The sequence below is a fragment of the Pongo abelii genome, chromosome 8 (genome assembly GCF_028885655.2).
Source record: "Pongo abelii isolate AG06213 chromosome 8, NHGRI_mPonAbe1-v2.0_pri, whole genome shotgun sequence".
In the NCBI taxonomy this organism is placed as follows: Eukaryota; Metazoa; Chordata; class Mammalia; order Primates; family Hominidae; genus Pongo; species Pongo abelii.
Genome location: NC_071993.2, coordinates 56,291,560 through 56,362,400, shown reverse-complemented (window position 1 = coordinate 56,362,400; position 70,841 = coordinate 56,291,560). Strand labels below are relative to the sequence as shown.

The 70,841-nt window shown below is 47.5% G+C and overlaps 1 protein-coding gene and 1 pseudogene across 10 annotated transcripts; one reads left to right on the top strand and one right to left on the bottom strand.

Annotated features, from left to right (window-relative positions):
* Nucleotides 1-22,115: 22,115 nt before the first annotated feature.
* LOC100445734 (mitogen-activated protein kinase 6-like) lies at nt 22,116-23,062 on the bottom strand (annotated as a pseudogene).
* Nucleotides 23,063-32,513: 9,451 nt separating this feature from the next.
* OGDHL (oxoglutarate dehydrogenase L) lies at nt 32,514-60,733 on the top strand. Of its 10 annotated transcripts, NM_001135347.2 has the most exon segments (24): nt 32,514-32,547; nt 33,098-33,138; nt 36,365-36,569; nt 38,004-38,174; nt 42,219-42,321; nt 42,711-42,826; nt 42,978-43,132; nt 43,977-44,123; nt 45,146-45,236; nt 47,731-47,910; nt 48,062-48,190; nt 48,964-49,143; nt 49,441-49,593; nt 50,189-50,291; nt 50,819-50,947; nt 51,957-52,107; nt 54,654-54,781; nt 55,654-55,832; nt 57,115-57,186; nt 57,305-57,430; nt 57,519-57,591; nt 58,851-59,014; nt 59,194-59,348; nt 60,016-60,733. In NM_001135347.2, coding segments are annotated over 23 exon segments (3,075 nt in total). In that variant the 5' UTR covers nt 32,514-32,547; the 3' UTR covers nt 60,140-60,733.
* Nucleotides 60,734-70,841: the final 10,108 nt, after the last annotated feature.

The window sequence follows — 70,841 nt, the reverse complement described above, 5'->3', positions numbered from 1 at the left end:
ACCATTTTATTTGGCTTTTTTTTTTTTTTTTTGGAGAAGGGTCTGGCTCTGTTACCCAGGCTGGAGTGCAGTGGCATGATCTCAGCTCACTGCAACCTCTGTCTCCCTGGTTCAAGCGGTCCTCCCAACTCAGCCTCCTGAATAGCTGGGACCACAGGTGCCCACCACCATGCCTGGCTAATTTTTTTTTTGTATTTTTTTGTAGAGACGGGGTTTCACTGTGTTGTCCAGGCTGGTCTGGGACTCCTGGGGCCCAAGCGATCTGCCCACCTTGGCCTACCAAAGTGTTGGGATCATAGGCATGAGCCACTGTGCTGGCCATTTGTTTGTTTTTGTAAACTGGTGAGTTCGTATTAATATCTCATGTCTAGAATTCTGAAGTAAAAGCAACAGGATCTTTGTATGAGTGTGTATGTGTGTTTATGTATATGTACATGTACTTTATGTGTTGTGGCCACAATGTACCAAACTGGCTTAAAGTTAAAGAGTACTCATAAATAATAAACCCAAATGTTTTTCAACTTCATGTGACATAAGTAAAATATGTAATAAATAAGCCAGCTTTAAAATTATTAGTAAATTTTAGACGTGTCTTAAGAATTGTCAGCATTTTTGTTTCCATTGATTGATGGAAGCAGTTTCAAACTTACCCCTGCCAAATACTATAAGATGTCAAAATGTGGTATAAGAGTTATAAAACTGTAAACCCAGTCAAAAACAAAATGATCTTTACTTGTGTAATTTTTGTTGTTGCTGTTTTTTTTTGGGCGGGGGGCAGACTCTTGTTCTGTTGCCCAAACTGGAGTGCAATGGCACAATTTCAGCTCACTGCAACCTCCACCTCCTGGGTTCAAGAGATCTTCCCACCTCAGCCTCCTGAATAGCTGGGATTACAAGTGTGCGCCACACACCCGGCTAATTTTTGAATTTTTAGTAGAGACGAGGGTTTCACCATCATAGCCAGGCTGGTCTCAAATTCCTGGCCTCAAGTGATCTGCTCGCCTTGGCCTCCCAAAGTGCTGGGATTACAGGTGTAAGCCACCACGCCCAGCCCTCTTGTGTAATTTTTGATAAATAAGACATTTGCTATTGTTGGTTTAATGAAAACAGCTAAATTCTGAATTATTGGTAAAATACTGATATTTAACCTTAAGTTTCTTACTTAGGTAAGAAACTCACAGGCTATAAAAAAGGTTAACAGGAAATAGCTTTAAATTATGACTATCACAGTTTTCATAAATAACCTAAGTAAACTATCAAAATTAAATTAATCAGGTAAATGTAATGGAATAAATGCTTATAAACAAACGATATATAATTTAGAATCTAAAGCTACATTATATAATAGAATTCATTAAATGGGTAGTTTCTAATTTAAAAATTATAGAAAAACATTTTTCTAAAAAATGTGTTATTAAAAGGTAAATAGCCAGGTGTGGTGGCTCACGCCTGTAATCCCAGCACTTTGGGAGGCCGAGGCGGGTGGATCATGAGGTCAAGAGACTGAGATCATCCTGGCCAACATAGCGAAACCCTGTTTGTACTAAAAATACAAAAATTGCCGGGCGCAGTAGTGCACGCATGTAATCCCAGCACTTTGGGAGGCTGAGGGGGGTAGATCACCTGAGGTCAGGAGTTTGAGACCAGCCTGACCAACGTGGTGAAACCCCGTCTCTACTAAATACAAAAAATTAGCCAAGTGTGGTGGCACATGCCTGTAATCCCAGCTACTTGGGAGGCTGAGGCAGGAGAATCGCTTGAAATCGGGAGGCGGACGTTGCAGTAAGCCGAGATTGCGCCACTGCACTCCAGCCTGGGTGACAGAGTGAGACTCCATCTCAAAAAACGAAAACAAACAAACAAAAAACAAAATACAAAAATTAGCTGGGTGGGAGGCAGAGGTTGCAGTGAGCCGAGACCACGCCATTGCACTCCAGCCTGGGCAACAAGAGCAAAACTCCGTCTCAAAGACAAAAAAAAAGAAAGAAAAATCTTATAGGATCTGCTTTTGTCTGTGTATCTGTTATATCGACATGTGTTATGTGGAAGTGATATTTAACTATCAAACTATATGAAACTCATCAACTGGCTTAAAGAAAAGTAAGTGTTAATCAGACTAACGAAAGCTAGCTCTGATGCCTTTTAGTTCACATGACTATAGTAATATATGGTACGATTAATTTGGTAAATTTAATCTCAAAATTCTCTCCAGTAGTTTAGAATCTTAAGGTCATATTATGTTAAATTAAGTAACCTTGGGTTTTTCACTTGGAATTTGGGTTACCAAGAGATAAAATAGTAAAAGAGTAAGAAATGTTTTGGTGAGGTTTATAAAAACACAAAGATGTTTGCTAAAGAAAATGTATTTTTTTTCTAGTTTAAAGGCTATTTGAGTTGCTTTAAAATAAAGGAAAAATTATATAGCTAAATCTAAATGGATAAAGAGGAAGATAAAAAGGTGGGAAATCAAAAACCTTAGACTCCTGGGTGGCCACGTGGTTACCCATCTTAAGGAGCTGCAGTGGATTGCATTCAGTTACTAAAGGTAAAACTTTCCGGTGGAATTTAGAGCTGGGCCATACTCATACTCCCAGGGAGTTGGTTCATTGAATGCATAAGAAAATGCAAACTAATGAGAAAAAGATAAAATATTCAATCCCTTGGTTATTATTATCTGCAATAGCTAAAAGGGAAGTAAAAGAGTGCTGGGCTGGGCCTTAAGGCTGGACCAAGCTCAGGTATAGGTCTGTCTCAGCTCAGGCCACCAGCCTCGAAGCTACCTATAAAAGGAAAAATTAAGCCAGGGCAACAAGTTACCTCTGAGACCTGTGGTTGCCAAGAAGATGGTCAAGGGAAAGGCAAAACCAAGTAACTATTAAAACCAGAGGGGATAATGTAAAGGAATGGATCTGTTTTGTAAATTGGTATCATCAGCTTCCTAAGAAGCCTTTACCGTAATGGATTGTAAAACAACTACTTTAAGGACAGTATCTGTATTAGTCTGTTCTCACACTGCTATAAAGAACTACCTGAGACTGGGAAATTTATGAAGAAAAGAGGATTAATCGTCTCACAATTCTGCAGGCTTAACAGGAAATATGACTGGGAGGCCTCGGAAACTTACAATCATGGTGAAAGGCGAAGGGGAACCAAGGACCTTCTTCACAAGGAGAGAGAGCGAGTGAAGAAAACCGCGCACTTTTAAATCATCTGATCTCGTGAGAACTCACTCACTATCACGAGAACAGCAAGGGGATATCCACACCCATGATCCAATCACCTATCACCAGGCCCCTTCCCTGACACACAGGAATTACAATTTGACATGAGATGTGGGTGGGGACACAAATAAAACCATATCAGTATCTTTAATTTAGTTTAATTGTTTATTTATTTATTTATTTAGGGACGTAGTTCCGCTCTGTTGCCCAGCCTGGAGTGCAGTGGCATGATCTTGGGTCACTGCAACCCCCATCTCCCGAGTTCAGGCAATTCTCCTGTCTCAGCCTCCTGAGTAGCTGGGATTACAGGTGCGTACCACCACACCTGGCTGATTTTTGTATCTTTAGTAGAGATGGGGTTTCACCATGTTGGCCAGGCTGGTCTTGAACTCCTGACCTCAGGCGATCCACCCACCTCGGCCTCCCAAAGTGCTGGGATTATAGGCATGAGCGACCACACCAGGCCAGTATCTTTAATTTTCAATGCCAGAGAATGAAAGAGCATGTTTGGGTTGATGCAGGACCCATAGCTCACTATTAAACAATCGCTGATGAATATATCTGATCAGGATGCACAGGAAGTTATTCCTGAGGGAGCAGCCAGCCTGGTGAACCAGATAAACACCACTGCCAGGTGTGTTTACCCTGAGAAGGGGACAGGGCTGTGTCATGGGCCATTGGTCACTCATAGCTGGCTCAGAATAAATCTCTTCAAATATTTTAGGGTTTGCCTCTTTTCATCAACAATTCTATTCTTACAAACATTATGTTGAATGAAATAAACCAGACAGAAAACTATGCATAATGTATGAATATCCGTACCTGTATATCTATTTCAAAAACAAGCAAAATTAATATTGTCTAGAGATGCATACTTAGTAATAAAACCAGTAAAACTGTATAGAAAAGTGAGAAAGTGGCTACCATAAAAGCTAGGATAATTGGTATTTAGAGGAGGGGGAAGTTGCAATTGAGAAGAGACACTGTATATGCAGGAGAGGCCTCTGGGAAGCTAGAAACATTCCATTTATTGACCTGAATAGTGGCAACCTGAGTGTTTGCTCAACATTTATGTTTTAAATGCTTACCCGTAGTTAAAAGTTGGGCAAAAGAGTAAGAGAAAAAAAAAAAAAGAAAGGACAGGAGAACAGAAGACAAGAAAGACAGGAAAGGAGAAAAGGAGGAAGGAAGAAAGGAACGAAGGAAGAGTTTTAAAAAATCAGCTTCATTGAGATACAATTTATATACCCTAAAACTCACCTGTTTTAAGTGTACACTTCGATGATCTTTAGTACATTTACAGAGTTGTGCTGCCTTCTAATCTAATTTTAGAATATTTCCCTCATCCCAAAAAGAAACTTCATGCTCACTTACACCCCATTCTCACCACCAGCCCTCTGTCTGAATATGTGCCTTGTTTGCACTTTTCCTAGAAATGGAATCTTATAGTATGTGATTGTGAACCCTAAATACCTGAGATGGCTCTCAGTCAATTTAGGAAGTTTATTTTGTCAAAGTTAAGGACCTGAGCCCGTGACACAGCCTCAGGAGGTCCTGACAACATGTGCCCAAGGTGGTTGGGGCACAGTTTGGTTTTATAGATTCTAGGGATACATGAGATGTCAATCAGTATACCTAAGATGTACACTGGTTCCATCTGGAAAGTCGGGACAACTCAAATTGGGGAGGGGGCTTCCAGGTCATAGGTAAGAGACAAAGGATCGCATTCTTTCGAGTTGCTGATTAGCTTTTTCAAAGGAGGCAATCACATATGCATCTGTCTCAATGAGCTGAGGGATGACTTTGAGCTCTGTCTGTCCTTTATCCACAAGGGAATTCCTTGTGAAGCTATGTAGCTTTTTCTTCTTAGTAGCTGTCTAAGCTACTAGGGCAGATTTGCCCTTAGCAGTGCCCAGTTTGACTTTTCCCTTTGCTTTAGTGATTTGGGGGTCCCAAGATTAATTTTCCTTCCACATGGTCTTTGTGTCTGGCTTCTTTCACTGTGCATAACACTTCTGAGGTTCATCCATGTTGTAGCATGTGTAAGTACTCAGTTCTCTTTCATAGCTAAATAGTATTCCACAATATGGATAGACCACATTTTGTTTTTCCATTCATCAGTTGATGGACACTTGGGTTGTTTCCACAGCCAAATGGCTATCATGAGTAAGACTTCTATGACTATACATGTTCAAATCTTAGTACGAATGTCATTTTATTTCTCTCTTTATTTATTTATTTATTGAGACAGAGTCTCGCTCTGTCATCCAGGCTGGAGAGCAGTGGTGCAATCTTGGCTCACTGCAAGCTCTGCCTCCTGGGTTCAGGCCATTCTCCTGCCTCAGCCTCCCGAGTAGATGGGACTACAGGCACCCTCCACCACACCCGGCTAATTTTTTGTATTTTTAGTAGAGATGGGGTTTCACCACGTTAGCCAAGATGGTCTTGATCTCCTGACCTCGTGATCCGCCCGCCTCAGCCTCCCAAAGTGTCAGGGTTACAGGCGTGAGCCGCCGCGCTCGGCCTATTTATTTATTTTTGAGACAATGTCCCACTCTGTTGCCCAGGCTGGAGTGCAATGGTATCATCTTGGCTCACTGCAACCTCTGTCTCCTGGGTTCAAGTGATTCTCCTGTCTCACCCTCCCGAGTAGCTGGAATTATAGTCGTACACCACCATGCCTGGCTAATTTTTTGTATTTTTAGTAGAAACAGGGTTTCACCATGTTGGCCAGGCTGGTCTCGAACTCCTGACCTCAAGTGATCCACCCCCCCCCCCAGCCTCCCAAAGTGTTGGGATTACAGGCGTGAGCCACCGTGCCCACTTTTTATTTCTCTTAAAGAATTTCTCCGAGAGGACTTGCTCAGTCACATGGTAACTCTATGTTGAACATTTTTGAGGAACTGCCAAATTGTTTTCCACAGCAGCTGTACCATTTTTCATCCCACCAGCAGTGTATGAGGAATCTACGTTCTCCACATCCTCAACAGCATTTGTTATTGTCTGCTTTTCATTATAGCCACCCTAGTAGATAAGAAGTGGTGTCTCACTGTGTTTTTGATTTGCAGTTCTCTAATGAACAATGATGTTGAGCATCTTTTCATGTGTTTATTGCACATTCTACGCTTTCTTTTCTTTTCCTTTTTTTTTTTTCTTGAGACGGATTTTCACTCTTGTTGCCCAGACTGGAGTGCAATGGCACAATCTCGGCTCACCGCAACCTCTGCCTCCCAGGTTCAAGCTATTCTCTCACCTCAGCCTCCCCAGTAGCTGGGATTACAGGCATGCACCGCCACACCCGGCTTTAGGATGCCGAGGTAAGAGGAGAAAAATTGGTAATTTTTTTGGTATTTTTAGTAGAGATGGGGTTTCTCCATGTTGGTCAGGCTGGTCTTGAACTCCTGACCTCAGGTGATCCGCCGCCTTGGCCTCCCAAAGTGCTGGGATTACAGGCATGGGCCACCACGCCTGGCTCTACACTTTCTTTAGAGAAATGTCTGTTCAAATCTTATGCCCATTAAAACTTTTTTTTTTTTTATTACTGAGTTGTAAGAGTTTTTTTCTTAATTCTACATATGTCTCTTATTGGATATATGATAAGCAAATATTTTCTCCCAGTCTATAAGTTGTCTTTTCCATTTTCTTTTCTTCTTTCTTTTTTTTTTTTTTTTTTTTTTTTTAGAGACAGGGTCTTGCTCTGTTGCCCAGGCTACAGTGTAGTGCTGTGATCATAGCTCACTTCAGCCTTTACCTCCTGGGCTCAAGTGATCCTGCCACCTCAGCCTCTTGAGTAGCTGGAACTACAGGTGTGCACTGCCAGGCCCAGCTAATTTTTAAAAATTTTTTTGTAGAGACAGAGTTTACAATATTGCCCAAGCTGGCCTGAAACTCCTGGCCTCAAGCAATCCTATTTTTTTTTTTTTCTTTTTTTTGAGACGGGGTTTTTTGCTTTTGTCACCCAGGCTGGAGTGCAATGGCGTGATCTCGGCTCACCGCTACCTTCGTCTTCCAGGTTCAAGCAATTCTCCTGCTTCGGCCTCCTGAGTAGCTGGGATTACAGGCATGCACCACCACACCTGGCTAATTTTGTATTTTTAGTTGAGACAGGGTTTCCCCATGTTGGTCAGGCTGGTCTCAAACTCCCCACCTCAGGTGACCTGCCTGCCTCGGCCTCCCAAAGTGCTGGGATTACAGGTGTGAGCCACCACGCCCGGCCAAGCAATCCTCTTACCTCGGCATCCTAAAGTGTTGGGATTACAGGTGTGAGCCACCACGCCTGGCCAAGCACTCCTCTTACCTCGGCATCCTAAAGTGTTGGGATTACAGGTGTGAGCCACCACGCCCGGCCAAGCACTCCTCTTACCTCGGCATCCTAAAGTGTTGGGATTACAGGTGTGAGCCACCACGCCCGGCCAAGCACTCCTCTTACCTCGGCATCCTAAAGTGTTGGGATTACAGGTGTGAGCCACTGCACTTGGCCTCCTTTCTATTTCTTGATGGTGTTGTTCAAAATGCAGTTTTAAAATGTTTATTCAATTCAACATCAATTTTTCTTTAATAATTTGGGCTTTCAGTGTTATACCTAAGAAATAATTGCTTAATTCAAGATCACAAAGCTTTACTTCTGTGTTTTCTTCTAATAGTTGTATATTTTAGCTCTTACATATACATCTGTGATCTATTTTGAGTCGTTTTTTTTTTTTTTTTTTTTTTTTTTTTTTTTTTTTTTTTTGGAGATAGCATCTCACTTTGTTGCCTAGGCTGGAGTGCAGTGGTGCAATCTTGGCTCACTGCAACCTCCGCTTCCCAAGCTCAAGCAGTCCTACCACCTCAGCCTCCCATGTAGCTGGGACTGCAGGAACAGGCCACCACACCTGGCTATTTTTTTTTTTTTTTTTTTTTGTATTTTTGATAGACACAGGGTTTCACCATGTTGCCCAGGCTGGTCTTGCACTCCTGAGCTCAGGGCGATCCACCCACTTCAGCCTCCCAAAGCATTGGGATTACAGGCTCAAGCCACCATGCCCACCCTTATTTTGAGTTGATTTTTGGATGTAGTGTGGGATACGGGATTTAACTTCATTTTTTTTTTTTTTTGCATGTGCATATCCAGTTCTCCCAGCTCCATTTATTGAAAAGGAAGAAAGTACTTTAAGCAGATCAAAAACCTTCCATGACTGCCACACCAAAGAGAGCTGTCCCGATTGCTGCATGAGTCTTTCAAGACTTTCTTGATGGTATGGCTGCAACCTGCCTTTTCGGGCTTAACATTCTTTAGTCCATTTGCAAATGTTTCTTCAAATTCGCATTAGTCTGGATACTCTTCCCTAAGTACATCTTCCTGTGTACTTTTGTTGGGCTCTGATAAATACATTTTCTTTCTGCCTTTCAGCATCTTATCTCTCTTCTAAATTCAGCAACAAGTCTTGGTTTTTGTACAGCTTTCCTTCCTGAACCCGATCTCATTTCTCCTTTCTGAGTGCCTACAGTGTCATCTGAATATTACTTAGGCCAGTAAAACCTTTATCTCTCTTTCTAATTTTTTGTCACTAACATTAAAAACAACAGCGACAACAGCAACACGCTTCTTTTACTTAATTTTTTGCTTGTTTGATTCATCTCCCCTGCTGGAGAGAGACCTCTTTAGAGATGAACCTGTATCTCCTTCGCCATCATTTCCCCTCCAGGATTTAACACAGCATCTTTAAAGGAGTAGTCATAGATAAATGCTCATTGATTTGCTCATACCAATGTCTCAAGGAATCAAATGGATCCGTAGATTTGGGCTTATGTGAAATCCTCTTCATCTGTGAAATATGGAAATGAAAACTATTCTGGAAAAACTACAAACTAAATATCTGTGAACAGATCACTTTAAGTACTTTTAGAAGCTGTGTACGTAAAACCTATGTGGAAGTCTTTTGTAAAATGAAGCTTTTTCAATAAAAAGTTATTATATATGATTATATATAATTTACACATTGTATGTTATTTAATAATTAATATTTAATTCATGTTTTACCTATGTGGATTTTGTCTGTTTTCTGCCTTTTCCGTGTTTCTTTCTTTTGTGTGAATTTTCTGAAGGCTAAACAAACTCTCAGCAAACTTGCAGCATCTTAGAGACTTCTGAATGGCAGGGTAGTGCACTGCAGGAAGTCAGAGTGGTGAGCTGTGGTCCACAACAGGCTGACCTAGACCTGAACACCAGCTCTGCACAGCTTGGCTGCGGGGCCCTGACAACCACCCTCACCAGACCCCAGGTTACTCATTTGAAAATGGGGCTAATGACAGTTCTCTTGTAGGGTTGTGGAATGAATTAGAGATGAGTGCTAGAAAGCATTCATTATAGGGCCAGCATTTAATGAGTGCTAATACCAGAAGCTCCCACATATTTTTTTCCTTCTACACACTGCAGCATAGTTTAGTCCTGGTTGCTAATGCTCTCCTTTTACTTCTCACATACTATACCCCCAATCCACAGTCCCAATGGCCCAAGGACTTTTGCTACAATAAAACACCTTCAGATGCCAAGACAACATTATCTCTAAAAGTGGGAGCTGTCTGAATTATCTGTGCTAGATTGGATGTGCTATATTATTCCACACACACAAGACCACTTAAGCAATCAATAATCATTATAATAACAGAGCATGACAAATGTCCTCTGGCATTTTTAAAAGCACATGGCTTCCTCTGGCTTGTCATTGAGAGGATCTGGCCAGTTGGGAGCTGAAGGAGGGCCCAGGCCTGCATGGGGAAGGCAATCGCTCCCAGAGCTGGGGTCCTGGGCAGTGTGGGCTCCACCCGCCATGGGACCGGTGTGTCTGTGGACCATCCTTGGACAATACCAGGCTTCTGAGTCCTGAGTTACAACCAGGTTTCTGCTAAGGCGAAGCAAGCTCTCCCTCTCTCTCTGCCTTGGCCTTCCATGAGGCTGTTTAAAAGATTAAACAGTTGCTACTTTGCCTCCAAGAAAAATTACTTTCCAGTCCTTTGGCACCATGTTTTGGCTTCCTACCATTTACAGTAATTGATAATTCCCTTGCTTTTATCACCTTCAGGAAAAAAAAAAAAAAAAAAGAAGTCCTTAGATGGAAACATTTTTTTCTGTTTCCCTTTAAATACAGGACCCTCCCACCCTCTGTGAGCAGACTTGAAAGGCACTAGTCTTTACTATTTTCCCTGAGAGCAAATCTCCGCTGTGAACAAGGTCATCAGCATCTCTAATGTGCGCTGAACACCCTGCACTGATTAAACATCAGCATGGTGCCTGGAGAATGTTCTCCCTCCTTACTTGATTCTCATCCTCAGGAGACAAACAAAACATAAATTCTTTAATATGATAGATCGGTACAGGTGTCTTCAAAATCAGATTCTAGCCCGTTTCCAGTTCAGCATCATTTCTCTGCAGTCTCTCACCATCTCATCCTACCCCTTCCTCTGCTTGGAATTTCCTCTGTCTCTTCTCAAATTAAGTTCCTACTCATCTTTGAAGATCCAGCCCAAATGTGACTTCCTGGGGGAGGCCTTCCCTGACCGTCTTAGACAGAATCAGCCCTTCTCCTCCCACTGCAAGCTCCCCAGGGCCCCTTACCCTATGCAGCCATGCTTCTAAAACCCTGAAGTTCCTGCTACAATGCAGATTCTGGTTCTGGAGCCTAAGATTCATTTCTAACAAACCCCCAGGAGGTGCTGCCGCTGCAGGTCCATGCAATGCTTCGAGTGGAAGAATGCACTGTTCTCAGCACAGGGTTTTGTTCTCATTTGTGTGTGTGTCTTATTCTGCTTTGGCAGGACACCGACTGGCTATCTCATCCCTGAGTTCCCATCCCTGAGCACAGACCAAACCGCAAAAGTCAATGTGTTGAATGAGGACGCCTCCCCTTGTCACGCTCACATCAGCTTTCCCACACGTCTCTTTCTTCTCCCCTCCCCTTCCCGCCCCCTCCCCTCCCTTTCCTCCTTCCCTCCCCCTCCCCTCCCTTTCCTCCTTCCCTCCCTCCCTTCTTTCTTTCTTTTTTTTTTTTTTTTTAAAGACAGGGTCTTGTTCTGTCACCCAGGCTGGAGTGCAGTGGTGCAGTCATGGCTCACTGCAGCCTCGACCTTCCAGGCTCAAGAGATCCTCCTGCCTCAGGCTTCCAAGTAGCCGGGATTACAAGTGCACACCACTGTGCCCGGCTACATTTTTAAATTTTTGCAGACACGGGATCTTGCTGTGTTGCCCAGGCTGGTGTCAAACTCCTGGCCTGAAGCAATCCTCCCACCTAAGCCTCCTGAAGCACTGAGGTTATGGGCATGAACCACTGAACTGGGCTAGGCCTTTCCTTTTTGGTGTTCATTTTATTTTAAGGCAGATCCAGACTGTTTGCATTTTAACTCAGTAAACAGATATTTACTGACAAACTACAAAGCACAGCCAGGCTTTCTCAAGGTGAAGGAGCTGGTAGCTTCTGTTGCTCAGTGCCTTCCAGACTTCAGCCCCCTGTTCACACGCCCACATCTCATTCTGTGTGCGTTCTGCCTATTCTCATGTTTAGTAAGTGTGGCTGGAATCCATGGAGATGGGACTTGGATTTCATTCCCATCCAATTCAACTGATAAGTATCCTAGTTTTAGATATGGTACTCCCAGGATGTTGGAAGGAAGGTGAAGTTTGTGGAGGAGGAGTGGCTCTCATCCATTCGTCCATCCCTGGATGGCCTCAGGTTCACTTTACATCATGAGCACTCAAGAGTAAAAAGAGTCTCATTTTTTGACCCCAGATCATGTCCTCAAGCCATTGTCTTTTTTTCTGTTCTCTCTGGCTTGGCTTTTTTTTTTTTTTTTTTTGCATGTGGTTTGATATGTACAATGAGTTCACAAGCAAAATTAAATTATATCATGAAGTGATAAAATGCATACAGTGGAGTTGACTTGCCGTGAGCATTTGAGATGATGCAGTTCTGTCTTGTTTAAAAATATTAAGCAGCCATAGCATGTCCTATCTGGAAAGAAGCTTGCAGAGATCCTCTGGTCTATACCTATTCCCAAGTAGGGAAACTGAGCCCAGAGAAACCACCTGGCCTCTCAGGACTCCATAAGCAGAGTGCATTCAGGCTAGGATCAGAAACCAGGACCCCCGGCAACTCCTTCCTTACATGTGCAACCCCTTGCTCTTGAACCTGATGGTTAGAACTAGTCTCCCTGTAATACACTTCCTGTGTCTGGGAGACTCGAAGGCCTCTTTTAGCCTCTGAAAGCTAACTTTTAAAAAATTTCAGGTGCATTGCTATTTGCTCAACAGTTCTATTGCCCTTCTTCTTGACTCACATGTGTCCAGAGGTGGTTCCTTCCTGTGGGTTCTTGGTCTTGCTGACTTCAAGGATGAAGCCACGGAGGTTCACAGTGAGTGTTACAGCTCTTAACGGTGGCACAGACCCAAAGAGTGAGCAGCAGCAAGAGTCATTGTGAAGAGCCAAAGAACAAAGACTCCACAGCATGGAATAGGACCAGAGCGTTGTTGCTGCTGGCTGGGGTGACCAGCTTTTATTGCCTTATGTGTCCCTGCCCACATCCTGCTGATTGGTCCATTTTACAGAGTGCTGATTGGTCCATTTTACAGAGTGCTGATTGGTCCATTTTACAGAGTGCTGATTGGCCCATTTTACAGAGTGCTGATTGGTGCATTTACAATCCTTTAGCTAGACACAGAGCACTGATTGGTGTGTTTACAATCCTCTAGCTAGACAGAAAAGTTCTCCAAGTCTCCACTGGACCCAGGAAGTCCAGCTGGCTTCACCTCTCAACATTGGTGGTCAGCTTTAATTCTTCAAGACATTAAAATCTGCCCTTCTTAGGCCCTGGGCCCTGCAGTTTCCATCAGACATGACATATTATGCTGGGTCATGATTTCCCGTTTACTTATCTGTTTCCGCAGTGCAGACTGTGAGACGCCTGAGGGCAGGGATCATATCCCTAGCACAGAGTAGAACTCAGTAAGGTAAGAATCTACTTGCTAGGAAAAGGAGAGTCTCATGCATCCACCAATCCTGACTCAGGTGACATTCACATTTTGCATCCAGATCTCCTTAATAGTCACTGACAACGTCTGTCTGCAGGCTTAGCTCATCCCTTTGGAGAAGGATGCTGTTAGGCTGTGACCCAGAGGCTAGTTTATTAGGCCCTGCTTTTTTCCCTTGGGTCTCTTCCATGATGACTCATGCATCTTGTAATTTGATGTCAGTGTTCAGACACAGCTAAGCTATAATAATCTCAGAAATGGCAAAGAAAACATAATTCATCAAAGGAAAAGCCACCATGTATCTGCCACCATGCATAGCAGAAGTGATCAGACCTTAATGACTAAAAATAGGTTTTTTTTGAGACAGAGTCTTGTTCATGTAGCAAACTTACTTCATTCCTTCCATAGTCATTTCCATTAAATTCCACACATTTATCAAGCACTTAATATGGGCAATCGAACGTACGTTTTGTTTGAGGGGAGCCACGTCCTATTTAGGAGGGAGCAGCTGGGGGTGTTGGGCTGGGGATCAGGAGGACTGGCCGCCAACTCTGCCTCTGCTATTCCCAGTCCAGTCCCCTCTCCATGTACCATAGCTCCATTCAAGTCGCATGAATGCATCCAAAGAGCTTTGCACCCAAGAGCTGACCTTGAAAGCTATTTTTTTTTCTAGAGGTTTGTGGGTGTAATTTAGACTTGGAGACTGAGATCTTTCTTCTATTTCTGGCCGGTCCCAATTTGAGATTTCCTTAGATTGATTTAGTTTTATTATTAGCAATTCATTATTGCATGTTAATAATAGCTAGACTTACCAACTAAATACTTATAAAAGTATTTTGCTCCAAGTCAGTGACTCCAGTGAATCAATTAGAGCAGTCTTGGATGCTGGCATCTTAGAAATTGAACCTGTGGGTGTACCCGGAGGAGGTCTCCCAGACCAATGTGGGGTCCAGCCCCTCAAGATTGTCCCATTAGGAGGCTGACGGCTGATGCTTAGCCCTGTCAAGACCCCTTGACAAGACTCTGGCGAGAACTCTGGGGACAGAGGAGATACTGTGTCTTTGGGCTCTTCTCCATTGGAAGCTGCAGGAGAGCACGTAAGGACAGGAGCTCCTCCCCAGCTGGAGGTGAGCTATGTTCTCAGAGCTGCCCATCCAGAAGTTCCTCTAGGGCGATGGAGACAAGGTCCAGTGGATCCAGTATGTTTGGGTGTGGTTTCCACGTGGTACCAGTTTCCCTTCCCTCTGATCCCCATCTCCTTCCCTAGCCAGAATCCCTAGGGGCTGGTTCCCCAGGGCTGTGAGCTCAGATCTGCATCCCTTGGCATAGCACAGAGTAGGTGCTAGATATCTGAGAGGAGGGGAGAGAAAGAAGGAGAGACAGAGAAAGGAGAGAGAGAGAAAGAAAGAAGGAGAGAAAGGAGAGAGAGAGAAAGAAGGAAGAAGGAGAGAAGGGTTGAAATGGACTGAACGAGACCCTGAAATGCTAGAAGCTGAAGACTTGGCCTTCCTCAACGCACCCCTTTCTTATCCTAACACTTGACAAAAAGTCATTATCTGTCTGAAAATAATGATAGATTCATACAGAATTTATGTCAGGGGCCAGTAAGACAGATAACTGCAGGAGCCGGGGGGGTTACACAACCTGGAGAGAGGAAAGTAGTAGGGAATAGTGAGGTCTGTGAACAAGTAGAGTTGACATGCCCAATCTAAAGGCAATGGATTTAAATTTCTAAAACATTTCTATTAACTGGATAAGATGCCTTTGATCCAGCTCAAACGATCTTGGTTTAGGTTTTCTAGTAAAATAGGTGTTTTGAGTACAGTTTAACAAACCAGACAATTAAGTATGAAGAACAAAAAACGGTAAGGAAGCAAGTGTGGCAGACAGGCAAGTGGGAGCTCTCCCAAGGGTGGTGTGGCTTTGGCCTGGTCGGGGACAGGGCTCATTTAGGAGACCACCAGAAGATTCAGGTGCCATCTGTAAGTTCCCAAAACGGCTCACAGGGGCATCTCTCCAGGAACGCGGCCCTAGCAGCAAGACAATAATAATGATAATGATAATGCCACAGTTGCAGCTGATGTTCACAGGGCAGTTGCTACGTGCTGGGCATTGTGTTCGGTACTGTCTTTAAAGTTTTTTAATTTTTAAAATAGACTTTGTTTTGTAGAGGAGTTTTCTATGCACTGCAGAACTGAGCAGGAAGTGCAGTGAGTTCCCATATATCCACCCCACAGCCTCCCCAACTGTTAACATTAGCACCAGAGTGGCGCATTTGTTACAGTGGGTGAACCTGCGTTGACATGTCATGATCATCAGAGGCCACCATTTACATTAGGGTTCATCTTGGTGTTGTACATTCTGTGAGTTTAGACAAATGTCAAATGACATATATCTACCATTATAATAGTTTTAACTGTCCTAAAAGTCCTTTAGCACTGTCTTGTTTTGTTTTGTTTTGTTTTTGAGACGGAGTCTTGCTCTGTCGACAGGCTGGAGTTCAGTGGTGCAATCTCGGCTCGCTGCAACCTCCACCTCCTGGGTTCAAGCGATTCTCCTGCCTCAGCCTGCCTGCCGAGTAGCTGGGATTACCGGCGCCTGCCACCACGCGTGGCTAATTTTTGTATTTTTAGTGGAGATGGGGTTTCACCATGTTGGCCAGGCTAATCTCAAACTCTTGACCTCAGGTGATCCGCCTGCCTCGGCATCCGAAAGTGCTGGGATTACAGGCGTGAGCCACTGTGCCCAGCCTAAAAATAGTTCTTTAGAAGACTTTTGCACACCTTTATATCACTCCCCAGGCAAACCAAATACTTCATATAAGGTTGTTTCACCCCACAATTTACACGCTTGAGATCCAGGGTGACTCAGTGATAGATCTGGAGCTTAGTGTTAAGTCCTCCATCACTTCCTGTGTCATGGCTTTTCTCCTATGATACTGCCATACCAAATGGAAAAACCATTTGACAGTATCTACCATACCCCGAGACTCAGCAATTCTACTTTTGGAAATGTATCTAATAGAAATGAGGGCTTAGGTCCACCAAAAGACAGGTACTAGAATATTCATAGGACCATTATTTATAGTAGAAAAAATTTCTAAAGTCCAACAGGAGTAGAATGGGTGAATGAATTGCTGTATATTCATACAGTGGAATACTATACAGCAATGAAAATGGCCAAGACATCCAATAAGGATGAATCTTACAAGCATAATGTTGATTGAAAGAAATCAGATACAAGAGATTTATACTGCACTATTCCATTCATATAAAGTTCAAAACCAGCCCAAGTTAACCTATGGTGATAGAGATCAGAATGATGGCTGCCTCTGGGAAGCATTGATTGGGAGGCAGTACCTGGGAGCCTTCTGGGGATGCTGGAAACTATCTTTGTGCTTATCTGGATAGCAGTTACATGGGTGTATACCATGTAAAAATTAAGCTGTGCACGTAAGATTGATGTACTTAACTGTATGTAATGGCAAAAACAGCAATTACTTTTGCACCAACCTAACATATAAGTTACAGCTCAAGAAAAAAAGTTTTTAAAAAGGAGGACGTTAAAATTTTGTCTTTCTATGTATATATATATGTAGGTGAGTTTATATTGTACACACGAGTTTGAATTTTTTTCTATCCCTTACTGGCATTAGACCCTGGGCTGGTCTAATCTCTCTGTGTTTTAATTTCCTCAAAAAGGGGATAATAATAACAATATTTTCCTCATAGACTTGTTGTGAGAATGAAATCAGTTAAATTCAAAATTTTAAAGCACTTAATACCTGGCACACAGTAAGTGCTTTGTAAGTGTTGACTATAATAGCATTCTATCAGAAGCATTTTTTAATGTAACACTCTTCATGAACACATTTCTTAAAGATTAGAAAATAAGCCATCATATAGCTGTATATTAATTTATTTAGCCATTTCCCTACAATTAGACTTTTAGGTTGTTTCTAACTTAGGGCTATTCTAAACAATGCTGCAAGAAACATCTCCATGTGTGTAACTTTGCTATTTTTAAATTTGCTTATTTGAGATGGATTTCCCAACAGAGCATTCCACAGTGGACATTTTGAGGTTTCTGATATGTATTACAACTGGCTGTATGGATACTCCTATAATCTGGAAGCCCTGAGACGCCTCAGAGTCCTTTACCAGGTCACCAAGTAATTAACCCCCTCAGAGCCCGTAGCTCTGGGCAGAGGAGGAGGAAAGAGATGCTGGCAGAGATGTATAGGGAGGTGGAAGGCTTGGCAAAGGAGAGTACTGCCATATTGGTCTTGGTTGAGCCACCATGGTTAAATACCATCTTGTCACTTTCCATATTTTGTGCTCTGTAGCAGAAGATCATTTATTTGGCTTTTATAACATTCTACTCCCCTGACTGTAAAGTGCTACACATTAGTTAATTTTTTTTTTAAATGAATTAATTCTGAAGGCCAGAGACATTTGAGGTTCTGTGGCTCCCTGAGATGCTGTAAATCCAGAGCTGGGAATTGTGCCTGCAGTGGCAGAAGCTGCCAGGTCACCAGATGGCAACAGAGTGGAGGTCCGGGTGCTGCCTTTGGTCCTGAAGGTTCAGATGCTTTCTGGCTGCCCACTGTTCCACACTTGGTGGGACAAGTGCATTAACTTTTCTTGCGTGATGCAGCAAGATCTCATTTCTTTTAGTAATTATGCTAAAATCTCTAGCTTTAGGAATTAAGACAACAATTAGCCAACCTCCGAGAGATTTATTTCTTTGGCCCTGTCTTAAAAGAGGAGATTGCACAACTGTAACCTCAGCCAGGCCCTTTCTCTGAGTCAGGGTCTGGTCCATGATATGACCATGGAAGGATGAGAGGCCAAAGAGAAGAATGGAGCCAGACATAAATGATTAACAATAATAAAAACTTTAAAAATGTGTTATTTTAAAACGTAGATATTAATGCAATGCAAACCTTCCTAAAAAGAAATGCCTGTTTGTGAACCACACACAAGCAAGGCCTTCCCATTTCATATTTCTGTGGTCTTCCATAAAAGTCATAGTAAGAAACACTCCCTAGTGGCACTGGGAAGAGAAATAACTGCCTCTGAGGAAGTGGCAAAAGGAAAAATGTTTCCAAATATTGGAACTCTTGAACATAGATAGTCAAGATGGAGTTGTTGTTTTTTGATTTTTTTTGGAGATGAGCTATCACTGTGTTGTCCATGCTGAGCATGAACCCCTGGGCTGAAGAGATTCTTCTGCTTCAGCCTCCCAAATAGCTGGGAATACAGGTACATCACCACACCCGGACAAGATGGAGGTTTTTTTTTTTTTTTTTTAATTGTTTTTCTTTTTCAACTTTTATTTTAGATTCAGAGGGTACATGTGCAGGTTTGTTATGTGGGTATATTTTGTGATGCTGAGGTTTGGGATACAAATGGTCCCATCATCCAGGTACTGACCATGGTACCTTGATACTGACCATGTCAGTTTTTCAACCTTGGCCTTCCCCCAGTAGTCCCCAATGTCTATTGTTGCCGTCTTTATGTCCATGTGTACCTGATGTTTAGCTCCCACTTATAAGTGAGTAAATGCGGTATCTGGTTTTTCTATTCCTGCTTTAATTCACTTAGGGTAATGGCCTCCATCTGCAACCATGTTGCAGCAAAGGACATGATATTATTCTTTTTTTCTTTTTTGGCTGTGTAAGATTTTGTGGTGTATACATACCACATTTTCTTTATCAAATCCACTGTTGATGGGCACCCAGGTTCATTCCATGACTTTCCTATTGTGAATAGTGCTGTAATGAACCTGCAAGTGCATGTGTCTTTTGGTAGGACAATTTGTTTTCTTTTGGACATATACCCACTAATGGGATTGCTGGGCTGAATGGCAGTTCTAAGTTCTTTGAGAAATCCCAAACTGCTTTTCACAGTGGCAGAACTAATTTACATCCCCACAAGTAGTGTGTAAGCGTTTCCTTCTCTCTGCAGTCTTGCCAACATCTATTGTTTTTTGACTTTTTAATAATGGCCATTCTGACTGTGTGAGATGGTATCTCTTCGTGGTTTTGATTTGCATTTCTCTGATGATTAGTGATGATGAGCAATTTTTCATGTTTTTTGGCCACTTGTATGTCTTTTTTTGACAAGTACCTGTTCATGTCTTTTGCCCCATTTTAATGGGGTTATTTGTTTTCTGCTTGTTCAATTGTTTAAGTAAAGATGGAGTTTTTATTTAACATATTTAAAGATGAACTCACTGAAAATTAAGCCATGAAGTTGGTCCTTTTTATGCATCCTTTTTGTTGACAGCCTTACCTAGGGCATAATTTTTTCTAAAGGGCTGAAGCACTCTTGATATTACAGAGAGCAGTGCCTCTCAAATTTAATGTGCATGTCACTTGGGAATATTGTTTAAATATGGATTCTGATTCAGTAGGTCTGGGGTGGGGCTAGGATTCTGCATTGCTAACAAACTCCTAGATGATGCTGATGCTTCTGGTTTGTGGATCAAAGTCTGAATAGCAAAGACATAGACAATGATGAAATCCAGTTTCTAGAAGACATTGAACATTCTGCTACTGAGTCTCTGAGCTCAAAACATAAGGCCTGTTTCCTGGAGCTTCCTGAGTGGTCAACAGAGACCCTCTTTCTAGCTGTGATTCATGGTGTGAATAAGGACAGACAAATGTCTCCTTTCCCCTCCCAGGTCAACCACTGAGAACACGTTGCAAACTCTCTCGGTGGAGTTTAAATAATGAAGTGATGTCTTGATCTGCCAATGTTTCAATAGCTCAGTACTTCCTTATGAAATCAATCGGAACCCAACCAACAATGACATTGATTATTCCCTAAGGCCGTCATCTCTAGCCCACACACTTCATATAATATAGGAGGCTCTCCCAATCTTATTAACTAACCTCAGCCCATACTTCCTCCCTGCTTCCACTGGAAGTTAATTATCCTGCTGGTATTTCTAAGTCACTGTGTTTATCATTGCCTAAAGATTTTTTCAGAAAAGAATAGGATTAATAAATGTCAGAGCCAGCTTTCTTAATTTTTATTATAATGCAAAAGGAAAGGAAACCAAGTGGCATCTGCATTCATATTTGTAGATTCACTGGAATTTGGGGTTCAAGAATGAAGGTAAATCTGGCAGACCAGGACTGAGTGACCTGCTCAGTATTGTAATTACCTGCAAGTTTATCATATGATGGAAAAATGCTCCTGAGATAATCTGTTGTTGTTTTTTTTTTTTCATTTAACCTAATTTTATTCATGCTTGCCTTGGGATGGGGAATAGATCATTCAGTAAAAACATACAGTAAAAACAAAATGTCTTATCATGTGCAACTTTTAAACTACAATAATGATGTACCTTAATTACTTCCGTGTACACAAGTCTAACTTTTTAAAAAATAAACACAATTAAACTTCTCGGAGCATTTTATAATAAAGTAATTCCTAATTAATTTTTCTTTGTAGATAGATCAAGCACCTCCAAAATACAAATTCCTGAACACAGTGAGCATGTTACTTAAAATGAACACTTACGTAAATTAAGTATGTGGACAGTCTTAGGATAAGCTGACATTATAGATTCAGCTAGGAAGGCAACAAACCATAGTGCCAAATGGAAAAAGTGTATTTGCAAATACATTTTAAAAACTAAGTTAATTTTAATAATTAAATACAGAAAATATACTAAAATAAATAAGATGTGATGTATTAACACTTCACTATAAAGAATGCATACCAGAACATTTATAAACAGTGAATGAGTCTTATTAAGAATAGTTTACTACAATAAACGCTGGCTAAATAGAAGTGCATATTGTGAAACACTATGGTGGTATATGTTTTGCCACGTACTCTTGTTACCTTGAGGTAGATAACACATGTGTACCAAATTGGGCATTCATTTTCAGTTGCTGCTGGTATCATGTGTTTTGATAAATGTGTACAGTAAGAAAAACTTGAAAATACTCATGAATGAAAAATTGTCTTAGAAAAAATAGCTCTTTTCATGCAATTATGTATAGTCTCACTGTGTAAATTTCAAGGCAAGGTTTGTTTCCTGTAAAACAGATCATTGTTCTATGAGAGAATGTTCTTTACTTGTCTTAGTGCATTTCTTTTCTTCTGCATTGCATTATTTTGCTCTAGTCTTTATTTTTGTGTGCAAATGACATGCCAGTTAAAATAAAAACTATCTCACATGTAGAAAAAGAAAGTCTGGATTTTAAAAACCAAGAACTAATAAAATCCTTACTAAATGACACCATCTGATTCAAGTAAAAAATGACTTAAACACTAGTAATAAAAAAAGACAAAACACATTTCATGAAGAATACAAAGATAAATGTCTGCTGAGTGTTTTAGTTCAGATGTTTCAGACTGCTACTGTATGTTTGATGAGGAATTTGGGAGGAAGATTTCATAGCAGAAGGTGTTAATGTGGCCTGTATTGACTTAAGTGGTGACCCAACTGGACTGTGAAACTGTGGGATGCCTATGGACTCGAGCTGCTTGTTGTCAGGCCTCTGAGCCCAAGCTAAGCCATCATATCCCCTGTGATCTGCACATGTAAATCCAGATGGCCTGAAGTAACTGAAGAATCACAAAAGAAGTGAAAATGGCCTGTTCTTGCCTTAACTGATGACATTACCTTATGAAATTCCTTCTCCTGGCTCATCCTGGCTCAAAAGCTCCCACACTGAGCACCTTTTGACCCCCACCCCTGCCAGCCAGAGAATAACCCCCTTTGACTGTAATTTTCCTTTACCTACCCAAAACCTATAAAACGGACCCACCCCATCTCCCTTCACTGACTCTCTTTTCGGACTCAGCCCGCCTGCACCCAGGTGAAACAAACAGCCTTGTTGCTCGCACAAAGCCTGTTTGGTGGTCTCTTCACAGGGACGGACGCGACTGAAACTTGTTAAAGAGGAACTCCCCACTGTTGTTCAGAAACCCTTCCTCATTTCCTCTCTCTCCAAGCTCTCCTTCCTCTACTGGCTCAGTTTCTAGCATTTCAGTATCTTCTTTCCTGCTAAAGAACTTGTCCAAGTAACGAGTGTAAGTGTTTTCTTTCTCAACTTGTTCATCCTTCCTTACCTCACAAAACTGATTGATGAGAAAACAGTCCTCCCCACCACTCACAAACTGGCTGTCCCAAGAAGATTGGTACAAGGCTTCTAACTGAGCCAGATTTGCCATTCCTTTTTCCTGTTTTTCTTGGCTTACTGACTTTGATATCAAACTTTTCAATTCTAGTTGGGACACTGAGCTATTCAAGTCATTTAATTTATCAACAACATCAGTAGGCTCATGTTGGGAACTAAGTTGAATAGTTCCTGCAATAAAGGAATCAAAATCAAATCCTTGATTATTTTCCCTCTCTTTTCCAGCCAGTTGCTGTGATGCTTCCTCTAGTGCTATCTGGGCTTTAACCAATCCATTCCTTTCACATTTTGATTTGCCTTATCAGATTTTTCTTTGCTTGTTCTTTCCAATTGGAAAGATCTATAATAAGCTTGGGTTCATAGTAATGATTCACTCTCTCTCCAAACTAAGTTATCTAAATATGATGATGACCTCGTTTTGTAGTTACAAGTATGGCTACACTCCAGATCACAATATTTTTTTTCATGATGATCTGGGTACTGCCAGCAAGGCTCAGTAGAGTAATTGTTATCAAAAGCAGGATCCTCCAGATACTTTTCCTGATCTCCATCCAAATATTTTCAGGGGTCAGCTTGTACTTCTTCTTCATCAGTGGCATCATACGGAGCTCTTGGATCAAGCTGAACTTCATCAATATCAAAGTTGTTATGTATAGGCCAATCATTGCCAATCATATTGCCTTTTCCTTTCGAATTGTTGAACTTGTGTAAACAAGGAAGAAAACTGGCATCCAAAGGAAAGATCTTTCAAAAAGAGAGAAAAAAATAATTATACTTCTACAGCAAGATGGTTTCTTGATGTTCATTGCATACACCAAACAGGCCTGTTGAGTTCCCCTTAGATTTAAAGCTCAAAAAGCTCTACTCATATTGAGAATTAAAAAGATTGCAGTACTCATAGTTCAAGAAAGGGGCAGCAACTCTGCAGACATTTAAAGAAAACACTCAAGAAACTCAAACGGAATGAAATGATATACTATGCACTCAGATTACTGTGCTAAACGATTTAACATTTAACAAAAATGTGAATAAATATGCACACAACAGGCTTCTATGAACATTCTCCTCACAGTGCATATACATTCAGTGTTGGACTGGTCCTGAGCAGCATCATTCTAAGGTGCTGTTAAGCACTGTTTCCGTTTTGCTTCTTTTCTTCCTTTGTTGCTATATATTTCAACAGGAAGCCCTGGTGGCTGTTGGTTAACAGAAGGTGTCTTTTGTTAGTGATCAGGTGGCTCCAGCTCACCACAATCACAATCAAAGCTACCGTCCATTTTACTCTGATACAATGGGCCTTCTCCAACTCATCGAGAGAGTGCAGGGCCTGTGGACAGCCCCCAGCTCAGGTCTCCGGCTGTGCTGGCCGCAGTGGCGTCTCTGAGGCTCTTGCTTTGCCGCAGTAGCCACCATGTAACCATGACCCGTGAGAGAGCGCTTCTGAGATAATCTTGAGTGAAAAGTGACTCTGCAAATTGTGAAGACAGTATAACCACAACTTTGGTAAAAGTTTGAATACCATGTAAGAGAAGAAAAATTGGAAGGAAAACACTAAATGATAAACTCAACTAAGGTGGTTGAGTTTAAACAGGAAAATATGAATATTCTTTCCTTTTACAATTTTTTTGTGCTTTTTAGTGTTTTTATAATGAGCATGTATTGACATTGCAATTGAAAAGAAAATCTGGACTCTAAAAAACACTCAATTAATGGGCCAGGTGCAGTGGCTCACACCTGTAATCCTAGCACTTTGGGAGATGGATCGCTTGAGCTCAGGAGTTTGAGACCAGCCTGGGCAATATGGTGAAACCCCGTCTCTACAAAGCATACAGAAATTAGCCAGGCATGGTGGCATGTACCTGTCACCCCAGTTACTTGGGAGGCTGAGGTGAGAGCATCACTTGAGCCCAGGAGGTGGAAGTTGCAGTGAGCCGTGATCATGCCACTGCACTCCAGCCTGGGTGACAGAGCGAGACCCTGTCTCAACAACAAAAAAAGACAACAAAAAGACACTCAGTTAAGAGACCTTACCTTCTGTCTGATTTGTTAACCATGTCAGTGTTCTTTCTTTTGTTTTATTCTTTGGTCTCTCTGTCTTCTCTGCCTATTCAGAGCTGAGGGTTCTCCCTGCACCTGCCAGAAGTCATCTGTACTCTGAAACCACTGAGAAGGCAGGGACTGCTTAAGTCTCTCTACAGCAAGATCAGGTTACTTCTCCAAGGGTAGTGAGGAAACAATTCTCTTGGCCTCAAATAAATATTAAGGCCCAACTCTGTATAAGGTGAGGCCTCCTAAGAGGTGGTAAATGTGCCCTACAGAGGCAGGGGGCCTGGGGCACACCTTCAGGGGCCATAAGACATCCTTGACTCTTCTTCCCTTACTACGCAAAGCCCCACTGACCCGGCCTCTGTAATGCTCTGCACGGGTCCCTCCTCCCCAGGCCTCATTGGTGAAACCTCCATTCACTGGGGTGCTTATGGGAGCTCACCAGTTCTCCACCAGCCTCCAGAATGACCTTTCTTTTCCTTCCTTCCTCCTTTCCTTTCTTTTTTTTTCTTTTCTCCTTTCTCTCTTTTTCCTCCCTCCTTCCCTCCCTTCCTCCCTTCCTCCCTCCCTCTCTCCCTTTTTCCCTCCCTCTCTCCCCTCCCTCTCTCCCTTTCTCCCTTTCTCTCTCCCTTTTTCTCTCTTTTTCCTTTCTTTCTTTCTTTCCTAGGCTGCAATGCAGTGGCGAGATCTCGGCTCACTGCAACCTCCGCCTCGCGGATTCAAGCAATTCTCTTGCCAGCCTCCAGAGTAGCTGGGATTACAGGCGCTCGCCACCATGCCTGGCTTTTTTTTTCTTTTTTTTCTTTTCTTTTTTTTTTTTTTTTGAGGCGGAGTCTCGCTCTGTCGTCCAGGCTGGAGTGCAGTGGCATGATCTCAGCTCACTGCAACCTCTGCCTTCCAGGTTCAAGCAATTCTCCTGCCTCAGCCTCCTGAATAGCTGGGATTACAGGGGCCTGCCACCACGCCCGGCCAATTTTTTTATTTTAGTAGAGACAGGGTTTCACCATATTGGCCAGGCTAGTTTCAAATTCCTGACCTCAAGTGATCCGCCCCCCTCAGCCTCTCAGCATGCTGGGATTACAGTTGTGACCACTGCGCCTGGTCAGAATGACTTTTCTACAAAATCTGACTGCGTCCCCTGCTGAAACCCTGAAGAGGCCCTACAGAGGTCTGAGGACTGAAATGTCAGGTAGAACGTTTGAGACCCTTGGCTGGGCCTGGCTGTCTCCAAGCCCTGCCCTGGAGCACCTGATGCCGGCCACAGAGAACCCCCTTCCCTCCACCCAGTATCGCCAGACACCCCAGACCCTTGATCGCCCTCCAGGCCTTGGTCCACAACACTCCCCTCACTCCATTATCCTTTCCCTCTCGCCCAGGAAGACCTCCCTGATGCATCTGCCTCAGAAGCGCACGCGCGGGGGTCTCCCTGCTTCAGGGGCCGCTGGCATCTTTCCGGGCCTTCCCGGGAGAGATTCCTGCGGTGGGCGCGGGCCTGGCCCACAGGCTCAGCGTCAAGAACTGTCCTCGTCCGCCTCACCTAGCACCTTCCCCAGCGGGGCGCGGCCGCGGCAGGAGGTTGAGGAGCGGAGCCCAGGACTGCCGCGCGGATCCGGCCTCCTGGAGGGGCGCGGACCCGGGGGCCCCGCACGTCGGATCTCCTGCCAAGGTGGCCGCCCCTAGCCCGCGCACAGCCCAGGCCCCTCCACACCCGCCCTCGCAGCCCCTCCCCGGCGCCCCGGGACACGACCCCGCGTCCCCTCGCGCGGCTTCTGTCTGCGCTCGGACGGACACAGCCGGGAAAACTCGCTCAGCGCCCGGGAATCCCCGCCCAGCCGAGGGCCTCCCAGCGCAGGGTTTCAGAGACAGATGTCGGCTGCTCCCAGCTCCCAGTCCAGCGCGCAGGCGGCGGCGTGAGCTCGCCCTGGGTCGAGAGGGAGTGACCCGGGGTGCCTGGCCTCGCGGAGTCAAAACCCGGAGTGGCGACGAAGAAGACGCAGACAGAGGTGTCCTGAGAGCCGGGCTAGGCAGGCGCGGGCTCCCCGCCCCTTGGGGACTCCGCAGGAGGGCACAGCCCGGCCAGGCCTGCTCAGAGAGGGGCTTCCCGCCGGGGCCCTGAGGTCTGGGGCGAGGGCCGGAGCGTGCAGCCGCCTGTGAACCGACGGGCAGGGATGCGTGGCCCTCAGCCCGAGGACAAGCGATGGCCTGGATCCTGTTTCCTGAAGTCCAAAATCTTGGCTGTGCCCTCCTTGGGGGTTCGCTCCAGGAGGTGGGAGGCCTCAGTTGCTGCAGGGGAGGCGGCAGCAGAGGTTTAAGGGGCTGAATGTGCCTCTGAATCCTGCAGCCTCCAAACGGAAACTCGAGTCCCTGCTGTCTCCATGTCCTGTCCCACCTGGACTGGGGCTGGTGGAAAGGCCGGCTGCAATGGAGCTGGAGGACAGGAGCAGATGGTTGCCCTAGGGGCTCCATCTTTCAGGGAGGAAAACCATGGGTATTCTGGAGGTTGGGGCCCAAAGGCCAAGGCTGGGAGCAGAAGAGGCCTGTGGGAGGCAGTGGTGGAGCCCCTCTGATTTGTCAGAGGGCAGCTGTCAGAGGGCTTGTCAGAGGGCAGCCTTGTGGAGAAGCTGACCATCTGGGCCTAGGATCAACACCTGCTGTATCACAGGCTTATCAGAGGAGGCGCCTTCTGCACTTCGGGGCACCCACAGATGATTTTTAATATGATGCAGGTCTTGGATCAATTTGATATTCTTAAGGTGGTAAAATTCCCCTTTCAAAGGTTTCTTTGTCAGATAATGAAATGTTCTAAAATTGCACAGTCGGTTGCACAACTCTATGGATATGCTTAAAAAAGAATTGAATGATATATTTTATACGGGTGAATTGTACGGTATGTGAATTATATCTCCATGAAGCTGAACCCAGTAACAGACCCACACAAATGTGCTCAACTGATTTTTTGACAAAAGTGCAAAAGCAATTCAATGGGGGAAGAACAGCCTTTCAACAAATGGTATTGGGGCAATGGACCGTCCTTAGGTGAAAAAAAAGAATTTCACCCTAAATCTCACATTTTATACAAAAATTAAAGGATAGTGAACCAAAATGCAAAATGTAAAACAATAAAACTTCTAGAAAAATAGGAGAAAATCTTCAGGATCTAGGGTGAGGTGAAAAAAAAATCTCAGACTAAACACCAAAAACATGAGCCATAAAATGAAAAAACGATATACTGGATTTCATCAGAATTACAAATTTTTGCTCAATGCACAACCCTACTAAGAGGATGAACAGGCAAGCTATGGGCCGAGAGAAAATATTTGCAAATCACGTATCTGACAAAGTCTAGCATCTAGACTATGCAAAGAGCTCTCAAACTCAACAGTAAGAAAAAAAAAGAGCGATCCAATTAGAAAAGGTCTAAAGGACATAAAGAGACATTTCTCCAAAGAGGATATACAGATTACAAACACACACATGAAAAGATGCTCATTAGCCATCAGGGAAATGCAAATTAAAACCACAATGAGATATCATGACATACCTATCAGGATGGGTAACACACAGCACCAAATGCTGGTGAGGATGTAGAGAAACTGTATCACCTACATATTGCTGATGGGACTATGAAGTGGCACATCTACTCTAGAAAAGAGCATAAGGTTTATAAAAAATGAAACATGCAACTACCATATGACCCAGCAATTGTACTCCAAGGCATTTACCCCAGAGAAATGAAGACTCATGTTCACACAAAAATCTGAACATAAATGTCCATAGCAGGTTTATTTGTAATAGCCAAAATCTGAGCACAATCCAGATGCCCTTTATGAGTGAATGGTTAAACAAACTGTGGTACATCCATACCATGGAATACTACTCAGCAGTAAAAAGAGACAAATGACTGATTCACACAACAACCTGCATGAATCTCCAAAGAAGTATATTGAATGAAAAAAGCTAATCCCAAAAGGCTACCTACCCTATAATGCCACTTACATATAACATTATTGAATGCAAAATTATAGAGATGGAGAACTGATTAATGGTTTGGAGGGGTTAAGGAGGAGGTGATGTGGGAGGGAAATAGGTGTGGCTATAGAAGGGCATTTTGAGGGATCCTTGTGGTGATAAAAATGTTTTATACAGTAGTTTGTCCTTATCCTGGGGAGATATGTTCCAAGAGCCCCATGGATGCCCAAATCCTCACATAGTATCAAACCCTATATATACCCTGTTTTTTCCTATACATACCTATGATAATTTTTTTTCTTTTTTTTTTTTTTGAGATGGAGTCTCACTCTGTTGCCCAGGCTGAAATGCAGTGGCACTCTCTCGGCTCACTGCAACCTCCACCTCCTGGGTTCAAGTGATTCTCCTGCCTCAGCCTCCTGAGTAACTGGGATTCACCCACCACCACGCCCGGCTAATTTTTTGTATATTTAGTAGAGATGAGGTTTCACTATGTTGGCCAGGCTGGTCTCAAACTCCTGACCTCAGGTGATCCACTTGCTTTGGCCTCCCAAAGTGCTGGGATTACAGGTGTGAGCCACCGTGCCCGGCCCATACCTATGATAAATTTTAATTTGTAAATTAGGCACAGTAAGAGATTAACAACAATAAGTAAGACTATAAAAGAAAAATTATAATAATATACTGTAATCAAAGCTATGAGAATGTGGCCAAAGCATCTATAAACAAAGTTAAGACAAGTGACAGACTGGGAGGAATGTTGCAACATTTACAACCTACAAAATATTCTTATTCAGAATATGTACAGAGTTTATGTGAATTCAAGCAAAATATAAACAACCTGATAGAAAAATGAGCAGTCTATCAATAGGCAATTTGTAGAAAAAGAATACAAAATAAGAAACATATAAAAAGATTTTCAGGCTGGGTGCGGTGGTTCATGCCTGTAATCCCAGCACTTTGGGAGGCCAAGGCGGGCAGATCACTTGAGGTCAGGAGTTCAAGACCAGCCTAGTCAACATGGTGAAACCCTGTCTTTACTAAAAATACAAAAATTAGCTGGGCATGGTGGTGTGTGCCTGTACTCTCAGCTACTTGGGAAGCTGAGGCAGGAGAATCGCTTGAATCCAGGAGACAAAGTTTGCAGTGAGCCAAGATCACGCCACTGCATTCCAGCCTAGGTGACAGAGCGAGACTCCACCTCAAAAAAAGAGAGATTTTCAAATTCACTTTCAGTTTTATGCAAACTAAAACAAAATGTGATTTTTCACCTATCAGATTGGCATAAATGAAAGAAAACTGATAATAAATCTTGGCAAGGATGTATGGGAGTGGGAACTCAAAAACACTAATGAGGAAGTATTCAGTGGAATGGTCTTACTAGATATTTATTATACATATTAAACTCTAAAGAATATATATCTTTTGACCCATTGTTAAACTTAATTTAGAAATCAGGCCGGGCATGGTGGCTCACGCCTATAATCCCAGCACTTGGGAGGCCAAGGCAGGGGGATCATGAGGTCAGGAGTTCGAGATCAGCCTGACCAACATGATGAAACTCCATCTCTACTAAAAATATAAAAATTAGCCAGGCATGGTGGTGGGAACCTGTAATCCCAGCTACTGAGGAGGCTGAGGCAGAAGAATTGCTTGAACCTGGGAGGTGGAGGTTGCAGTGAGCTGAGATCCAGCCACTGCACTCTAGCCTTCGTGACAGAGCAAGACTCCATCTTGGAAAAAAAAAAGAAGAAAGAAAGAAAGAAAGAAATGTTACCATAGTAGTTTTGCATGTACTAAAGGGAATATATAGGAGGACTCTTTTCTCCTTTTTTTTCTGTAAATGTCAAAAGAAATGGAAACGTTCATTCAATGGGAGAGAAGTGACATACAGTCACCATACATGCCTATAATGAATACAACATACCCATGAAAAAGAATGAGGTGGTCCTACACATACTGAGTTTAAATAAAAATCTTCAAGACAAGGGAAAAAAAGAAACAAGTCGTGGAACTATATTCTAGTGTGATCTATTTCATGTTTTTATGTGTATGTTTGTACTAGCATATGGATATAAACACATAAACAATTTTGTAAAAATGTTTGCCAAACTGGCCAGTAGTTATCTCTGGAAGGAAAAAAAAGAGGTGAGGTTGGGGCAGGTGGAAGGGGGCTTTTCACATTTTGTTCTGTATCCTTGTGTATCATTTAAGTTCTGTACAACTAGAATAAATAAAAACTTCCATGTTCTGACACACACACACACACACACACACGCCACAGGCATGGGAAAAAAAGAAAGGTGTCTGTTTCTGAAGATCTCTGCAAAGCCTACAGCCACTGCCACTAATCCTCTCAGGCTTCTGAGAATGGCAGCCACCCTCATGGGAGCGTTGATTGCCCCAAATGTTTGCTTTAATTAATGCAATTAGCAGAACACCAATTAGGCTGGAAGGCTGAAAGGCTCTGAAGCCTTTTGATTTGCAAGAGCCTTGTTCCTGCCTGCTGCTCTGTGTCAGGCTTTCCATCTTTCTTAATCGGTGACTCTGACTTGTAAACTTTTCCACTATTACCCCAAACTGCATCTTCTCCTTTTCCCTAGCTCACTGAGAAGTTCCACTGTGCCCGAGTCACTAAAGCCAGACACCTGTGAGTTATCTATGTCTCCACCCTCATATCTGGTCAACCACTAAACCCCATGGAGCTGATCCCCATAAGTCTCTCAAATCTGGCCACCTTACTCTGTCTCTACTGCAAGTACATTACTGCCTCTCACCTGGAATTTGAATTTTGAGAAACAGAAGAGCCTTGAAGAGACAGTTCCTCTATGGCTCAGCCCTGCTTCCTGAAGTAAATTTTTCAGCTTTCCTCTGATTCTATGAGTTGCCTCATATACAACCTTCATATCAACTCATTTTCGGCTGAAGCTAGCCAGGTCATTTTTGGTGCTTGTGTCCAAAGAATTCCCAATGAACCCTGCTCTTCTGCACCAGATAAAATCTTACTCATCCTTCAGGATCCAAGTCAAGTGACCATTTACTCACTCATTCATTCACTCAACAAATATTTACTGAAAAATACCATGAGCTAGTGCTGTGTTAAGTGCTGAAGGTTCTTGGCCACATGAATCCCTAACTAGCTCCAAATAAAGAACTTTTGGGAGACTTCAGGTGCAGAAGTTAGTTGTATTCCTTTCTTCGTGGCACTCTGTCAGCATTGATCTGGGTAATTGATTAATTACCTCATATCCACATTCCCCATCCTCATCCCGCGACAAGCAACCATATTAATTGGTTTGATATGTATTTCAATGTATTCTTGTGAAGTGCATACTGTAGTTTTGAGATTAAAATTCAAGAGTGTAAGTGTAGAAGCGGAGAAGCCAGTTAGGAGGCTGCTGCAATAATCCAGGAGAGAGTCGATGGCAACTTGAACCACAGGTGTGTTATGTTCCTATACAAGAAATCCCTGCATTTAAATGAGAACAAAACCCAACAGAAAGCTGAAAAAAATACAACAGAAAACCCCAAACTAACAAACAACGGGAGATGCAAATGGTTGATAACGAGAGAAATGCAGATTAAAACAATAACAGGACATTGCATCTGCTATTCTGATAATAATTAGAAAGCTGATCTCTACCCCAGAGAAAGTTCCACGCAGGATCCTAAGGGAATGTGTATGAAGAAGTTCATTGCAGCCTTGTTTGCGGCCACGGGGTGGTGAGGACAGCCTGGGTCACCATCACTGGGAGGATGAATGGGTAAAATGTGTATCAGATTTGGGGGAAGCACTTTTCACGCATTATCTCATCTTTTTTTCAAAACATCCCTAAGATAGTGGAACTTTTCATAGCATTCCCATTTTACAGACGACAAAACAAAACCTATCCTCTCCTACACACAAAGGCTGCTTGTCCTCTGGTACATTCGTCCTAGTTTTAGGACGAGCACACGGGGTTCAGGGCCTCAGCCCCATCCTGCGGTCTCAGAGAGGAGTCCCCCCTTCGGCCGTGGGCGACCTCGGGCCTGGGCCGCCAGCACCGTGGACAGCGCCAGGCGCGGGGCGGGGCGTCCATGGAGACGTCACGACGCGCGGAGTCTCAGGAGCGCGCGCCCGTGGGCGGCTGCGTCACGTGACCCAGGTAATTGGCACGGCGCGCGCGCACCCTTTCCGCGCAGTCCCCTGACCTGCAGCCTCCGGACCTCCCTGCAGCGCGGACCCCGCCCGCCCGCCCGGTGAGCGCGGCGGCCCGCCTCCTCCCGGTCCCTGCGCCGCTGCTTCTCCTGCCGTCCTGGGGACCGGCCCCGCAGCTCCTCTTTCCCGGGTCCTGGGGCGCCGCTGCCTGTAGCCCTGAGTCTGGCCCCTCCGGGGGGAGGGGGAGGAGGAACAGACCGTGACCTTAGCTCTGACCTTGGCTAGCCGTGGCCTCCCCCGGGACCCCTAGCCCATCGCGCGCGTACCACCCGGCTAGTCCAGGGTCCTGCGCAGAGGAGCGGGTGCTCGCGGTGGGTTTCTCCAGCCCGAGGACTTCAGACTGCCCCGCGCGTTCCGTGGCCAGGGGAGGGCCCAGAGCTGCGAGAGCTGTGCGGGGGATGGGGAGGGTCAGCGCTCTGCACCTGGCGGGACCCGTAGGCGGCTTCGGACTACCAAGGACCCTAATAGAAGGTTTTAACCGCGGTCTCCGATTACAGATGAGAAAACTGAGGTCCGAGAGAGGGCGGCATGGCCTGAGGTCGCTGCTAGCACGGGAAGTGCTTCTTCCGCCCCCAGGGAGATGTGGGAGGGGGACGGGGTAATCCTGAGGCCACAGCAGGCTGCAGTACGCATTCGCCGAACCGGAGAGATCCTTTGACGCCCCTTGGCCACCTGGCTCAAGCAGGCCCTAGCAGCCTCTCCCCAGTGTCTTGGAACAGGCCCCATCTAATTAGAATTGCGGTTTGTTGCTGAGCAAAAGCTCATCCGCTTCTGAGAAAGTGGGGTCAGAGTAGACCTGCTGCTGAGAGAATCCAGGCTCTGCTGCTGCCCAGCTTGGAGGGCCCTCTGGGGAGAACCCTTCCCGGCCTCTGTTTACTGATCTCTGCAATGGGTGCATTAGGGAGTAGTCCTCACTAGGGCACCCCAGACAGGGTCGTGTGTGTGTGGGAGTCTTAGTGGCTATGGTGTCGGCAGTTTTCTGGGGTTGTGTTGAGGTTCTGAGGTTGGGTTGGGGATACTCTGTGACCTTGTCCTCAGAGAAGAGACCCCCAAGAGATACCCAGGGCAACTCTGCTGGAGTCTGGACTGGGCAGGGGTTGCACAGGGTATCTGACTCTCACTCCTTGTTGCTGTCCTTGACTGTATGGGCAGGAACTAGCAGGGCTGGTTTGGGCTCTGGCTCTAGGTACTGAGCCCTCATGCCCTGCTGGGATGCAGGTGGGGGTGGGTGGCAGGCTGCCCTCCTGCCAGGCTGGGCCAAGGCCGCAGCAGTGCCCAGTGGCCAACCCAGACTGTTTAGTGTTTATAAAAGTGTTCCTGCACCGGGCCATTCTGGACACAGCCAGACTTTGTCCCTATCTGGCCCAAACTGCCCCATTCCTCTGTGGGGGTGGGAGTGGGGCTGGCAGAGGGAGCAGCTCTGGCTCAGCTGATGGGAACTGCATCGCTAAGAGAAATCTGGCTTACATATTGACTGCAGTGATCAGGGCACAGTCGCTGGAACCACACACAGCCCTGTCACTCACCAGCTTAGCCAGCTTAGCCTCTTGCACCTCAGTTTCTCTGTTTATAAAGTGGAACTGATATGAGTGCCCACCCCATGGGATGTGAGAGGATTAAATGAGCACAGTATCTGTCCTAGAATCAGTGCTCCTGACAGTGCCTATTGTGTTTATTCCCATGACGATGGTCTTGATATCTAGTTTCCTTTGCCATAGACTGGGGATGATAAAGCGTCCTGGGTTGTGGATTCTTTTTGATGCTCTAGAAGATTCTCCCTGATGCTTCAGGAGCTCCTGGGCCCAGTGGCCAGCTGGGCTGGCATGACCTTCTCTTTGCCCAGGCCTCTGGGATGGTCAGAGGTGGAACAAGAGTTGGGACCCTGGCTGCCTGACCCCAGAGCTCATTGCCTGGCACTTGGAGAGGTGCTGCTCCCAGAGGAGCCGGTCCCGAGTGCCCCGCACTCTAGGGCTTGGCATCACTGGCTCATGGACTGGGCCACATGGCCCGAAGCCTCAGGGGCTGAGCATGTGGGAGGGAAGCTTGGGGCACTCAGAGGCTCCCAAGCTCACCTCCCTCCTCCCCGCAGTGGAATCTTTTTTGTTTTGAAAATTTTCTCTGTTCAGGCTTGCTGCTGGTTGCCCCAGGAGCCTGTCCTCCCTCCATCCAGGTGACATCACCCCTTTCCTCTGGCTCATGTGAGTTAGAAGGAGGGCTGTGCCCTGCCCTCTGGTGGGGCCTGACCTTTTGAGGAAAGTCCAGCCAGTGAGTTTCTGGTGACGTGGTTGAGCTGATGGCAGGGGTGAGGCAGAAGGGTGCAACAGGGGGCCTGTTGGCGGAGCATACCTGACCAGGAGCATTGGCTCAGGGCCCAGCCTGGGAGGTACTTGGAAGCCAGTTATACCCCAGAATGCACATTTTCTGGGGCCTGAGCTGTCCAGGGGTAGGGGACTCCTCCTGCCTGGGTGACCCCTGGTGGGGTGGTTCTTGCACCCAGCTTACAAGCTGGGCGGTCTGGGCAGGAGGGCATTAGCTGGTATTCACGGGGAGCTGCTCTATGTCCAGGCAGTGGCTGTGCTGGAGCAGAGGAGGGGGTTCTGCTCACAGTTGCAGGGTGGGGAACAGAGGTCCCACTTTACACATCATGTGTAGGATGAGGTGGCAGGGGTATGGGGTGATCTGGGACCTCAGTGGGCCCTATCAACCCCTAACCTGCCTGGATAGGGATATTTGGGGGTTCTCTAGGATTGGCAGAGGCTCTTAGAACCCTTACCCTCTGCGGAATGGAGAAAGCCCCCATCACTGAAAGCCCAAGATTTAGATATTTTCCCTGGGAAGGTACAGGTGACAGAGTGAGGTGAGATGAGCTGCAGGGCCTCGTTGCCCCTGGTCTGGGTGGGCTTCCAGTCTGTACCTGCCTGGGCTGTTAGCTGTCTTGAGTGGCACTGGTCCTGGGTATAAGCTCTCAGGGTGTCCAGAGTATAGGAGCCAGAGAGGGCAGCTCCAGTCCAAGGGCTGGGCTGGGCCTGGGGCTGCCTTCCATTCTACTCTTCCTGCCCCATCCAGACCTTAGCCCTTCCTGCAATGAAGTGGGGCCATTGTTGGGCCTAGTGTCACCAGCCTTCTGGCTGGGCCTGGGAGAGAGGGCACTCTGGGCCAGGATTGCAGTCACAGGGAGTCACTGGTCACTTTTGGTTGCAATGACTAGAGCCACAGCTCTCCTCAGATAGTGTGCCTCTATCACCCCCTGACACTTGCGCTCACTGGATGATTTTGTCCCTGCTTTTCCCTGACCATGCACAACACACCTGACCCCTGGAGACTCCCTGCCCTGGTTCTAGGGTGGTTGGCCTGAGACCCACTCCTTCTTGGTGGTACTCCCTGCACCTGCCCTGTGGCTCTCCAAGTGGGCTCCAGGACCTAGGTTGGGTGCTCCCTGAGGCAGGGCCTGGAGAGTTCATGTCTCTGCACAGGCTTTGGGGACTGTCAGGGAAGGAGTGTGGTCTGGTATGAGTGGGGCACAGCAGGGCTGGGGCTCAGGGCTGTTCAATATCTATTGATAGAGTTTACTGAGCTGGGGGCTCCCACCAGACAGTAAGCCCAGGGGGCTGGGAGAGTGTCACATTCCCAGTCTCATCACTGCCTAGCCCGGCACCATCTGCCCAGTGGGAATGACAAGTGCTGATGAGCGGACAGTGGCTTGGTAGAGCCTCTTCCTGTCTTGGTCCTGCCATTTATGCCTCTCCTTCGTTGCGTGTGTCCAGAATGAGTCAGCTGAGGCTGCTGCCGTCCCGTCTTGGGGCACAGGCTGCGAGGCTCCTGGCTGCACATGACATCCCGGTATTTGGCTGGCGCAGCAGGTCCTCCAGGCCACCGGCCACCTTCCCAAGCAGCAAAGGTGGAGGCGGCTCCAGTTACATGGAGGAGATGTACTTCGCCTGGTTGGAAAACCCCCGGAGTGTCCACAAGGTCAGCACCCCACCCTACCCTGGGCCACTGCAAGGGAGGGAAGCCTTCGGGGGCCCGGCTGTGGCAGGGCAGTGGGGAGAAGCAGCTTGCCTGCTGTGTGATCCTGGGCAGGTTTCTTTGCCTCTCAGGTCCTCAGTAATCAAAGCCTGTTGCTTTCCCGTTGCTGAATCAGCCAGTGGGTGGTGGTTTTGATTGAGAGGACCTGGCCATGCCCTGCTCAGCCACACCTGAGCCCTGCCATGCCCCTTTGTCATGCTCTGCTTTCTCCATATGCCCTCTTGTATGTAATTAGGGACATACGTGTTTGTGTATGTATTGATCTGATAAACACTTGATGATAGTAAAGAAAAAAATTAAATCAGATGGGAGGGTGAAAAGTGAAGTTGTTCTCTGACCCCTTCACCTGCAGTGGAAAGCAGTGCAGTCACATGATCCAAAGCCAGAAGGCATAAGAAGTTACACAGTCAGAAAACTCCCTCCTAATCTATCCTCATCTGCTCAGTTCCCACTGTCCCCTAACTTAGTGTCCTCTATATCCTTTCCAAGACTTGCATTAGGTAAACTTACTGCAAATGTAACTCTGGAATTTGTCTCCCTTTATGCAAAAGTAACCTGTAACACATACTGTTTTGCTCCCTGCTGTTTCGCTTGGTGATGTATCTCCAAGATCTTTCCATATCAGTACATGAAGAGCCTCACTGGTCACTCTGTCCAGCTGTGTAGTATTCCATTGCATGTATGTGCCACCCGTATTCCTGCTGATGGACATCTGGTTCATTTCTAGTCGCTGGCTGTGGCGAACAGTGCTGCAGTGCATCATCTTACACCTTCATCATCTTGCACCTGCAGAGCCATCTGTAGGGTAAATTCCCCAAAGTGGAATAGTTGGGTCCAGGAGTGGCTGTGTGTATTTTGATGGGTATTGCCAAGTTGCTTTCCATGGGGATTGTACCAACTGAGTCTCCCACCAGTGCCGTATGGGAGTGCACAGAGGAAAGAGCTTTTACGTTGTTCTTCTGGAAAACACATGCAAATGCCTGTGTGTGTTCACATCTGCTTTTTGCTTCTACACAGAGAGTAGCAGCCATACATCCTCTTCTGCTTTATTCACTTTAAAACATATCTTGGCAATATTCCATATCCACAATACTGAAAGCACCTTTTTAAAAGACTGTGTAATCTTCCAGATTCTAAATGTAAAATCATTATTTAGCCAGTTTTCTATGGATAGCCATGTAGATTGTTTTTACATTGTCAATTTTTATAAACAGTTCTGCAGGGAACATCGTTGTATGTACATCCAGGCACCCTGGGAAGGCCCTGAGAGCTGTGGTCCTCAAGGAAGACCTGACACTCCCTGGGGTCCCAGCCTGGGCCACTCCTGACTCTTCCCAGGCCCTGACCTGGCTGCGTTCTTGTTTCTGCCCTGCCTAGTCCTGGGACAGCTTCTTCCGAAAAGCCAGCGAGGAAGCCTTTTCTGGCTCTGCTCAGCCACGGCCCCCTTCTGTTGTCCATGAGAGCAGGTCTGCAGTCTCAAGTCGGACGAAGACCAGCAAATTGGTGGAGGACCACCTGGCTGTGCAGTCCCTGATCCGGGCCTACCAGGTGAGGGGCAGCTGAGGCACAGCCTGGGAGGCTGCACTGGCTCCTGGGGTGTGGCCAGGCACTGAAGGGAAGGGGTCTCAGCTCCAACATCATCTCCCCAGAGAGCCCTTCTCCTTGTCCTCTACTGAGCGGCACCTACTCCTCTAGCCAGTCTTTGCCACATCACCATTCAGAGCACTTACCACCTGCTTGAATTTTTTTTGTGCATACTGACTGGTGTGCTTGTGGTCTGTCCCTTGCACACACCATACCCCGAGTACATGGAAGAGCACTTAGTAAGGGATCAAATCCAAAGCCTGTTGAATGAGGGGTGAGTAGATTAACCCTTGTTAATTCTGTTTTCTCCTCTAGAATGGGCATCCCAGGAGAACAGGGACTGATACAGCAGGTGCCTAATTCATGTTTATGGAATGAATGGTTCAGTAAACAATTCTCCCCCACCAGTTGCTCCTCCTGGAGACTTAGGCTCTCCCAGGCTGGGCCCCTGCTCTGTCAGAGTCCCAGTGATGGTCTGTGTTTTTGGTCTTGACCAGACAGGACTAATTGGAGGACTGCTGTGGTGTTCAGGCCATAACAAGCATAATCATTTGGAATATCTCTGGGAACTGCTGGCAGGAGGTATTCCGTCAGGGAAATGTGAGGCAGCAGCAAGCCACAGCAAGGCTAGGGTACGGGGGGCATTAGCAAATGGAAATGATGCTTTGCCTCTGAATGAGATGCCCAATGTGTGGGATGGAACGGAGTTCCCTGTACACCACCCACCTGGGGATGGAAGAGGGAAGGTGAGCAGGGTTGGGTTCCCTTCTGGCCTAAGGACCCATCAATTGTGGGCCACCTAGGAGCAAATGGCAGCTATTGTGTATTGTGTCTTTCCTGGCTGGCTGAAAGAAGCACACAGCGATCTAACCCTAGACTTCAAAAATGAAGAACAAGGATGTAAAACTGTATATTAAATACAAGGAAATGTTCAGGGTGCTGCCTGAGGGCCTTATCTTCTAAGCACAGGTCTCAGCCCTTCAGTAGCTCTTTGTTCTTTGATTAATCAAGACGAGGCATTAGAGAGTTTTCCTGGCAGGGTGGCCTCTGGATTCAGGTGTGTTACTCTCTTGTGCCTGGTGTGGGTGAGCTCCCACCAGGAGGGCTGCAGCCCCTTACAGGCCAGTAGCAGGCACAGCTGTGGTTAGAATCACCTGCACACTGTACTGAAAAAAAAACACTGTATTATTATAAGCATTTTCAAACATATAAAAGGCAGAAGGATAGTGTAGTGAGCCCACTACCCATCAATCATGGCCAGCCTTGTTTCATCAATTTCCCCCTTAGCCCCGGCTCACTGCTGATTATTTTGAGGCAGATCCCAGATATAGCATTTCATTCATTGAACATTTCCATATGTATGTCTAGAGAAAAGGGCTCCTTAAAAAATGTGCCATGATACCATTATCACATCTAAACATAATAATGCCTAATATCAAATATGCAGTTGACATTTGTGTTTGCCTTTTGTCCTGTGCTTTCTTTTTTTCTTTTTTTCTTTTTAGATGGAGTTTTACTCTGTCATCCGGGCTGGAGTGCAGTGATGCAATCTCGACTCACTGTAACCTCTGCCCCACGCGGTCAAGCGATTCTCCTGGCTCAGCCTCTTGAGTAGCTGGGATTACAGGTGCTTGCCACCATGCCTGACTGATTTTTGTGTTTTCAGTGGAGATGGGGTTTCACCATGTTGGCCAGGCTGGTCTTGAATTCCTGACCTCAAGTGATCTGCCCGCCTCGGCCTCCCAGAGTGCTGGGATTACAGCGTGAGCCATTGCACCCAGCCTGTGCTTTATTTTTACTGCTTCTTTGAAGCAGGATCCAGCTAAATCCACAGCTTGTAATAGGCTGATGTGGCTCTTACATCTCTTGTACTTTGTAGGTTCCTCTCTGTTTCTTTTTCTGATGTGGAAAAACCAGGTGGTTTGTCCTGGAGGGTTTTCCCGAGTCTGGATTTTGCTGATGGCTTCCTCGTGATGTCATTTCATCTGTCCCATTGTCCCATGTAATTTCTGTACTTTGACAATTAGATCTAGAGGCTCGATCCCATAGACATTTGATTTTTTTTTTTCAAAATCAGCTTCCTGGTGGTGATGGTGATGGCACTTGAGCAGTTAGCAGCTGTGGATAGTGATTTCCTAGATCCATTAACTCACTAGGGGTTGCAAAAATGATGATATGCCAGTTCTGTTTTCCTTTCTTTATTAACTGAAGTCCCGCTATCAGGAGAAACTTCCGTTTGTTAACTCTGTTTATCCTGAGGTGCAGATGGTGTAGGAAAGACAGGATCACTGCTTGATTTTTTTCTTTTATTCAGTGATTTTCAAAATTATGAGGTGATTCCCTAGCATACTCCAAAAGTGACTAATGAAAGTTTATCTTCCTTTTTTTGGATTCATATGAATGCATGAGTGTAGACATATTTGATGAGTTTCAATCTGCTGTAGCTATACTGTCCTTATAGTTGCTCAGAACTTGTCCTTATTCCTAGCACTCGCGGTGTTTGAACACTGCCTTGATGTCGGTATAACAAGATGCTCCAAGCTCAGCTTGTACATTTCTGCCTATTCCAGAACTGTCCAGGTCTCTGGCTGTTTCCTGCTATTGGTTTGATCATTACTTCTGGGCCCTTTCAGGAATCAGAGCCAGGAAAGGGTTTATACTGATGCTTCTAACATGCTGCAAATGTGGGATTTGGGGTTTGTCCTTGACCCTGTCAATCTTATGGCACCATTGCCTTTTAGAGGTGCCAAAAATAGAGGTTCTCAAAGATGCCAGTACAATGGCTTGTTTGATTTCCCATGGCTTACATGCAACAATCTTAGAATAACAGTTCTTTTTTTTTTTTTTTTTTTTTTTTTTTTTGAGACGGAGTTTCTCCTTGTAGCCCAGGCTAGAGTGCAGTGGTGCGACCTCAGCTCACTGCAGCCTCCACTTCCCAGATTCAAGCGATTCTCCTGCCTCATCTTCCCAAGTAGCTGGGATTACAGGCATGTGCTGCCACGCCCAGCTAATTTTGTATTTTTAATAGAGATGGGGTTTCACCATGTTGGTCAGGCTGGTCTCGAACTCCTGACCTCAGGTGATCCACCCACCTTAGCCTCCCAAAGTGCTGGGATTATAGGTGTGAGCCACTGTGCCCAGCCAGCATAACAATTCTAATACTATTATGACTGACTGGTAATAAAAAAGACTTTATGAATTTTTTTCTGTTTGTCTTTAGGGAATATTCCATTAATCAATTGGAATAGTTTCTCTCTGTGTATTTATGCCACTAAGTGGACATACTTATTCATTTGATTCATTTCACTTTCAATTTTTAAGACTTAATTTTGTTTTATAATAATGTAAAATATTTACAAGGTTTGAAAGTCAAATCTTCAAAGCAAGATAAGTTCTTAAAAATCTGGCTCCTAGCCCTGCCTCTCTATCCTATTTTGTCCCCTCCCCTAGGGGACAAACCTATGTTATGGTTTTTTAATTTTATGATTTGCCTTTCTAATGCATATATTTATTTGTGTCTCCTCTTTATTAGATAATGTGTAGTTCACCATACACACTTTGCTAGAATTTGCTTTTTTGCTTAACAATATTTTTTGGAAATTACCTTGTAGTATCAGATGGGGATTTTTCTTCTTCCTTTTAATGGCTCTGGAGTGCTCTGCTGTGTGGATCGCCCATATCCATGCGCCAGTCTCCTGCTGATGGACAGTGGGGAAGTTTCTAGAATTTCACTATTACTAATAGCACCGTAGTGAACACCTTTGTGCGTAGGTCTTTTTCCTCTTTTTGCCAGATGCATGTTGTACTTCTAAACCAGGTTGAGCTCCTGCCACCTTACTGGCTGTGGCTGGGGTCTCGCAGGCAGCAGTGAAGTAGCTGCGGGGCAGAGACGTGGGGAAGCTTAACATTCGGAAATGGGAAGAGAGGGGCTGGGGCTCAGAGCCTTACCCTGGAGGAGGTCTGTCCAGCTGGGTCCCAGCCCCACCCTGCTCTTTTCCCTCCTCCCAGATCCGCGGTCACCATGTGGCCCAACTGGACCCCCTGGGCATTCTGGATGCAGACCTGGACTCCTTTGTGCCCTCAGACTTGATCACAACCATTGATAAACTGGGTAAGACCCTTCCTCAGGACAATCATGGCAGTGCTGTGTGGGTGGCCCAGTAAGGGGCCCACGGGCCCTGGGGACAGCCTGATCCTCGGGAATCCATGGAGCCCGGGGAGCAGCCCACAGGGCCGCCTTTCCACCTTGCCTGTGTACTGCCTGTTGTTCCTGAGAAGGACGCCTGCCACTTTCCCTAGCTTGTGCCCCATGTGTTCAAGCCTGAGAGGCTTATCCACCCTGCCTCCCTGGGCTCACTCTCACTTCTGCTCCCCAGGCTGGACCCAGAGGGAGGGCACTGGGGAGACTGGGAGGTCTGGTGAGACTGCAGGGCTCCACCTGGGCCTGACCTCCTTCCCTCCACTCTGCTGCCTGGGGCTCGGCCACACCTCCTTCTCCAGCCTTCTATGACCTGCAGGAGGCTGACCTTGATAAGGAGTTCCAGCTGCCAACAACCACCTTCATTGGGGGCTCTGAAAACACCCTCTCTCTGCGGGAGATCATTCGGCGCCTGGAGGTGAGCACAGGCGGGTGTGTGGGGTGCAGCTGAAGCAGCTCTTCGGAGCTCGCCAGAGGATGGGAAGGCACTGTCTTTTTTGTTCCAGAGAGCAGGGATGTCAGCCATCCCTCCTCCCCGCTCCTCATGGGGTCCCAATGTGTCTCCCCAGAACACCTACTGCCAGCACATTGGCCTGGAGTTCATGTTCATCAACGATGTGGAGCAGTGCCAGTGGATCCGGCAGAAGTTTGAGACCCCTGGTGTGATGCAGTTCTCCATCGAGGAGAAGCGGACACTGCTGGCCCGGCTGGTGCGCTCCATGAGGTTGGCACCACCCGGAGGGCCAAGTGGCTGGAGGTCCTGCTCCAGGGCTCTATGAGACGTCCCACACCCTGCCTAAGAGAGAAGGAGGGGCCCCAGGAAGGCAGGACTGGATCGGCCTCACCGCTGGCTGCAGGGAGGAGAGTTGGGACCAGGTGTTGAGGCAGTTTGGCCAAGAGCTGGCCCAAGGCAGAGCAGATCAGGTGGGCAGGGATAAGGCTCTAGGAGAACAAGACAGCAGGGACACTGAGCAAGGCCATAAGTGGCGGGAAGTGGCTGTGGGAACGTTTGGGCAGAAAATTATCCCTGGTGTGGAGTGAGTGTGGCCACACCACCTGTCTGTTCACTGGACTTTTCTGAAGCTGGGTCCCCCAGGGCTGCAGGGGCTAGGGGAGCACCTGACTCAGCTGCTGGATGCAAAGTGGATTCCTGAGCAGCGAGGTGTGGGCTGGAGTTTGGATCCGGCTGGGTGGAGATCTTTGGGACTTGGCGAAGAGAGCCCTTGGAGTGTGGCAGGAGGGTAGTGGGCTAGGAGCGGGTGGGCAGTGGCCTGTTGGAGGAGCTTGGCTATGAGGAAGAGAGAGGGCGGCAGCTGGGAAGGGGTGTAGGCAGAGGCGTTTGGTTCAGCTGGGAAGATGCCTAGCCTCCCCTAACCCTGTGTTCCTTTGCTGGGTGGGACAGGTGTGGTATCCATGGTGGGCCCTGGACCATGTGGATGGATGGAGGGTTTGTGACTTCCTCTGTCTTCAGCATTCAGCTCTGAGCACTCATGAACAGCCCCTGTGAGCCCCAGTCCCCTCCCTCTCCATCCCTTTCCCTCTCCTCTCCCCATCCTCTCCCCAAGCAGGTTTGAAGACTTCCTGGCCCGGAAATGGTCCTCAGAGAAGCGGTTTGGCCTGGAGGGCTGTGAAGTGATGATTCCTGCCCTCAAGACCATCATCGACAAATCCAGCGAGATGGGGATCGAGAATGTCATCTTGGGGATGCCACACAGGTGGGTCCCCCTCCCTGCTGTGCCTTGCGCATTCTCCTCCAGCCCAGGGTACAGAGGTGGGAGAGATGAGATGGAAATCAGAGCGGAGGTGTTGGTGGGACCTGGGGGTAGAGGTGGGTTTCCTGGAAAGTTCTGAGTCCTGGGCCTGGCCTACTCATCACAGAAATTGCTGGACACTCGGCCAGAGTCACCTGGGGCCAGGTACTAACCAGGTTATCAGGCACCCTCTCTCCCTGGCCATGTTGCTGCTGTCCCTAGCAAGGGTGAGATTTCAGAAAGGGGTGCACTATACTTCTTGAGGTTCTTGTGGACAAGGAGAGGTGGAGGGGTTTCTTCCAGGGAAGGGAGGGCAGGGCCTGGGCAGTTGTTCCCGGATTGTGTCCCCCACAGGGAGGTCTGTGGAGGTGAGCTGAGGGTCTCTGACCTGGCTGCAAGCTGACTGCATGTTCCCTTGACCTTGATGAAGATCTGGGAGGCTTGCTCAGCAGTGGGGCGTTACCTCTGAGCTGGAGCCTGTGGGGAAGCAGGAGGGGGAATGTAGCCTGGGGGACAGAGACCTCTGTGGCCAGGGGTCCTGCTGAGTGGGTGTGTGCAGATGTGCAGAGTGGCCTGTGGGAAGGGCCCTGGGCTTTTCCCGTGACCAGGGAGCTGCTTGTGGTTGGACTAGCCCAGGGCCGCATCAGCATGAGGGCATCCAAATGCATGGTGCAGGTTTCCCCATCCGTGGCTGGCCTGCCAGGACCTTGGGGTTTGTCTGTCATGGGGGGCCTGGGAATGCCCAGTGTCTGGTCAGAGAGTTGGGCAGAGCTGGCCTAGTGGCCTGAGGCAGCAAGGAAGCATGGGGCTTTAGGCGTCAGGCCATTACAGCAGCAGGAGAGGATGGTACCTGGTGATCGGGTGGCCTGAGGAGGGCTCTGGGCACAAAGGGGCTGTATTAGGCCAGGCCAGGCCTCCACCGTGGGGGAGGGAACCCTGAGGCCTGCGGGCTTTGCCAGGTGAGAGCCCGGCCCCTCTGGCTCCAGGGGAAGGCTGAATGTGCTGGCCAACGTGATCCGCAAGGACCTGGAGCAGATCTTCTGCCAGTTTGACCCCAAGCTGGAGGCGGCGGATGAGGTGGGTGCCATGCCCAGGTCCCAGCACCCTTGGAGAGCTGGGTGTTTGGGAGGTGGACTGGGGAGGGGCTGAGCTGGGAGCTTCCGGGCTGAGATAAACCTTGAGATGGATGCATTGGAGAAGCCTGCAGGAGAGAGGCTGGGTGTTTGCCTGAGGCCCCTAAGGCTTTTTGGAGCAAGGGCTGCAGTCTGTGGTAGCTGGGAGGGCCCTCAGATAATCTGGGTCAACCTACCTGTTTTGAGCTAGGGAAACTGAAGCCCAGAGATGCAAAGGCTTGCTGGAAGTTGCTCAGTTCTGCTCATGTGGCTGTGCCTCCGTGTCCAAAGTCCTGTCCACCAGCCAGGAATGACTCCTTTGCTCATTTGTTTACCCAGCAGAGCCTTGGGAGGTGAGGATGGTTTTCCGTACCCATTGACCTGCTGAGGAAATGTTGTTCCTGCTCCCACCCCCTCCCTGGGAGGCCTTGGCCAGGCCTTCAGCCCAGACTGCCTGGCCTCTTTCTTTCCTTTTCTTTTTGAGATGGAGTTTTGCTCTTGTTGCCCAGGCTGGAGTGCAATGGCATGATCTTGGCTCACTGCAACCTCTGTCTCCTGGGTTCAAGCGATTCTCCTGCCTCAACCTTCCAAGTAGCTGAGATTACAGGCATGCACCACCACGCCCGGCTAATTTTTGTATTTTTAGTAGAGCTGGGGTTTCGCCATGTTGGTCAGGCTGGTCTTGAACTCGTGACCTCAGGTGATCTGCCTGCCTTGGCCTCGCAAAGTGCTGGGATTACAGGCATGGAGCCACCACTTCCGGCCAACTACCTAGCCTCTTTCGAAGTCCTGCTCATCTTCCCTTTCGGTGGCTCTCTGGGTCCTCTGGGCAGTGAGCCTGTCACTCCCTCCTCTGTGTCCCTTTGCCCTCAGGACTATCTCTCCTGCTGTCTCCAGCCTGCTGCCGTGTGTGTGTGTGTGTGTGGACCCATACCTACCGGCTCCTATCCCAGGTCTTTCTGACATCCTGTTCCTTTTGTTCTAGCACCTTCAGCCTTCTAAGCCTCAGTTTGCTCTTCTGTAAAACAGGGATAAAAGTGCATGCCCCAGAATGGTTGCAGTGAGTCAAAGATGACCTGTGTGTATACTGGAAAACTTGGCCAAAGGATGTTTAAAATGAAATTACTATTTTTTTCAACTGAAAAAGAAATTTGATCATTGTGAAAACAACAAAACAGAACAAAGCTTATAAAATGAGAATATGTTCCTCAGTGAGACTCCATTCTTGTGGCCAATTTTGTTTGTGTGCTTCTGTTGTGTTTAGGTGTGTACTTCTAGAAACATTTCATGCTGATACAAACAAACGTCTTTGTCCAGTGCAGCCTTATTTGTAAGAGGCCATGGGCATAGCCGTGATGCCGGGTGGCACCTTGCTGTTTTCACTTAACAGGTTGTCATTGTTTCCTGCCTGCACACATGGGCTACCCCAGGCTTCTTACAGCTAGAGCCATCCCTCGTGCTGGACATTGGGTTGTTCTAATGAGGGTCCTTGCACATGTGTGAGCGAGTTTATCTGTTAGATGGTGCCCGAGCAGTGCAGTGGCTGGAGCTAAGGGGGTGGGACCGAACGACCCTCCCAGGAGCTGGCAGATGTCAGCGAGCCCATCCACAGTGCGTGACGGTGCCAGAGCCCCCACCCCACTTCCTCCCACACGCTCTCGAATCCTTTCATCTTTGCCAATATGACAGGTTCAAAAGAGGATTTTGTTGTAATGCATTTCTTTGTTATGAATTCAGTTGCTTATCTTTTCACATGCTTTTGAGCCATTCATATTTTTCTGTAAATTCCTGCTTGTGGCTTTTGCTCATTTTCCTGTGGAGTTTTTGGGCTTTATCTTCCTGATTTGTAAAAGCGTTTTGTACATTGAGGGAATTTGCCCTTTGCCTGCATTTGTTTGTGAATATTTTTCTCAGCTTGATTTGTTTCCCCTATCGCTGGGCGTGGGTTTGCTCCCCCATGGCAAATTTGTTAGAATTTAGGTGTCTTTTGTGTTTTCTGGTGTTAGGATATTGTGTAGAATGCTGGAAGTCTTCCTTGCTTCAGGGTCATAAAATGTTGTGTGTCCCTCATTGCTGCCATTGGTGTGAGGAGTCAGGGGATTCAGCTTCAGTGTTTGCTGGAGGCCTGGCTGAGGGTCTCCGCACTGATGCCTAGGCACTGCCCTTCTCTCCCTGCCTTCCCCGCTGCTAGATGGCCTTCCCCACTCTTATGCTCTCCTGCTCTGTGGTCAGTGTACGGAGAGGCTCTGAGCCAAGGCCTGAGGTCCCTGCCTTCCTCCCTCAGGCCAGTGAGGAGGGGCAGTGTGATGAGGAGAGAGGGGTCAGGGACAACTTGGCCCTCCGAGGCAGTGGGATCTGGGGAATGTGCCAGCCTGACTGTGGGCTGCAGTGCCTGCCTGTGTGTCTGCCTGTCTGATGTGGGAGGGGAGGATCCATCATGTTCCCATCTCCACCTTCAGGGCTCCGGGGACGTCAAGTACCACCTGGGCATGTACCATGAGAGGATCAACCGCGTCACCAACCGGAACATCACTCTGTCGCTGGTTGCCAACCCCTCCCACCTGGAGGCAGTGGACCCTGTGGTGCAGGGGAAGACAAAGGCAGAGCAGTTCTACCGTGGAGACGCCCAGGGCAAGAAGGTGAGCTCACCTGGGGGAGCCCCGAGGATCTGGGCCCTTCAGGGTGGGCCCAGAGGGCTGGGCTGGGCCCTGGGTCTCCACAGTACAGGTGCGGGGCTGGGCTACATGGGCTGGGGCACGCAGCCCCTCCTGTCTCACACCTGCCCTGCAGGTCATGTCCATCCTGGTTCATGGGGACGCCGCCTTTGCTGGCCAGGGCGTGGTATATGAGACCTTCCACCTGAGTGACCTGCCCTCCTACACCACCAACGGTACCGTGCACGTCGTCGTCAACAACCAGGTGAGTGTGTAGGCTCCATGCTGGGCCTCACAACATCAGCATCCCTGGAAATCCAGGCAGTAGCTTGGGGGGAAGGTGAGATGCTCCTGGCTCTGAGCCCACTGCTGTGCTGCTTACCAGGCAGGACCCTGCTCTTCCCAGCCTTGGTGTCCTGGTCTGTGAAATTGGAAGACACAATAGGGAGGGATAAGTAGGGCTGGAAGGACCAAAGGAGCACCTGTGTAGCGAGTGCCTCATGGAGGCTGCCTGTGTCCAGCCCCGCATGGGCAATCTTAGACACAGGGACGTTGGTGCCCTTTCTCTAAGGCAGCTGAGCTTCTAACAGCTCATCTGGAGTCTAGAAATACCTGCGTTCACTGCCTTGTTTGCATTAAGTCACGTCATCGTCCTTGAACATCCTGTGAGGTGGAAATTTAAGTGAGCCCTTTTTATAGATGAGGAAACAGGCTGTGGGAGTGTAAGCACCTTGCCCCAGGTTGCAGCTAGCAGTTGTTGGGACTGGGATTTTCCAGGCCTATGTTCCTCACTACCAGTGTGTCAAAGTGACTGGCAAAAAAGAGCAGGCTCCACACGGCTGGTGTTGCTGCCGTCCCCGTGGGAGCTGTTGCCGTGTCTAATTGTGGGTCTGCTCACCATCACCCTGTTGTGTCCCACATCCCTCCTGGGCACCTCAGTGGACCTTGAGCATCCCCCTGCTCAGTCTCCAAGGCTGGCACCTTCTATCTCACTCTAAGTAAATTGAGAGGCGCAGCAGGTTTCTCCTGCCTCTGCAGATTGGATTCACCACAGACCCCCGAATGGCCCGCTCCTCACCATACCCGACTGACGTGGCCCGGGTGGTAAATGCGCCCATCTTCCACGTGAACGCCGATGACCCAGAGGCTGTGATATACGTGTGCAGTGTGGCAGCCGAATGGAGAAACACTTTCAACAAAGACGTTGTCGTGGACCTGGTGGGTCTGGGGACTGAGGCCAAGGCATGGGTGTCCCGTCCCTGCTGTGCTGAGCCAGCCAGATCTTCAGCATCTTCAGCACTCAGGGCTGGGAGTGCTTCTTGGATGAGAGATTTATGCCACCAAGAGCAATCTGTGCAAAGGCCTGGGATGGGACATTCATTCAGTGATAGGTGATAGTGGAGCTCAAAGGGCTCCGAGTGGGTGTGCCCTGCCCAGATATTCCCCAATTTTGCAGCAGCTACATTGACCACACAGCATAGGGGAGGGCCTGAGCCCCTCTGGCTGCTCCTGCAGGTCTGTTACCGCCGGCGCGGCCACAATGAGATGGACGAGCCCATGTTCACCCAGCCACTCATGTACAAGCAGATCCACAGACAGGTGCCTGTGCTGAAGAAGTACGCAGACAAGCTGATTGCCGAGGGCACAGTCACCCTGCAGGAGTTTGAGGTGGGCAGGCAGGCTGCAGGGGCGCCCAAGACAAACTTTGGGTGGGGACCCTGGAGAGGGGTTGTAGATGTTACCAGCCCAGTGCTGGGCACTAAGGATTTAAAGAAGTAGCCACTATGGTCCTTGTCCCCAAGAGGCCCCAGTTACCAAAGGGGACCAAGAACTAAGGATGCAGTTACAGCCAAGTGGGACACAGTGGGTACTGCAATGTGGGGGAAGCCCAGCCTTGAGCAGGAGTGTGTGTGGGAAGGCTTCCTGTAGGAGGCGGCCCTGAGCTGGGGTTGTCCCCATAATTATCTGTGGAGTGTTGGTCCTTCCACTTTCATGGAGCTCTGAGAGCAAGGACTACAAGTTTCCGGAGCCTTCTCCAAGCCCCTTGCTGAGCGCACTGCAGGCCTGCCCAGCCTCGGGGTACCTGTACAGGATCCCCTGAACTCTGAGACTTTGGCTTTTAGCCATGAGGTCCCTATAGGCCAGAGACAGAGAGTTCTAGAAGAACTTGGTGATGGGGACCAGGACTTACGAGTCCAAGTGGGCTGGGCGTCTGGCTGCCCAGGGCTTTGGTGCTCTGTCCACATCCTCATCCTGATTCCAGGAAGAAATTGCCAAATACGACCGGATCTGTGAGGAGGCTTATGGCAGGTCGAAGGATAAAAAGATCCTGCATATAAAGCACTGGTTGGACTCCCCCTGGCCTGGTGAGCGAGCAGTGTGTGGCTCAGAGGGACTCCCCTGGGCCTTGAGGTCTTGCACTGGGATCAGGACTGGAATGGCCCTGGGTGACAGCTGTCATTGCCTAGTCTAGAGGCTGCAGGCTCTATCACTGAGTCCCCAAAGCTGCATGGGGCCGATTCCTGCAAGTCAAGGATAGCATTGCCCTCTGAGCATGGATGGCCAGGTGCTCACTGAAAAGGGAGGGCACAGCCAGGTGGGAGAGGAAGCCCTGGGCACTGGATGCTTGGGGCCAGGGTGCTCAGAGGGCCTCCCTGGGGGGCAGGGTTAGAAGAGCTGTTACCCTGGGGCCCAGAGGTGGGTGTTGGGCCTGTGGGGGAGTTGCAGCTGTGGCTGTCCAGCTGTCCCAGGTCCCAAGGGTGGGCTCAGGGTGAGCCTGAGTGCCGGTGGAGTTTGGGAAGCCATGGGCCACTCAGTCCTGGGGAGGCAGGCTGGCCAGGGGGATCAGAGCCCACCACTGACACAGTGTGGACAGAGCCTCTCTCCCTCTCAGGCTTCTTCAACGTAGATGGGGAGCCCAAGAGCATGACGTGCCCAGCCACGGGGATCCCTGAGGACATGCTCACCCATATCGGCAGCGTGGCCAGCTCTGTGCCCCTGGAGGACTTTAAGATCCACACCGGTGAGGTTGCTGGGCAGGCTGCAGCCCAGGCTGCTGGCCCCACCCCCACATTGTGCCTTGAAGGGAGGTTGGTTGGGATGCAAGAGAGATGGTGTGTCGCATTCTTGCTCAGTCTGCAGTGGGTCCACGTAGCTCTTGGCACCTCGTCTGTGCCCGTGACAGTAGCTCTTCTCAGGGTGGGCGTGGCAAGCTGGGCAGCTCCAGATGCCACACTCCCAGCTGGGTACCAGTGACTAGGCTGGGGACCTTGGATTTTCCAAATGCCTTTGCCGGGGCGTCCCTGCATCAGGCAAAAGAGCAGGAAAGCAAGGGCTCCCATACAGGGGCTGGAACGCAGCCTGGAACGTGGGCAGGATTCTGCAGCTGAAAGGATGGCGGCTTGCCAGGGCCTGGACCAATGACCGAGGGCAGCCCCCCCACTCCGGGGTGAGACTGGAATGTGGGTGGTCACCGACTGCACCCCTTGGCTGGGGCCACTGTGACCTTTGCCTGGGAAGTCCGGAGGGTCCCCTGTGGCTGTATTGGGGTGCCTACACACCCTCTGACCCACCTGGAGGAGTTCTGAGGGGGTTCCCTTACAGTGTGCACCGAGACCGAATGTCCTGGGGCAGCTGCTGACAGTGTTTGGGGCATGTGCCCGCTCTGTTTGTTTGTTAGCCTCTGTGTGTGGGGCTGACAGGAGCACAGCATAAGCCTGGGGACTTGGAGTCAAATCTGAGTACCTTGACAGCTGTGTGATCTGAGTAAATGACTCTGAGCCTGACAGTGTCTGGAACGTGGCCAATGCTTGCCAAGTGGTACCTGCTCCACCCCTCCACAGGCTCAGGGTGGCCCCTTGTCTCAGCTGGAGGAGGGGTGCCTGGCCCTGGGCCCTCCTGCAGCATCCCTGCCCTCCGACCAAATCAACAGATGGCTGCCCTGCTTTGTGCGGGGTGTGTGCTGAGCACCTGCCTACACGCCCCAGGGCTGGCTGTCCTGTGGCCCTCAGGCCAGCACTCCTCTCCCACAGGCCTCTCTCGCATTCTGCGGGGCCGTGCGGACATGACCAAGAACCGGACGGTGGACTGGGCGTTGGCAGAGTACATGGCCTTTGGCTCCCTGCTGAAGGAGGGCATCCACGTGCGGCTCAGCGGGCAGGATGTGGAGAGGGGCACGTTCAGGTGAGCGCAGTGGGGCTCAGCATCCGCACAGGAGACCTGGAGCAGAAGCTGGGCCTGGCTTGGGGATCCCGAGGGGGCCTTTGTTGGGATGGGATCTTCACAGCATCCCTAGCCCCTGCCCTCAGGTGGCATCATCAGATGGCCATCTCGCTGGCCCCCCAGGGCGAGTGTGCAGAGCTCACTGCTGGGCCCAAGCTGTCCACTGAGGTCAAGCTGGTGGCTATCTGTGGTCCTCAGGATCATGTGTGTGTGGGAGGTGTGTGGTGTGTGTGTGTGGTGTGTTTGGTGTGTATGTGGTGTGTGTGTGGTATGTGGTGAGTGGGGGGGAGTGTATAGGGAGTGTGTGTGTGGTGCATGTGTGTGGTGTGTTTGTCGTATGTGTGGTGTGTTTGGTGTGTGTGTATGGTGTGGGGTATGTGTGTGACGTGTTTGTGTGGTGTGTGTGGTGTGGGTGTGTGATGTGTGTGTAGGTGTATTTGTGTGGTGTTTGGAGTATGTGTGTGGAGTTTGGAATGTATGTGGTGTGTGTGGGTGTGTGGTGTGTGTGGATGGGGTGTGTATGTATGTGGTGTGTGTGTGGAGTGTATATGTGGTGTGAATGGTGTGTATGTGGTATGTGGTGAGTGGGGGGGTGTGTGTATGTGGTGTGTGTGGTATTTGTGTGTGACGTGTTGTGTATGTGGTGTGTGGTGTATGTGTTTGTGTCTGTGTGGTTGTATGGTGTGTCGTGTGTGTTGTATGTGTGGGGTGTGTATGTGTGTGGTGTGTATGTGTGTCTGTGGGGGATGTGTATGGTGTGTGTATGTGGCGTGTGTGTTGGGGATGTGTGTGGTATGTAGGGGGATATGTGTGGTACGCGTGGGTGGGTGTGGTGTGTGTGTGGTGTATGGTGTGTGTATGGTGTGTGTGATGTATGTGTGGTGTGTGTGGAGTGTATGTGTGTGGTGTGTATGTGTGTATGGTGTGTGTGGTGTGTATGTGTGGGTGTGTGTGGTGTGTTTTGTGGTGCATGTGTGGTGTGTGTCACATGTGGTGTTTGTGGTGGGTGTGGTATGTGGTGTGTGTTGAGTGTGGTGTATGTGTGGGGTATGTGTGGTGTGTGTGTGTGGTTTGTGGGGGTGTATGTGTGTGGGGTGTGTATAGTGTGTGTGGGATGTGTATGGTGTGTGTGATGTGTGTGTATGTTTGGCGTGTGTGTAGGGTATATATGTGTGTGGTGTGTGTGAGGGTGTGTGTGTTGTGTATGGTATGTGTGGAGTGTGTGGTGTGTAGTGTGGTGTGTGTGTGATGTGTGATATGTGATATGTGTGGTATGTGTCATGTTTGGTGCATGTGTGGTATGTGGTATATGTGGGGTGTGTGTGGTCGTGTGTGTGTGTGTAGTGTGTGTAGTGTATGTAGTGTGTGTGGTGTGTGTGATTGTGTTTGTGGTGTGTAGTCTGTATGGTGTGTGTGTTGTGTGGTATGTGTGGTGTGTGTGGTATGTATGTGTGGTGTGTGTAGTGTGTGTGTGGTGTTTGGTGTGTGTGCATGGATGTGTGTGGTGTATATGTGTGTGGTGTGTTTTGTATGTGTGTGTGGTATGTGTGGTGTGTGTATGTATGTGTTTGGTGTGTGTATGTATGTGTGTGGTGTGTGTATGTATGTGTGTGGTGTGTGTGTATGTATGTGTTTGGTGTGTGGGGATGTGTATGTGTGTGTGGTATGTGTGGCATGTGTATGTATGTGTGTGGTGTGTGTGTGTGTGTACTGCTGTTAAGTCAGCCCCTATCTTGCTTGTTTGCAGTTGTCTTTGTGAATCCAAATGGAGACTTGACACTTGTCAGTTGTCCACATCACATTTCCTCTGGTTCAGGTTCCTAAAATGTTCTAGATCCTGCCTCAGTCCGCTCCTGGTTAGCAAGCCAGGGTGGTGTGGCTTCCAGGACTTGACCAGCTGGCTTTCTCATTCCTGGTTGCTCATCTCAGCTGGTCTTGCTCCAACCAGGGCCCAGGTGGCCCTCTGATGCACCCTGAGCTACATGTCAGTCCTTGCCAGGGACTGGGGTTCAGCCAAGCGCCCCTCACTTACTGTGCCCACCTCGGCTACTGCACAGTGGTTTCTGTCTCTTGTGAGTTGGGACAGGGCTGGTGAGATGGTAAAGAAGCCAGCAAGACGGGGCAGGGGAAGTAGCCTCCTAGGGTCTCTGGCTCTAGCTGGCACCTGGGAAGTGTCTCATCAGGTCCCCTTTATGGGTGAGAAGCTGACATTCAGAGAGGTGCCACAACTCACAGCTCCTTCCCCCAGACCCCCCAGTGCGTGGTGTGTGGGCACTGCCGGCAGGCAGGGGGCAGGCTGGGGAGGCCTGGCGGGGGACAGGCTGCAGGAGGGACCACATGGCTCTGGTTTTCCACAGCCTTCTTGGATGCCATCCTGGGGGACCCTGCAGGTTTCCTGGGACAGTGACGGAGGCTTGCCTGCCTCCTGCTGCCCAGCTCCCCTGCTCCAGGTGAACAGGTGCCAGCCCACCTGCCCTCTGTCCCTGCCCTGGTCTGTGTCTCTGCAGTCACCGGCACCACGTTCTCCATGACCAGGAGGTTGACCGCAGGACGTGTGTGCCTATGAATCATCTCTGGCCTGACCAGGCCCCGTACACCGTGTGCAACAGCTCCCTCTCGGAGTACGGAGTCCTGGGTGGGTCCACGCTCTCCTGCAGGCCAGGCAGGCCCCAGACACCTGGGGACCAGAGATGGGCTGGGAAGGGGCCGGGGCCAGGGACTGGGAGGGGTGAGAGATGCTCAGAGGCCCTTAGGGGATGGCCCTGGGGGATGGTGATTGGGCTGCCCTCACCTACGGCCATGTGGGAGGTGAAATTGTGTCCCATCTGGGCCCCTTGGGGATCCCAGTTGGGGGGCCCTGCTTGCCTTGAGGGGGCTCTGTGGGTATCAGGGCCCCAGTGGGCGCAGACAGAGAGCCCAACAGTCTGCTGCGGGTTCCAGCTGCTGAGCAGTCCAGTCTTGGCCCAGCCCTCTCGCATTCCTTTGAGCCCCATCTTGCCTCCTCTGCCCTGCACCCTAGGAACACTGCACTGAGATCCCTTCTCTGGGCTCTGGGCTTCCCTGCCTGTGTCCCCTGTTCATGCTCTCCCTCAGATGCGTCATTAGCTGGCTCATCTCGTCCTCACTGCCTGCCCCTAGAGGCCAGGCAGCCCCCCGCCCCCAGTCAGATGCCTCTAGGGTTGTTTCTGCCCCTTCTCCTTAGCAGCTCTGCATGTTTTTAAGGAGTTCTTCTTGACAGATGGTCCCTGCTGCCTCCCCAGGATACCTAAATAAAGTTGAACCTGACCACACATGATAGCAGGCTGAGGGTAACATCTCTGGGCATGTTGTCAGTCCCCAGGATGGTACATTGTACCCTTTGAATCCCAGGGAATCCCTGGGTTCGTCCTAGCTTGTGAGAAGGATGGGTGGGGGCATGGAGGATATGCTGAGAAAGGGCTGAGTTTGACTGGAGCCACTGCCACTTGGTGACTGTGTGCAGCAAGCTCTATCTTGTCTTCTGTTTAGGCTTTGAGCTGGGCTATGCCATGGCCAGCCCCAATGCCCTAGTCCTCTGGGAGGCCCAGTTTGGGGACTTCCACAACACGGCCCAGTGCATCATCGACCAGTTCATCAGCACCGGCCAGGCCAAGTGGGTGCGGCATAATGGCATTGTGCTGCTGCTGCCCCATGGCATGGAAGGCATGGTGAGGGCTGTGGTGGTGGCTGGTGGCTTGGTGGGCTCTGGCGGGCCTCGGAGGGGCGGGATGTACCCTGGGCCCCTTGTTGGGTTGGACGGTATATGCCTTCCAGGCCCCTGGAGCACGTGGGTCTGTGCAGGGTGGGGTCTGCACATGTGCGTGCTGCAGCTGCTGAGACGATGATGCTACCCCTGGCAGCAGAAGGCGCTACCACGTATGAGTGCTTGCTGTGTGCCAGGCACTGTTCAACGCTTCTGAATGTTAACTCTTCCAGTCCATACAACTTAATGAAGTAGGCTCTGTTCCTGCTTTTCAGATGAGGAAACTGAGGCACAGAGCTGGGGAGTAGGTTGCCCAAGGTCTCACAGCTAGTAGCTGGGGTTTGAAGCTATCCTGTGCAGTACTGCCTGTCCTCTGGTCCCCTCCTGTATGACCTGCCTCTGCAGCCACACGTGGGGCAGAGGGAAGACATGCAGGCTGGGTGCATCCTCCGGAGGCTCCTGGGCTAGCAGGAAGGGAGGAAGGAGCAGGGTGTCATGTGATACCATCTGGTGGGCAAGTGGCCTGACCAGGCAGAAGGGAGACAGGCAGGGGGCTCATCACCACCATTATCCCTAGTGGCATGTTTAGTTATGGGCACTTTACAGGCTGCGTACTCGGAATCCTCACAACACCGGGGATCAGTGAGGAGGGAGGTGAGGCTCCCTGCTTGGGGCTGCCTGCTGTGAAGGCAGCTTCTTGGGAGGCGGGATCTGGGCCAGGCTGGGTGTGGGGAGCTGGGTCCTTGGCCATCCCCACCAAGAGGGGGTGAGTGGCAGCTGTGGGGTGGGTCACCCCCATCCTGCAGGAGCTGGCTTGGAGATGCCCTCTCCTTGCCTCTTCATCTGTGCAGTGGGGAAGAGTGTCTGCATCATGGGGCTACTTTGGGGGTTAGCGAGTAAGGCGTGTGGGGTTCCTAGAACTCCGCCTCCTGTACAGCAGGTGCTCAGTCAGTGGCAGCCGCTGTTCCAGGATATTCCAGAGAAAGCACGTCTCAGTGTGGCTTTTTGCTTTTTCTTCTGTCCCTGCAAGTTCACATACTGTGCTAGCTCTGGGTGGACCCCACTCTGAGGATTCCCATTCTGCTCTTGTTCCACATTCTTAGTTCTTTTCTATGGTTCAGGCTCCAGGGCGAGGGCACCTCCGCTGAGAAGCCCTCCAGACTTTCCCCTGAGCCTGGGGTCCCTGCAGGGCCAGATGTCTGTCCCGTGGTGGGGTCCAGCCTTGGCCATCTGGCGTTTGCTTTCAGGGCCCAGAGCATTCATCAGCGAGGCCCGAGAGGTTCCTGCAGATGAGCAATGACGACTCGGATGCCTACCCTGTGAGTGTTGCTGCTGTCCCCAGGAGAGGGACGCGCCCTATTGTGCCCACAGGGCTAGGGGTCCAGGGTGTGGGTGCAGCAGACAGCCACCCTGGCCGTATGTATCTCGTCCCCACAGGCATTCACCAAGGACTTCGAGGTGAGCCAGCTCTATGACTGCAACTGGATTGTGGTCAACTGCTCCACACCGGCCAACTACTTCCACGTGCTGCGCCGGCAGATCCTGCTGCCCTTCCGCAAGCCGGTGAGTCTCCGTCCCAGGGCAGGGGTCACCCGCAGGGGGCCTGGCCAGGCAGGGCCAGCTGGCAGCTGGGCGTGTGTTTCCCTTCCAGCTGATTATCTTCACACCTAAATCTCTGCTGAGGCACCCAGAGGCCAAGTCCAGCTTTGACCAAATGGTATCCGGTACGTGTCTGGCCTGGGTGTGTGGGGCAGCCCACACTGGGGCGGTGGCCCATCGTGTGGCTTCTGCTTCTGGGGCTTCTCCATCCTCTCCTCTGCCTGTGGCTTTGCTGACTTGCAGCAGCTCCTGGCGTGGGCCCACTAGCAATAGGGTTGGGAGGTTGGAGCAATGGCTGACCTGGGCCAGCTCAGGTCATGTGGGCTGCGTCCATGTTAGAGTCCACTGGGGCCCCCTTAGCAGGGCTGGTCGAGGCCTGGCAGAGGCCTGCTGAGTTCACAAGATATTGAGTATCATTCATTCATTTGTCCATTTTAAAAATTCATGAGCCAAACAGACATTACAGGCCCTGGGGTCCTGGTGTCCCCCGCAGAAGTCTTTGGCCTTATTTACCTGGGAGTCGGATCAGATAAAACACCTATAGTTGCAACTGAGAGGTGACCATGTCCAGGGAAGGACAGGTGTGAGGCTGGTGGAGCAGAGCTGTCTTGGAAAATGGTCCTGGGCAGTAGGGGGAGGGCTGGGAAGGGCCTCAGCATGGACAGGGGTTGGATTTTCTCCCATGTGTGTTTGGATGTCCCCTCTGTGCAGGTGGGTGGCTGTTAGAGCTCTGATGTCGGGACTGGACTACCTGGGCTACCTGCCCTGTGCTGGCTTCTCTCTTGAGGGCCGGGGATCCATTTGTCCTCTCTACCCCAGAGTCCTGACCTGAGATGCAGGGATGCGAGGACACTACAGTAGCTTCCTGAGAGGTTTTGCAGTGTGCGTGACCTGGGGTCAGGATCATGGGCTCAGGAAGGAAGAATGGTTGGGACTTGGAGGTGAAGCTCAGCTGCCAGGCTGAAAGAGGAGGAGCATGCAGCAGCCTCCTGGGACATCTGCTTAGTGGTGGGGGACTGCAGTGCTCTGCAGGAGGTGAGCGCAGCTGGGCAGAAGCAAGGTTGGGGCAAAGGATGATGCCATCATGTCGCCTTCTCTGTCTCCTTCAGGGCGCTTCTCATTGTACCCCTGCCTCCGGTCACCTTAAACGTGATGCTTCCAGGGCTCAACCCTTGGATGTCTCCACCCCTCTCCCTATGACAGCTCAGGGTACCATCTGCCCCCTGCTCCATCTTTTAGTTCAAGAGGTGTCCACTGCAGCCACAGGTCCAAACCTGCAGTTAGTGTCAGTGGCTAAGGAGATCCTGGGGATGCAGGCCTGGTCCTGAGCTGCCCCAGCCCCTCTGGGTACCAACGCCTCTGCTGTGTCCTGTTGGTCCCTCAGGGACCAGCTTCCAGCGGGTGATTCCTGAAGATGGGGCCGCAGCACGGGCCCCTGAGCAGGTGCGGCGGCTCATCTTCTGCACGGGAAAGGTGTATTATGACCTGGTGAAGGAGCGGAGCAGCCAGGGCCTGGAGGAGAAAGTGGCCATCACGCGCCTGGAGCAGGTGCGCCTGAGCCCCTTGCACAGTCAAGTGATGGGCAAGCTCACGTCGCTGGCCCCGGCTCTGGCCAATGTGCCAGGCAGGCCAGATGAAGGCCGGTGAGGCCCTGTGCCTCCTGTCCAGGGGTGCTGGGGACGTACTGCCCCTCCTCTGGCTATGCTCCTTTGTTTCTGCCTCCCCAGATCTCTCCATTCCCCTTCGACCTGATCAAGCAGGAGGCAGAGAAGTACCCAGGTGCAGAGCTGGCCTGGTGTCAGGAGGAGCACAAGAACATGGGCTACTATGACTACATCAGCCCACGCTTCATGACCATCCTGAGGCGCGCGCGGCCCATATGGTACATGGTGGGGCCGCTGATTGCCCCTCACCTCAGCCCTGAGGCTCTGTCCTGGCTCCGTCTGTCCCATAGGCCATGCTACCCAGAACTGGCCCTGCCCTTCTCTGGTGATGAGCAATGATGGGGCATCATCAGTACTGGCTTTGTGTTTGTTCTGCAGCCAGAACTGAATTAGGGAACCTGCTACATGTCTCAAAACTCCTGCCTTAGATCTTAGGCCGGTTATGTAGTCCTTGGAGCCTTAGTCCCTGCATCTCTACAAAGGGCGGTGATAAGATTAGATCTGATGTATGTATCAGCTCTGGCACATGGTGGGTGCTCAATACTGGCATCAGTGCCCCTGGGAAGATGGGAGAGGGTCCTGAGAAACTCCAAGAAGCCAAAAGTGTGTTTGTCCCCAAAGTCTTTGAGTTGTTGCCTCATTTGTTGTCCTCATGGGCAAGTGCAGTGACATGGAGGGACAGTTTCTCCCCACTCTTCTGTAGCTGGGTGACAGTTTGACCCAGGCTTCGCAGCTCATTGGAAGTGGTGCCAGGCCCAAAAGGCAGGTCTATGGCTTCGAGGCCAGCCGTTCTCACATGCGTGCCCCCTGCAGTCCTGGGGTGAGGGCAGGGGTCGGGGGGCGGCTAGGCCCCGCCTTCCCCTTAGCTTGTCTCTCCTCCTCCAGGTATGTTGGCCGGGACCCAGCGGCTGCACCAGCCACAGGAAACAGGAACACTCACCTAGTGTCACTGAAGAAGTTTCTGGATACTGCCTTCAATCTCCAGGCCTTTGAGGGCAAGACGTTTTAGAGCTGGGCAAGACCTGTGTAGGTCTCGCTGTGGGTCGGCTGGGGACCAACGGGGTGATGAAAAGGGGAGGGGCAGAGCTCCTGCCCAGGAGAGGGGCTGCGGGGCCCCAGGATAAAACAGACTCACACAATGACAGGGCCAAAGAGCCCCAGCACTGCTAGCCTTGGTGTCATGCCAGAATCTACCAGGACTGAGGGAGCCAGAGGAGTCCTATAGGCAGGCTACTGTGCTGGAGCATCCCCCAGCTGCTCCCATCTTGCTGGAATTTCTTGGGCGGCTTTTCCACCTGTGTCTCAAGACAGACACCCAGGGGCCTGTGTCTGTGGCCGCTCCCATCCTGGCAGCCCTGGCTGCCGCTCGCCCCACCCTCGCTCATCTGTAGATTCAAAGCGATGTTCTCTTCTGTGCTCTTAGAAGTAGGTAGTTCAGCAGTAACAGCCAGGTGAAGCGAACCTGCTGGGTGATGTGTTTGCGCTCTGTTTTATGGGGCATTCCTGCGAGATGTGTCAGCTTCTGTGTGAAATGCAGCCACAGCTCATGTGTACCAAAGTAGAAAACCAAATCACAGAGAAATAAAAACATGCTTCAGAGAGATTTGCTGTTTTCATTTCATGTTGTAAAATTGGGGGAGGGATAGGCGGTTGAGAGAAGGTAGGGAATGGGGAGAAAGTTAAAAAAATGGAGAGAAGAAAATATCCACCTCCATGGATAGTTTTTTGAGACGGAGTTTCGCTCTTGTCGCCCAGGCTGGAGTGGAGTGGCGCGATCTTGGCTCACTGCAACCTCTGCCTCCCAGGTTTAAGTGATTCTCCTGCCTCAGCCTCCCGAGTAGCTGGGATTACAGGCATGCGCCACTACGCCTTGCTAATTTTTTTGTGTTATTAATAGAGGCGGGGTTTCACCATGTTGGCCAGGCTGGTCTCCAACTCCTGACCTCAAGTGATCCTCCTGCCTTGGCCTCCCAAAGTGCTGGGATGACAGGTGTGAGCCACTGCGCCAGATTTTCATTTGAGCACCAGGTAGTGTCTGTTGGCTTCTCCACTATGGCCTTTTGATGGTTTTGCTTCCCTGTGGAGATACTGGAGAAGCTGCCACAGAGGAGCGATGTTTTGCTTGGAACAGATCATTTGTTCATTTATCCCCTTCTCAGAGCACTTCCTCCATGCGGGACACTGGGGCCCGGGTGGAAGGCATCTGTCTGCATGCTGGCTTTTCGCATCAGGAGTCCAGTGGGGAGACGTGTCAGCTGTTTAATTCATTGAGTTACGTGTTATGTTGGAAGTCAATGCAGACGGCTATGGGTGTCAGGGAAGGATCCCTGGAAGAGGTGGTGTTCGAAGGAAGAGGAAAAGAGAGATGAACCTCTCTGGAACAGACAGAAATACTGACCACAGGGCTGGCATGAGCAACCTAAAAGAACTATCAGCGTGAGGTTGGACAGTGGAGTGTTAAGTTTCATCAGCCTCAAAAATAGCTTGTTGAAAAATTAGCTGCGCATGGTGACACGTGCCTGTAATCCCAGCTGAGGCAAGACGCTGAGGCAGGAGAATTGCTTGAAACTGGGAGGCGGAGGTTGCTATGAGCCAAGATTGTGCCACTGGACTCCAGCCTGGGTGACAGAGTGACTCCGTTTCCAAAAAAAAAAAAAAAAAGAGTATATCTTGTTGAGATATACTTTGAATCTTACCACAGGGACATTCAAAGTGACATAAAGTGAAAAGAATTGTAGCCCCCATTTATAGTGTCTGTCGTGTCTTGGGCCTTCTGCTCTGCTGGATGTTTTGCGTGTATAATTAAACACTGTCTAATCTTCACCATGGCTTTGCATGTTGGGAATATTTCCATTTTATAGATGAGGAAATCGAGGTTCATATAAAGTTATTTGCCCAAGGTCACTTGCTAAGGAAGTGGTGGTTTTGGACTTCACCTCTGTCCACAAGACCACATTGCTTCCCTTGGGGAAATCAGCTCTTCCCATACCATGCATTCCTAGCACTATGGAGATCCACTAGTCTGGGCTTTCCCTGTGATTTGCTGAGGCAGCAACTGGTGAGGCACCTGGGCTGTGCAGGAGCCCTTGGGGATCAGATGGTGGATGTGGCCTGCCCGAGGTGCATACAGTCCCTTCCTCAGTGTGGGTACGGGAAGGCTGTAGATAGGCTGGGGGTCATCTCCTGCAGGAAGAGGTACAATCAGCCAGGCATAGTGGCTCCTAGCTGTAGTCCCAGTTACTCAGGAGACTGATGCAGGAGGATCACTTGAGCCCAGGAGTTTAAGACCAGCCTGGATAACGTAGCAAGACCCTGTCTCTTTAGGAAAAAAAAGGAAAGAGGTGCAACCACCAGATTACCAAATTGGGGAAAACCAACCACGTAAAAAAAGGCTCCAAACCCTATAAACATAAGAACTAACCCTGGGAGGCCAGGCGCAGTGCCTCAAGCCTGAAATCCCAGCACTTTGGGAGGCCGAGGTGTGTAGATCACGAGGTCAGGAGATCAAGACCATCCTGGCTAACGCGGTGAAACCCCGTCTCTACTAAAAATACAAAAAAGAAATTAGCCGGGTGTGGTGGTGGGCACCTGTAGTGTCAGCTAGTTGGGAGGGTAAGGCAGGAGAATGGTGTGAACCCAGGAGGCGGAGCTTGCAGTGAGCTGAGATCACACCGCTGCACTCCATCCTGGGTGACAGAGCGAGACTCCGTCTCAAAAAAAGAAAAAAAAACAAAAACCAACTAACTCTGGGAAATAAAACAAGCTCATGGAACAAGCAGAAGGCTTTAAATGAACTGTAGTAACTTCAGAGGGCAAGGAGAATATTGCTGCTATGAAATAATAACAGACTATTTTTAAAATAATTGGACGTTAAGAAAACATGAAATTTTGCCAAAATTCAAACCTCAATAGATAGGCTGAATAGCAGAACAAACACAGCTGAAATACAAAATAAGTTTGAAGACAAGGCCAAGGAATTCTCCGAAGAAAGTTGAACAAAGAACAAATATATATATTTTAAAATTCTTTAAAGAAACATGGAGAACATAGGAGTTTCACAGTGCTGATATTGCATCTAACAGGAATCCCAGGAGGAGAAGACACAGGGGATCTTTGTGATGGAATATCTGTCTCTTGACTGTATCAATGTCACTGTATCCTGGTTGTGATTATCCTAGAGTGTTGGAAGATGTTATTATTGAAGAAAAATGGGTAAAGGCTCTCTGTGATGTAGTTCTTATGGCAGCATGCAAATTTACGGTGATATCAGATACAAAAGTTTAATTAAAAAATGAGTTGTCTGCTCCCTATTGAGTTGTAAGGGCTCTTTATATACTCTGGAAACAAGTCCTTTACCACATGTATTTTGCAAATATTGTCAGTCTGTGGCTTGTATTTTAAATTTCACTAAGAGTGAAAGATTTTTATTTTCATGAAGTTCAATTTATCATTTTTAATCATTTGTGTTTGTCTGTTTGGGTTGCTATAACATAATGCCATAAACTGGGTGGCTTGTAATATTTCTCACAGTTCTGCAGTTTATGAAATCTAAGATCAAGGTACTGGCAGATCTGGTGTCTGGTAAGGGCCTGGCCTCCTCAGAGATGGTGCCTTCTTGCTGTGCCCTCCATGGTAGAAGAGGCAAACAAGTCTGTCCCTGGACCTCTCTTTTAAAAAATTTTTAATTTAATTTAATTTTTTAAAATTTCAATAGGTTTTTGGGGAACAGGTGGTGTGTGGTTACGTGAATTTTAGTGATTGATTTCTGAGATTTTGGTGCACCCATCACCTGAGCAGTGTACACTGTACCCGGTGTGTAGTCTTCTATCCCTCACCCGCCTCCTACCCTTTCCCTTGAGTCCGCAGAGTTCATTGTATCATTCTTTATTCTTTTCTTTGTTTTCCTCACTCTGTTGCGCAGCCTGGAGTGCAGTGGTGCAATCTCAGCTCACTGCAGCCTCCACCTCCCAGGTTCAAGCAATTCTCCTGCCTCAGCCTCCTGAGTAGCTGGGATTACAGGTGCGCATCACCATGCAAAATAATGTTTGTATTTTTAGTGGAGATGGGGTTTCACCATGTTGGTCCAGCTGGTCTTGAACCCCTGACCTCAAGTGATCTACCCGCTTTGGCTTCCCAAAGTGCTGGGATTACAGGTGTGAGGCACCATGCCCAGTTCCATTGTATCATTCTTATGCCTTTGCATCCTCATAGCTTAGCTTCCCCTTATGAGTGAGAACATACAATGTTTGGTTTTCCATTCCTGTGTTACTTCACTTTGAATAATGGTCTCCAATTCCATCCAGGTTGCTGCAAATACCATTATTTCATTCCTTTTTATGGATGAGTAGTATTCCATGGTGTGTGTGTGTGTGTGTGCGTGTGTGTGTGTGTATATTACATTTTCTTTATCCACTTGTTGACTGATGGGCATTTGGGCTGGTTCCATATTATTGCAATTGCAAGTTGTGCTGCTATAAGCATGCATGTGTGATTATCTTTTTTGTATAATCACTTCTTTTCCTCTGGGTGGATACCCAGGAGTGGGATTGCTGGATCAAACCGTAGATCTACTTGTTGTTCTTTGAGGAATCTCCACACTGTTTTCCATAGTGGTTGTACTATTTACATTCCCACCAACAGTGTAAAAGTGTTTCCTTTTCACCACATCCATGACAACACCTATTTTTTTAAATTTTTTGATTATGGCCATTCTTGCAGGAGTAAGGTGGTATTGCATTATGGTTTTGATTTGCATTTCCCTGATCATTAGTGATGTTGAGCATTTTTTTATGTTTGTTAGCCATTTGTATATCTTCTTTTGAAAATTGTCTATTCATGTCCTTCTCCCACTTTTTGATGGGATTGTTTGTTTTTATTTTTGCTGATTTGAGTTCCTTGTAGATTCTGGATATTAGTCCTTTGTCAAATGTATAGATTGTGAAGATTTTCTCCCACTCTGTGGGTTGTCTGTTTACTCTGCTGATTATTTCTTTTGCTGTGCAGAAGCTTTTTAGTTTAATTAAGTCTCATCTATTTATCTTTGTTTTTGTTGCATTTGCTTGTGGGTTCTTAATCATGAAGTCTTTGCCTAAGCCAATTTCTAGAAGGGTTTTTCCAATGTTATCTTCTAGAGTTTTTATGGTTTCAGTTCTTAGATTTAAGTCTTTGATCTATCTTGAGTTGATTTTTGTATAAGGTGAGAGATGAGTATCCAGTTTCATTCTTCTACATGTGGCTTGCCAAATATCCCAACACCATTTGTTGATTAGGGTGTCCTTTCCCCACTTTATTTTTGTTTGCTTTGTTGAAGATCAGTTGACTGTAAGTATTTGGTTTTACTTTTGGATTCTCTATTCTGTTCCATTGGTCCATAAGGTTGTTTTTGTTGTTGTTGTTTTGTTTTGTTTTTTTGAGACGGGGTCTTACTCTGTCACCCAGGCTGGAGTGCAGTGGCACCATCTAGGCTCACTGCAACCTGCGCCTCCTGAGTTCAAGCGATTCTCGTGCCCCAGCCCCCCAAGTAGCTGGGATTACAGGTGTGTGCCACCACACCCGGCTAATTTTTGTATTTTTAGTAGAGACAGGGTTTCACCATGTAGGCCAGGCTGGTCTCAAACTCCTGGCCTCAAGTGATCCACCCACCTCGGCCTCTCAAAGTGCTGGGATTACAGGTGTGAGCCACGGCACATGGTCTATATGCCTGTTTTCCTACGAGTACCATGCTGTTTTGGTGACTATGGTCTTATGGTATAGTTTGAAGTTGGATAATGTAATGCCTCCAGATTTGTTCTTTTTGCTTAGTCTTGCTTTGGCTATGTGGGCTCTTTTTTGGTTGCATTCACGTTAACTTTAGGATTGTTTTTTCTTGTTCTGTGAAGACCTGGACCTTTCTTATAAGGACTAATCCTATTCATGAGGTCTCTACCTTCATGACCTAATCACCTTCCAAAAGTCCCATTTCTTCACACCATCAACTGAGGTGTCAGTATTCCAACATATGAATTTGGTGAACACAGATATTCTAGCCATCATAGTGTCCTAACTAAAAAAAAATTTAAACCTAATGTTAAGATTTTCTCCTGTATTTTCTTCTATATATGTAATAGTTAAAACTTTTTTTTTTTAGATGGAGTCTCACTCTGTCACTCAGGCTGGAGTGCAGTGGTGTGATCTTGGCTCACTGCAAGCTCCGCCTCCCAGGTTCATGCCATTCTCCTGCCTCAGCCTCCCGAGTAGTTGGGACTACAGGCGCCCACCACCACGACTGGCTAATTTTTTTTTTTTTTGTATTTTTAGTAGAGACGGGATTTCATCATGTTAGCCAGGATGGTCTCGATTTCCTGACCTCGTGATCTGCCTGCCTCAGCCTCCCAAAGTGCTGGGATTATAGGTGTGAGCCACCATGCCCAGCCAATAGTTTTAACTTTTAAGTTTAGGTCTATAAACATACATTTTGAGTTATTTTGTATGTGGTGTGAGGTGAGGGTCAAGATTTATTATTTACTGGATGATACTCAATTGACTGTGTACCATTTGTTTAGAAGACTATCCATTACTCATGGAATTAACTTGGCACCTTTACGTACATAATGTATAGTCAATTACATAGCATAAAAATGAGAAAATATGTGCAAGACCTGCACGCTGAAAGTATAAAATATTACTGAGACAATTAAAGAAACTCTAATAAAGGGAGAGAGTTATACCATGTTAAGAATCAATCCTTCCCAAATTGATCTATAGATTTGACGCAACCCCCATTCAAATTATATCAAACTGTTTTATAGAAATTGAGAAGTTGATTCTAAAATCTTTTTGTAAATACTTAACTAAAACAACTTTGAAAAGGAAGAACACAGAAGACTTTCATTACCTAATTTCACAATTTATTATAAAACTACCATAAAAGCCTGATGGGATTTTGATTTGTATTGTGTATATATCAATTTCAGGAGAAATGATACCTTACAATCCAGCAATATGTTCTATACCTGCATGTATCTATATCTTTTAAAATTCTACTCAACAACATTTTACAGTTTTAAGTGTATAGGAATAACATATATTTAGCTAAATTTATCTGTAAACATTTTAGTTTTTAAAGCCACCATAAATGGTATTTTTAAAATTTCAATGTCTAATTATTAATTGTTAGTATATTAAAATGCAATTGATTTTTATATACTGAAAACGTGCTTACTAGTTCTAATGGCTTATTAAAAATAGATTCCCTTGGATTTTCTACAAAGATAATCATATAATCTGAAAATAGAGTTTTATATCTTCATTTGAAATCTTTATGTATTCTGCCTATATTATTATTTTTACCTTACTGCACTGGCTAGGATCTTCTGTAATGTGTTGAACAGAAGTTGTAAGAAGTTGCCTATTCTTAGAGAAAAGCATTTAGTCTTTCATTATTAAGTATGATGTTAACCAAAGGTTTTTCTTGGATGCTCTTTATCAGGTTAAGCACAATTTTTCTATTCCTGTTTGCTAAGAGTTTCTATAAAGAATGGATGTAGGATTTTGATAAATTTGTTTCTTGTCTATTGTGATGATCATATAGTTTTTCTTTTTAGTCTTTTAATATGGTGGATTACATTGATTGACTTTTGAATATTAAATGTATTTTCCATTCCTGGGATAAACAACATGGTCATAACGTGTTACTTATTTTATGTATTGATAGATTTGGTTTGCTAAAATTTTGATTAAGACTTTTACATCTATGTTTATGAGAGACATTGTTCTGTAGTTTTTTTCTTATAATGTCTTTGTCAAATTTTGATATCTGTTGGGAAGTGTTCCATCATCTCTTGTTTTCTGGAAGAGATTATGTGGACATGGCATAATTCTTCTTTAAACATTTGGTAGAGTTAACCAGTGAAGCCACTTGGGCCTGGAGTTTTCTTTGTGGAAGGGTTTTAAATCATAAATTCAATTAAAAAAATAAATTTAGGGCTACTTGTATTATCTGTCTTCTTTTGAGTGAGTTTTTGCACCTGTTATGAGCTTGATTGTGTCCCCTAAATTCACATGCTGAAGTCCTCACTCCCAGCATCTCAGAATGTGGCCATATTTAGAGATATGGCCTATAAAGGGATAATTCAATTAAAATGAGGTCATTAGCATGGGCCTGAATCCAAAATGACTGGCATTCTTAGAAGAAGAGAAGATTAGGACACAGACATACACAGAGGAAAGACCATGTGAATGTGAAGACACAGAGAGAGGATAGTCATCTACAGACCAAGAAGAGAGGTCTCAGAAGAAAGCAACCTTGCTGACACCTTGATCTCAATCTTCTAGTCTTCGGAATTGTGAGAAATTGTGAGGAATTATGTGGTATTTTGTTATGGCAGTCCTAGGAAACTAATACATAGTCTTTCAAAAAATTTTTCCATTTCAGTAAGTTGTTGAATTCATTAGCATAGAATTGTTCCTACTACTGCCTTATTGTTCTTTCAATGTCTGTAGGCTCTGTAGTAATGGCTCTTCTTTCATTTCTGCTTTTGGCAATTTGTGTCTTCTCTCTTTTTTCTGACAAGTCTGACTAATATTTATCATTTTTTTGGCTCTTTTCAAAGAACCTACATTGGGTCTTATCGATTTTCTCGATTTGTTTCATTTTCTATGTTACTGACTTCTGCCTTCATCTTTATTACTTTCTTCTGCTTATTTTAGGGTTCATTTGCTCTTACTTTGCTTTTCTTATCATAAAAGTAGTCATATCCCATCAATTTCCCCCTACTTTTGGTTGATCTACAGTGCCTCAAACAATTGTTCCTTTTACATTTTTGTCCAGATTTTTGTAAATGTTATCAGCAGGAGGGTTAATCTGATACAAATTCCTCTTTCATTACCAGAAGCTGTTCCCTAGAACCACCATCTTTGAAGGAAGATTTGGCAATATGTATTAAAAATGTAAATACCTCCATTTCTTGGTATCTGTCCTAGAGATATTCTTATACATGTGTATACAGAAATGAGTACAAAGATTTTTCATTTCAGTGTTATTCAAAATAGTGAGTTAATAAATCCCTAAATGTTCTATAACAAGGATTGGCAAAATTTTTCTGTGAATAACTAGATTGTAAGTAATTTAGGCTTTGTAGGCCATATGATTTCTATAGCAATGTCTTAGTCTATTCAGGCTGTTGTAACAAAGACTGTGGTCTGTGTAGCTTATAAACAACAGAAATTTATTTCTCACAGTTCTGGAGGCTGGGAAGTTCAAGATCAAGATGCTGGCAGATTCAATGTCTTATTAGTGCCTGCTTCTTGGTTCATAGATAGCTATCTTCTCACTGTGTCCTCACATGGCAGATGGGGTGAGAGAGCTCTTTGAGGTCCCTTTATAAGGTCATTAATCTCATTTATTAAGACTCCACCTTCATGGCCTAATCAGTTCCCACAAACCCTACCTTCAAATACCATCACATTGGGAATTAGGTTTCAACATATTTAGGGGACACAAACGTTCATTCTATAGCAAGCAATAACTCAACTCTGCTGAGGTAATGTATAGATAATATGTAAATGAATATATATGTGTTCCAATAAAACTTTTCCTGTGGACTCTGAAATTTGAACTTCACATAATTTTCATGTATCACAAAACATTCTTTAAAAAAATTTTTTAACCACTTAAAGATATAAAAATTATCCTTAGATTGCAAGTCATACAAAAATAGGTGGTGGGCCAGATTTGATCTATTGTTCATAGTTTGCCAATCCCTAATCTATAGATTTTATTTAACTTTATACACAAGTAAGTGATTTTTTTCTTAAATTTTAATTTTAAAATAATTATAGATTCACAAGAACTTGCAAACATAGTACAGAGTACATTTTAGCCAGTCTCCCCGAGTGGGTATGTTTTATATAATTAGAGTGCAACAGTACAATATGTGTATAGTTTTATGCCTTTTTTTTTTTTTTTGAGACGATCTCGCTCTCTGTCACCCAGGCTGGAGTGCAGTGGCATAATCTTGGCTCACTGCAACCTCTGCTCCCGGGTTCAAAACGATTCTCATGCCTCAGTTTCTCCAGTAGCTGGGATTACAGGTGTGCAGCACTATGCCAGGCTAACTTTTTTTTTTTTTTGAGACACAGTTTCACTCTGTTGCCCAGTCTGGAGTGCAGTTGGACTATCTCAGCTCACTGCAACCTCTGCCTCCTGGGTTCCAGTGATTCTCGTGCCTCAGCCACCTGAGTAGCTGGGATCACAAACACCTGCCACCACGCTGGGCTGATTTTTGTACTATTAGTAGAGATGGGGTTTCGCCATGTTGGCTAGGCTGGTCTCGAACTCCTAACCTCAAGTAATCTGTCCACCTTGGCCTCCCAAAGTGCTGGGATTACAGAGGTGAGCCACTGCACCGGGCCACATTTTTGTATTTTTTGTAGAGACAGGGTTTCTCCATGTTGGTCAGGCTGGATTTGAACTCCTGGCCTCAAGTGATTCGCCTGACCGAGCCTCCCAAAGTGCTCCCAAAGATTATAGGCGTGAGCCACCATGCCCAGCCAATGCCATTTTATTACATATGTAGACTTGTGTAACTACTGCTACATTCAAGATACAACACTATCCAGCATCACAAAGATCTCCCTCATACTGCCTATGTATAGTTACAGCCTCTCTGCCACTGTCCCTAACCTCTAGCAACCATTAATCTCTTTTCCATCTCTAGAATTTTGTCATTTCA

What these genes read in the sequence shown, in the direction of transcription:
- OGDHL (XM_054521631.2), top strand. Translation starts at nt 36,285, where the DNA reads ATGAGCGGACAGTGGCTTGGTAGAGCCTCTTCCTGTCTTGGTCCTGCC. An exon ending in CGGCTGGTGCGCTCCATGAG is followed by an intron (nt 43,133 to 43,976) that starts GTTGGCACCACC and finishes CTCCCCAAGCAG; the next exon opens with GTTTGAAGACTTCCTGGCCC. An exon ending in TCACCCTGCAGGAGTTTGAG is followed by an intron (nt 49,594 to 50,188) that starts GTGGGCAGGCAG and finishes TCCTGATTCCAG; the next exon opens with GAAGAAATTGCCAAATACGA.